The 69,665-nt window shown below is 43.8% G+C and overlaps 4 protein-coding genes and 1 long non-coding RNA gene across 7 annotated transcripts in view; 1 reads left to right on the forward strand and 4 right to left on the reverse strand.

Annotated features, from left to right (window-relative positions):
• Positions 1-10,952: 10,952 nt before the first annotated feature.
• On the reverse strand, positions 10,953-15,317 carry ZC3H10 (zinc finger CCCH-type containing 10). 2 transcript variants are annotated; one of them, XM_074270046.1, is made up of 3 exons: positions 15,193-15,317; positions 14,538-14,717; positions 10,953-12,933 (listed from the first exon to the last, which is right to left on the reverse strand). In XM_074270046.1, the coding sequence occupies exon 3, from the start codon at positions 12,887-12,889 to the stop codon at positions 11,594-11,596; it is 1,296 nt and encodes a 431-aa protein (XP_074126147.1). In that variant the 5' UTR covers positions 12,890-12,933; positions 14,538-14,717; positions 15,193-15,317; the 3' UTR covers positions 10,953-11,593. The 2 variants fall into 2 exon arrangements, with proteins under 2 accessions (XP_074126147.1, XP_074126148.1); XM_074270047.1 differs by lacking the exon at positions 15,193-15,317 and having other exon boundaries at positions 14,538-15,172.
• An 8,212-nt stretch (positions 15,318-23,529) lies between these two features.
• Positions 23,530-30,738, reverse strand: PA2G4 (proliferation-associated 2G4). The gene is made up of 13 exons (XM_074270050.1): positions 29,872-30,738; positions 28,076-28,204; positions 27,723-27,828; positions 27,515-27,584; positions 27,155-27,247; positions 26,595-26,658; positions 26,288-26,366; positions 26,117-26,195; positions 25,863-25,996; positions 25,311-25,405; positions 25,018-25,145; positions 24,816-24,869; positions 23,530-24,617 (listed from the first exon to the last, which is right to left on the reverse strand). The coding sequence occupies exons 1-13, from the start codon at positions 29,957-29,959 to the stop codon at positions 24,552-24,554; spliced, it is 1,185 nt and encodes a 394-aa protein (XP_074126151.1). The 5' UTR covers positions 29,960-30,738; the 3' UTR covers positions 23,530-24,551.
• On the forward strand, positions 30,507-37,585 carry LOC141544176 (uncharacterized). The gene is made up of 3 exons (XR_012482549.1): positions 30,507-30,601; positions 35,295-35,403; positions 37,392-37,585. It is a non-coding gene; the product is annotated as an uncharacterized LOC141544176 (long non-coding RNA).
• ERBB3 (erb-b2 receptor tyrosine kinase 3) lies at positions 31,699-48,331 on the reverse strand. Of its 2 annotated transcripts, XM_074270048.1 has the most exons (28): positions 47,972-48,331; positions 44,031-44,182; positions 43,253-43,439; positions 42,091-42,216; positions 41,439-41,504; positions 41,092-41,210; positions 40,788-40,929; positions 40,125-40,238; positions 39,899-40,019; positions 39,457-39,530; positions 39,222-39,312; positions 38,862-39,067; positions 38,542-38,674; positions 38,288-38,378; positions 37,851-38,005; positions 37,433-37,486; positions 37,013-37,154; positions 36,299-36,418; positions 35,938-36,036; positions 35,565-35,750; positions 35,260-35,415; positions 34,922-34,997; positions 34,632-34,778; positions 34,400-34,497; positions 34,137-34,313; positions 33,940-34,011; positions 33,477-33,765; positions 31,699-33,319 (listed from the first exon to the last, which is right to left on the reverse strand). In XM_074270048.1, the coding sequence occupies exons 1-28, from the start codon at positions 48,051-48,053 to the stop codon at positions 32,787-32,789; spliced, it is 4,008 nt and encodes a 1,335-aa protein (XP_074126149.1). In that variant the 5' UTR covers positions 48,054-48,331; the 3' UTR covers positions 31,699-32,786. The 2 variants fall into 2 exon arrangements, with proteins under 2 accessions (XP_074126149.1, XP_074126150.1); XM_074270049.1 differs by lacking the exon at positions 44,031-44,182 and having other exon boundaries at positions 47,972-48,107.
• Positions 48,332-63,363: 15,032 nt separating this feature from the next.
• Positions 63,364-69,665, reverse strand: part of LOC141544177 (receptor tyrosine-protein kinase erbB-3-like) — a 23,098-nt gene continuing 16,796 nt past the window's right edge. Inside the window, exons 2-13 of the mRNA XM_074270051.1 lie at positions 69,119-69,184; positions 68,772-68,890; positions 68,468-68,609; positions 67,807-67,920; positions 67,581-67,701; positions 67,139-67,212; positions 66,904-66,994; positions 66,544-66,749; positions 66,224-66,356; positions 65,970-66,060; positions 65,533-65,687; positions 63,364-65,168 (exon numbers count right to left, since the gene is read on the reverse strand). Coding sequence (XP_074126152.1) covers positions 65,099-65,168; positions 65,533-65,687; positions 65,970-66,060; positions 66,224-66,356; positions 66,544-66,749; positions 66,904-66,994; positions 67,139-67,212; positions 67,581-67,701; positions 67,807-67,920; positions 68,468-68,609; positions 68,772-68,890; positions 69,119-69,184 — 1,382 coding nt within the window. The 3' untranslated portion in view covers positions 63,364-65,098. The remainder of the gene's footprint in view (positions 65,169-65,532; positions 65,688-65,969; positions 66,061-66,223; positions 66,357-66,543; positions 66,750-66,903; positions 66,995-67,138; positions 67,213-67,580; positions 67,702-67,806; positions 67,921-68,467; positions 68,610-68,771; positions 68,891-69,118; positions 69,185-69,665) is intronic.

A 69,665-nucleotide genomic window follows, 5' to 3' on the forward strand; every position in this document is an offset into this window, starting at 1 on the left:
GAGGCCGGAGTAGGAGGTATCCCCACGTGGGATGGGTGGGGTTGATGTGTGACGCCATGACGAGCTTCCCCTCTCCACAATTGCTCTGGTTTAGACTGAGCTGGCTTGTCTAATCAAAGTTTTGTGGATGTGTAAGAGCCATCGTCCCCAAATATGGATGGTTTGGGAGGGATAGGCCGGGGCTGGGTAACACTGACCTTCCCTTTTCCTCAAGCCAAGAATGCCAAAAATGCCAAAATCGCTTCCAGGGGTCTTTCGAAGGCTTCGCCCCCATCTCCGGTTTCTATCTACCCCAAGGGAATGCCAGTTTGAGGCTCTGGAAAGAGAGCTCTGAATTAAAGTCCTTCCTCCCCCTCCCCCCTTCAACGCTTGACATCTTTTAGCCTCTGTGGCTTCCACTGTCAGATTAGGGGGGATTAGACTATCTCTAATTCCAAATCTGGGAGGGCTACAAGGCCAAGAAGGAAGAATGAAGGGCTGCAGAAGGCTCAAGAAAAACGGGCTTTTAAAATTTTCTCAAAGGTTCCTTTGTTGAGAGAGGACCTTTCCATCTCTGCCGCGAAAAACGTTGTTCGGAAATAAATGGACTTGACTGCCACAGGAAAGGGCGCAGTGGTTAAATCTTTGTCGTAGAATAGGCAGCAGAGATATCGATGAATCAAATAAATCATCTAGGTTGGAATGGATTAGATTCCTACTAACATGCCAGGCACTCTGGTGGAATTAGCGGTAAGGCATAGAAGTAACAACTTTTCAAGCAACACTTTGAAATGTTTTGTAAATTTTTATTTTTCTAAAAGCTCTTCATTAAAAAAAAAAAAAAAAAGAAGAAGAAGAAGATTCCAAATCACCGATAAGAAAAATGCAAATCCAAATACTCTTGAGGTTTCATTTCACACCCCAAAATTGGCAATGATGGATAAAAAAAAAAAAAAAAAAAAAAAAAAAAAAGCAATAATGTTGGAAAGGGCTATGGGAAGATAAGCAGAGTAGTGCAATGTTGGTGGAGCTGTGAATTAGTACAAGCAAATAGGATTTAATCTCTTTTCCCCCCAAAGTGACTAAAACTTTTTGGACAAAAATAAAGGCTCCAAAATATTTATAGCAGAACTTTTCCTGGTAGAAAATAACTGAAAATAAAATAAATGTTCAGTAATTAAGGAATGGCTCACCAAATTGTGATATATTTATATATTTTTGTGACATAAGAACCTATGAACATGATAAATGAAAAGAGGCTTGAAAGACTTGCTAACTGGTCAAAGGTGAAATAAGTAGAGTCAGGAAAAAAACAATATTGCAACAATGTATATGGAAAGAACAATAGTTACAAAAAATTGTTTTTAAAGAATGTTGTGAAATTTTATAATAGCCTTTGCTTCAAAGAAGAGATATGAGAATTTACTTCCTCTCACTCTTTGCAGAAGTATATGGTCATGGACTTACATTTCATATAAATGTCTTTTTTAAAATTATTTGTTTGTTTTTAATATGTCAGGTTTTGCTTATCTTTTTTCTCTCCATTAAAAAAAACAAAACAACTCTCTATAGGAGGGTTACAAAAAGAGGAAAAGGTTAATCCCTACCTTCAGGGACTTACAATCTAAGATGGAGAACAACATGCATGCAAACAAATACACATAAAGAAAACTGGTAGAGAAAATTTCCTCACTATATCAATGAAACCACTGGGCCTAGAATGGGGGGGGAGGGAAAGCTGTGTGTGTGTGTGTGTGTGTGTGTGTGTGTGTGTGTGTGTGTTTTGAGAGTTGAGGATTGTTTGGAGACTGAGAAATGAAAGATGCCCTGTAGATAGGTAGATCTATCAGAGATGTAAGTGAGAAACATGAGAGTCTTGCTCTGTATGTGACCTATGCACTTGAAGTCAGGACAGATTTAGGTTGCATCCTAAAGGCAAAATAAATTAAAAATTAATTGGGTAACACTGGATAAATTGTACAATGTTTCAGATCAGATCATCAGGTTCCTCTTTTGTAAACTGAAGCTAATTATACTTAGCATAACATTTGCTTCACAGCAACCTTCTGGTACTTCTCTCTCAGGGTTGTTAGGAGACACAACTGGGACTTTGGAAAATTCTAAAAAATGACGGTCATTAGGCTAACAGTTTGTTCAAGAAAAGAAAGATTAGAAATGGAAGTGGGCCGGTTATGTAGGAATAACAGATGGCCAGTAAAGAATGTTGCCCAGGTACCCATGAAATGTAAAGTTAATTTAAATCCTTTATGGAGAATCTGTGGGACAACAAGGGCACTGGATGAAAACATGTAGATGGGTTTTGATTTGCACAGGTGGAGGGAATATCTCATCAACTGAACCATGAATATTGAAGCTTTAGAACTGAAGTCCTTATCTTTCTAGGCTAAAGGCCAGACTAGCTAAGTTCTAGTGGTTCATCGACATGCTGGCTAATGACTAATAATTTTTTAAAATCAGGAATCATCAATCAAGTGATATCTAGTTTTGAAGATGTCTGTGGGGAGAGTGTTCACACCAAGGAAAGAACAGGTCCTTGTAGTGTAAGTTTCATTATTAAATGGTAATGCCAGAGTATCAGGCACAGCCCTGGGTCGGGAGCCCCTCCCTCCCTCTGTTCAGGAGCAGCACAGTTGGGTGGTAGAGAAGATGCGCCACACTGGCAGATAATTTATCTGGCTCTTCAGGATGTGGATTTTATCTGCCATCTATTTATCTACTCTGAGCCCCTGGCAGTGTTTCATCAGACCTGCTCAGAATTTGTCCCCGCCCAGTAGTTTAACCTCAATAATCTGGGGTTCCCATTTCTCCCCCCCTTTTTAAAAAATAACTCCCTGAGGCTCGTTGCAACTAGGAGCTTCACTTGGTCTGCAAAATCTGCTAAAGACCCAGACTGTTTCCATCTTTCTAACCCTTATCATCCATCCCTCCTTACCCACAAAAAGGAGTGAAGTTGAAGTAGGAGGGAAGGGCAGGACAGAGGAAAGCTGCCTGTGATTGATGGCTCCATTCCAAAATGAAACAGCTTTGTTGCAGGGAGAGAAGCTCTTAAGGTAAGAGTTATTGAGCACTGGAATAATGGGGGAGGCCAGGGATATATTATTCCTCGAAAGGCTTTCAACAAAGAAGGAATCCTTTCCACACACACACACACACACACACACACACACACACACACACACACACACACACACTCACTCACTCACACACATACATACATACACTCACTGGCCCCGACTGCATTTACAAGTTAAATGTCCTCTGGAAGTCTCTAACCTTTCATATCTGAGCATCGGAACAATTGGGCTCTCACTGTGATGGGCAAACAGGACAGAGAGTCCGAATCCTTCAAGTCCCCTCCCCCCCAGCTGGAGCTGAAAAGTACCCAAGCCCAGAAGCTGCATTGCAGACATCTGGTACATAAACACCTCGTCTTCCTGCCTCTCCTTGGCATCCCTACTGCCTACGTGCCACCTGGTGGTGGTTGGAGGTAATGAAAAGACTGGGTAGGTGGAGGGGAAAAGGGAGGGAGGCAGTGGATATTTACCAGTAGCATCATTTCTAAAGAGTGGGGCAGGGGAAATATTGAAACTTCCTAGGATTATAACTTTTATTAATATGCAATTTATTAACATTTACTTTGTAATTATATGTCACATAATTATATAAAAATGAATCTGTAATTTATAAATATGCCCGATGCTTACTACCTGTATAAATGTTGATAAATCACTGGGCTTCAGTGTTTTCCTCTATAAAAAGAAGGGGTAGGTTTGGAAAGTCTTTGAAGCCCTTTCCAGTCCTAGAGCTATATAAAATCCTATGTATAATCTTCTGAGTTTAATTTAAACAATCCCATGTGACAAACACATCATACATGGGGTGTACTTTGCATGGGATTCTGTAACTGACACTAAAGTCACTCTTCAGTGTCTCATTATAATTCTAAGGTTATCCTGGGTTCTTGAGGCAGAAGACCACAAAAGAAGCACCAAAGAAAAAAGAATTTGAGTTTATGTCTGTAGTCCCAAAACCCATTCAGAGAAGTTTCTTAACAGGCTAGACAGAATCTGATGGATTTTTTCAGCCACATATGGGAGGATAGGGATTGTAACCTGGTCAGAAGGTACAGTACCCATGTTGACAAGAATCAAAGTCTATGAAGTATTATTCTAAGGAAATGGTCTAATTTTGGATAGTGATAGAAAATGGAACAGGTACTAGGGATCTTGTGTTGATAGAACTGAGGAATTCCACTTTAATATGCTTCTTTGATAATGAGTCAATAAGCATTCATTAAACATCTTCTAAATGATTTAAGGCAAAAATGGGAATTTTTCCTTCAAGGAGTTTATATTTGTTAAAGTCCCTCTTTAAATGTAATACCCAGATCTGAATCCAATGTTAAACATAGATGTGGTCTGACGGTGGCAGAGGACAATAGGACTGTCACCTCCTATTAATAGGACTCTCTCTACCCTCTCCCACACCTATCTTCTCCAAGCTAAACATCCCCAGGTCTATCAATCATCCCTAGTGACATAATCACAAATCCCTTCAACTAGAACATTGTAGCATAATTTTAAGTCCTGGATTTGAAGTCAGAGGTCTTGGCTCTACTATACAACCTGAGGGCAAGCTATAACTTCTCAATTGTTTCAGAAAGTGACTTCAAAGATTCCTTACAATTTTAAGTCTGATCTTAATAACCCTCTACTTCCCTGAATGCTTCTTATGAATGAATTCAATTTTATTATATACCATGTTGACTAATATTGAACTTGTGTTTTTATCCCTTGTCTTTTTCACATGAAGTGCTTTCAAGACAGTTTTCCCCTCCCTCCCCCAGTCCCATATGAAGTCCAAAATTGTGCAATTGAGTTATTGGATCAATTTGTAAGATTTTACTTTTTTTTTTCTCATCATGCCCTCTGGTCCTTTGATCCACTTTAAATTGACTTTTGTTTAATTTGTTTTTATGCCCCTATCTTGATGCTATTGTCTTTAATGAACTTTAATGAAGCACTAACCATCCTAAGTCACAGAACTAAAATTGCTATACAGTTCTCTCCCATCTGATGCCATTGCCTTTTCAATTTTCATCCTTGATAAATTCCTGATTTGATTTTTTTTTTTTTTACTCTTGATCCTGGCTGCTGAAAGTTACCAGAGGAAGTTTTGTGTAACCCGTGTCCATCTGCATTTTTTTATGATTATTTACCTTTGGCCCACAATGATAATTATTCATTTTTAAAGAGAGCTTGAGGACTTCTTTCCCCTTCTCAGGAAAGTCAGAGATCTTATACTTGAAAATGCTCAAGAAGATACAGTGGACAAGGCCTGGATCTTGGGGACCAGAACTGACTGTTTCTTTCTGTTGCCTTTGGGATTCTGGATTTCCTGCTTCCTATGCAAACAGAGAATGGAGGCGCTCCCACAAGGTAGATTAGACCTTTACCATGTGAGAAAGTTGTTGAGACCCAACACTCCTTACTGGTGATGAGAAGCAGAAGAAGAGACAAATTCATGATAAATCCTCCACTGAATCTTCAACTCAGAAAAGTGAGGTAGCAAGTTCAGTACTACAAAACTGGGACTGAATTGGGAAAGACCAGAAGCTCTTCTGGATGCCACGTGCTCCCACCTTCCCTTACAACTGTTTTGTGATCAGTAAGTGTGAGTGGTTTGAGAACTTCCCCCAAGTCCCTAAAGAACTGGGAGGGTAGAGCGGGAGGAAACTTTGAGAGATAAATGCTTAATCTGTTTACTTTCACTTTTTACTATATTCTGTAAGTTATTTAGCCACAGTGGTTTGAGTATTCATGTCCCACGACTATTGAAGTGGGAGTGTTAATGATTAAGAGAACAGATGTGAGGTGGAAGATCTAGTCACGGGATTTTAAATTTTTGCCATTTTGACTAAAATCTGAATTCCATCAATGTTGGGCCTCAATGCTGGAAGGGACATGCTGTGGAGCACCCTAAGCATTTGTAGGCTGAGCATCATCTGGTGGCCAGTGAGGATAATACAGCCTGTAGGCAGATTACAGACCTGTTCAAGAGAAGAACTGAGATGCTTCCTGGGCTAGCTAGGGGCTCAAGGACAGTGCCACTCTATGGACAACTTAGATAATTAACATAGGGACATGTTGGCTTTCTGAGGCATGAGCTAATTTAAATTAGACTGATCCTGCTGCAATGCATGTCCCATGTAGTGTACATACAAAGCATCACATGGAATATACATACAAAATGTTGCATATGAATTTTACTTCATACTAATTTCTAATGCAAAAGCTCTCATGGATCCTCACTATTACTTGACATTCTATTCTATTCTCATTGCCCTTCTATCAATTCCAAGAGAGGTTGCTCCAAACTCTTCCCTAACTCCTTAAGCTTCTAATCATCCTTAACACATGAGACGGAACTAGCTTCCTATTTTACTCTAATTGAGGCTTCTTCAACTTTTGTCTTTTATGCCAAAAAATTCTCTTTATTTTTACCCCTCCTTTTTTTTCTGTATCAAAAGAAGGGAGCAACTAGGTGACAGTAGATGGAGCACTGGAACTGGAATCAGGAAGACTCATCTTAAACATTAAGTTCATTTGTGGTCTCAGACACTTATTAGCTGTGTGACCACTTAACTATTTACCTCGGTTTCCTCACCTGCAAAATGAATTGGAGGAAATGGCAAACCAGTTCAGTATCTGCCAAGAAAACCCTAGATGGAGTTGCAAAGAGTTAAGACTCAACCAAACAAATTCTTGTTACTAAGAGCAATCACTCAACCCTTTAATCTGTCTCTTTCTGCCTTCTTCATGACTGTGTTCCAGAACTCATCTTGTTATATTTATATGACTCTCATATATATATGGTCACATTTATATGGGCTTTTATTATCCCAATTTTGCAATGAGGAAATTGAGTTTCAGAAAGGTTATGACTTTCCAAGGTCACATTTAAACTAAAATCTCTTCTGACTCAAAGTCTAATGCTCTACCTTCAAAAAGCCATCAGATTATCCATATTAACTTTTCTACCCATGTAGTAAGTTTTCTGGAGGTAAGGAAGCAGAGGGACTAGACTGCTTAAGGAGAGGCAAACAAATCTAAGTCATTAACAAAGCATCTATGCTGACCAGCAGTGGGGTCCAGCTGTGAGTGGCCACTGGTAAGATAGGAAGACTTAGGTCTCAAAAAAAAAAAAAAAAAAAAAAAAAAGTCATGTGAAATCCAATGGTCTTTTTTCTAGTCATCATCTTTTCTTGATTTCTTTTTCATATCTGACATTAATGATCTCTTCCTTTTTCTGACTATCCTTTCCTCTTTTAGTGTTCTCAATGGCCTATCTTTTTAACCAGTTCTATTTTTTTTCTTCATCCTGATTTCTTAAAAAGGTATTTCCCCAAGTTTGTACATTAGTTCTGCTCTTTTTCTACATTCTTATCTGGCAATCTCATTGTTCCCAAAAGCATTAGCTTTCATAGAATGAGTGAATGAAAAAGCATTAAGTAATGATGTGTACCAAATTACATACAACTCATCTATCTCTAGTTTTGGCCTCTCCAGACTTACAGAATTGAGTCTCCAACTGGCTAATGGATATTCTAGCCAAACCATTCTCCTTGCCACCTTTCTTATGTTTTCTATATATTCCTGTCTGTAGTTGTTCTCAGAACATAGAATGCCACTCTACTCACCTCAATTAAAAACCTTTGTGTTCTTTAAAGTTCAACTCAACTGCCATCTTCTTCTTGATCCCCTAATTGATAATGATCTTTCCATATCTCATATATATATATATATTAAAATTATTATTATTATAGTAATTTGTTATATAGCCAGACTAAACTGAACAAAAGCAGGGACCATGTTTTGTCTAAACTTTATACTTTCCTAGGGGCCTAGTAGTGGGTTCTACACACAGTGGGGATGCTCAGTAAATATTTGTTGAATTCCTATTAATTTTTTGGCTCAATCAACCATTAATTCATTAAGCTCAATCAATAAGCATTAAGCACAATTATGTGCTGAACATTGTGCTAGATATGGGGCATACAAAGATAAAAGTGGAATTGTTTCTGCTCCTTAAGTGTGTATATTACAGACAAAATATATACATATAAGTATATATAAAATAAAAAAAAATGTCCCCCCAGGTTGGGGCAGGGAGTTGGAGGAGGAAGGAGAAGAGGCATTAATAGCTAAAGAAATAGGAAAGATCTTATATAGGAGATTGTGGTTGTTTTGAATCCTGATGGAAAGTAATGATTCCAAGCACCAGAAAGATAATTACAAGTGCATTCTAGTCACAAGAGGATCCAGCATTGTAGCCAGTCATTTAATTTGATTCTGTCACTTACAAAATTAGCAATTCCTTCTCACTTTGTGTCATTTATACAGCTAAGTCATAATTAAGTCAAAGCTTCTAACTGTAAGTTTCAAGAATGTGGGGAGGGTCATGAAATTATGATTTATTATCAGTAAACATTAGATTGGTATGCCTGTTTTATATATCTACACACCCAGAGTTGCATAAAAATTTCTCAGGCGAATAGGGGTTGTGAATGAAAAAGTTTAAGAAGCTTTGATCTAGATCAACCATAGAAAGACTGACAAAGAACAGTCCTGCGGAATACCTTCATCCTGGGCAGCAATCAACTCTGAATATGCCCAGCTAAACAATGCTATCGTGTACAACTCCTATTTCTCCACTTTATCCATAAAGCTGTCATGAATATCAAATGCTTTGAGGTTCATTACGCAAATAAGACTAAGGGCTCTTGGTCTAGGAAATAGAGATTATTTGCTAAGGGAATTGGGGAAGATGTACATTGGAGTTACAGAACTGGTCTTCCACATAGAGATAATAATTGGAAGACACAGAGACAATCACATTAGCCAATTGAGACTGTATATAGAGAAAGAAGGAGGCAGTCTTGAGACACACACACTTAAGAGGATGAAGGAGTAAGAAGCAGTGAAGGTGGTACACAAATTAATCAGAAAGGGAAAAGAGTCTCTAGGAGAGAATGACAGAAGAGAAGGGAATGGGGGATGATCAGAATGTCAAATGGAGGAATGAAGACTTAAGAAGTAATTATTAAATTGTGCAATTACTTCATTAGTAATCTTAGGGACAACAGTTTCAATACTATGGTGTAGTTAGAAAGAATAGTGAGGAGGGAGTAGGAACTGAGGAAGAAAGGAAGTGTCAGTATCAAGTCTAGACTTCTTTTCTCCTGGATTAGTATTGAACAGGAGACAGAAAAGCAATTTACAGGATAGTGAGTGTATGGTCACAGGAAGATTTTCATTAGGAGACTTGTTTGGAGGGTTAAGAATGAAGAAGAAACAATAAAGCAATAGATCAGTGGAGCAAGGTTATGGAAGAGAATGAAGGAAATGTGGAAATGGATTTAAGTATTAACAATTAAGGTTATCTTGGCAAGAAGGTGAACCTTATTTCTAGAAGGAATAAACAAATATTTATTAAATAACTATGGCCTATCTGAAGATACAAATAGCAAAAAAAAAAAAAAAAGAACCAATTCCTGTTCTCAAGAACCTCACACTCTAATAAAGGATGGTAGAGAACAGAGAAATCTTAAGCTGTGGAGATGAGGGAAAAGTTCAAGGTAGGCGGCTTCAATCTTCTCAGCAACATTGTAAACTAGGTGCTCTTTTTGAGAGGAAATACTTGAGAATAAAGAACAGCTGTTTGGGGAAATTTGATAGAGAGCAAAAAGGAGATGAGTGAAAAGATTGGTAGGAGAATGAAGTGTGAGGTTCAAATTTAAGAGCATAGATTTGTGGGGGAAGACAGCCTGCTTTTGTGACTTCCTCCAGAAACTCCAGTGCTTATGGGACAAGAACATCACCCTGCCAATGAGTCCATGCTGGCTCCTAGTGCACACCACATTCTTTTTCAAGTGCTCATGAACAATTGTTTAATAATACATTTTTAGAATTCTTACAGGGATTGATGCCAAGCTTACTGGTCTATTTTCTAGAAACTATTATTTTTAAAAACTGGAACATTCGGTCATTTCCAATCTTCTGGAATCTCTTTTTCACTTCTGACCCTGAATATGACCATAAGGACACAACCAAAGAAAGGAAGAATCAGGGGTTCTGCTCTATTTTAAAGGCCCTAAAAGATAAAGTTCAAACCAAGCTCATCTTTCCCTACATACAAACACGATGTCCAATTTTTTCTCAGTTCAACCAACTATTGAGGTTTCAACTTGCCAGAGAAGCTGATATCAGTTAATGAAGTCTCTCATACTGGTAATTTTAGGGGTTGCTATGGAATCCCTTTCTTAGTTCTCCATACAGTGGCAGGAGAGGAGTTAGCTGAATAGTGGAAATGGATCTTAAAAGGATCCATCTACCACAATATCATGCAAGGTCTTAAAGCCTAACATGTTGGCTTCTGAGATAAGGAGGGGCAGGAAAGGCATCTGTGACCATTAAACAATTTCACAGATACAGCTGGAGAGGGAAGGAAACCTTGCTTGGCATAAGTCCATTTGCCACGGATAGCTCCCTCCCCTCCCCCACCCAAGTTCTCTAGCACCTGCTATTTCAAAGTCAAGGAGGAAAGAGCAGAATCTGTCAGTTAGATGAACATCCCATCCCAGCTTCCCAGCAATACCTTTCACTACCCCTCCTCCACCAATGACCCTAAAAGCCCTGGTTAGCAAGACTGCCTGGGAATAACACTGCATTCAAGACACAGACAGGTTATTTTTAAACCTTACCATGTGTTGCATGTCCCCTTACCCCCAACTTGAATCTTTACAGATCCGCAGAGCCTTTAGTCCTGGGACCTAGGGCTCTTCTCATTGTCCCCTATAAAGCCATTTTCACATTGTCCACGGGTGAGCTGTGTTCAGATTTAAAGCAGGATTCCCAAAACACATAGCCTCCCAATAAGTTTCCATTGCCTCCTTTTGTTAAAAATAATTATTTTATTTCTTTGGAAAATGGTGGGGCCCTGTTCTGTGGACTCCTAACCTCATCTGGGTTAACAATTCCCTAACCCACTGCCCTGAAACATGAGGGCCTCCTGGTATTCCTCTTCCCAACCCTGGGCCCAGAGGAATTGACATTGAGAATGGGCTGAAGTCTCTGGGTCTGAAAGCTTGGTATTCTGACTTTCCTTGACCCCATCACTCTCCTTTTACAGGGTTTGGACTCATTTTCAAAAATCAGTGCTAGAAAAATGAGTCTATGCTGGGAGTGCAAGGGGAGGGCAGTATTGGGAGAGCTCTATATCCCATCAGCCAAGTCTTTCTGGGGACACAAAAGCCCTTCAGTCCTCCCTGCCTCTCCTGGCAGCCTGTAATCCTCGCTCCCTTGTTGGCCCCTCTGGTTGGGCTTAGGGAAGCTGAAAAAGGTGAGCTTCCTAGGAGGCAGGAAAATCTCTCTCTCCCTCACCTAAGAGAGTGCCACCCAGGAGCCGCAAGTCTGCTCATCCTCCTTTTCTCATGAGCTCCCTTCCACACACATGAAGAGAAGAGATGAACGAGCCCTCTTCTCTCCCCCTTTCTGCCAGGGAGGCAGCATCAGAGACGTGTCCAGTGACCTGGTCAGTGTGGCATGGCAGTGATGCGCATGCTCTGTGAGGCGATGGGGTAAGTCACCATGGGGGTGGTGGTGTGGCTCATTGTGATTCCCGCCAGTGGCTGCGCCATCGAAACAGCCACAGGGGCAACAGACACGGCCACAGGGGCCATGGAGACTGGAGGTGGGGCCATGCCTTGGGCGATTGTCTGGGCCAGAGCAGCTGAGAGCGGTGTGATCTCTGGGTTCAGGTGAGGGGGTGGTGGGGCTGTGGGAGGTGCTGCATTAGTCGGTGGGGCAGCTGGTGCACCTGTGGGGGCTACAAGCTCTTGCTGGGATACAGGTCTAGGTTGCAGAGCCTGGCTGCTGAGTGTGGTGTGTGTCTGGGCAATGCCATGGTTGTAGTTGGTGACAGTGCCCACACTGGGCGCCAATGTTTGTTCTGTGGCTGGTGCCGTGGAACTAAGAGTCATGACTTTGGCCTGGTTACGGAACTGGGCGTTCTGCTCCAACAAGACTTCATTGGTGGCCAATAAGTTGTTGACCTGCTTCTTTAGCTCCTCCACTCGCTTCCTGAGCATAGCATTCTCCTCTTCTAACAACCGGCACTCCAATCCCCGGGGCGGGGCCAGGCTGTATTCAAATGTCTCAAAGTGGGAACCATCTTGGGGGCACCCACCCCCTCCCCGACGACGTTTGAGGCACGGCTCATGGTCCTCAAAACCCCGATCCGAAAGATCATATGTGTCATAAAGATCGTGGCGACGGCTAGTGGGTGCTGGACCCGCAGACCCTCCTCCACTGGTACCCCCCCCACCCCGAGCTTCAAATTCAAAATCCCGCTGCAGATGGCGGAACTTGCACTTGGCTCCACGCTGACAATCCCCTTTGAGAAAGTCCCGGCAGATAGGAACCTCCTCTTTGCCATTGGGGAGGTCAGCTGGGGAGAGGCCCAGGCCAGCTGCCACCTTCTGCCTTAGCCGTGGGGGGAGTTCACCTGTCTTCTTGTAGCCATCCTCATCCTCCTTGGAACCATGGATAAAGCGGCAGTTCAGGCGACTGCACTCTTTGTTCTGGAAGTCATGGCAGAAGATGAATTCATTCTTGCTCACACCCAAGTTGGAGACTTCACTCATGTCCGGGTGGCGGTAGCGGCAGCGTTTGCCCCGCTTACACACGTTCCTCAGAAAGTCTCGGCAGATAGCATCTGAGCTACCTGAATTAGCTCCCGACCCAGCTCCGCTGGTCTCCTCACTGCCACCACCTCCAGAGCCTCCATTACTGCTCCCTGTGCCATTGGTGTAGCTGTCTCGCTCAGGCATTCTGCTCCCACTCCAAACGAGTGGTTTCTTCCTTTCCCACCACCCTTGAGTACAAATAGGAAAAAAGAGAGCAGTGTTAGACAAAGGGGTCCCTGGAAAAGGACCTTGTCTCCCGCCATTCTTGGCAGCGAGAGACTGGCCCAAGGGGCCACTAGTAGATCCTGTGCCTACCATTCTTGCAGAGGGGAACTACTGCCACCCCTGGAGTACAAATAGTAGGAGCAGTCTTGCCCAACCCGCTGTGTACCTGATCTTGTTGGGAATGATTCACTTTCTTTTCTTATTTTGGGCAGGTGAGAAGGAAAAAGCAGGGGGAGGGGGGGAGGGAGGGGGGAATTTAAGCCCCCAGCTGCTGGTTAATGAGTTAGCTGAAAAGGACAGTGTGGGATCTTGCCTCTCCCTCTTACTGACCTTATTAAAGTCACGGGAATGAAATCAAAACTTTTCATAAGTGTTTGAATAAGCTTGGGGGGAGGGTGTTGAGGGAGAAGGAATGAGGAGTTGGAGACAGGATGTCCAGGGCACTAGAGAAAAGGATAACAGGAGCACAACCTTTATTTTTATGCTCTGATCTACTCTGTCTTTTCCAAAGGTCTCTTAAGTGGCTGCTAGCTTCTATATTCCAAATCTCCAGACTTTCTGGAACCCCGGAGAAAGGGAGTAGTTTGGGAAGCCCCTAAACTTTTCTGGGTGTCTATTACATGGAGAAGGGAGGGATAGAGCAGCTGTTGTTTCCCCACCCCCAAGACACAAAGCTTTTTGGGAAGCAAGGCCAAAATGGGAGGAGAAAGTTCCTATGAACCATCCAGTCAACTCTCCAAAAACCTTTCAGTCCCCCCTCCTCCAATGCGCACACCCCTCTCACCTCCTACTCCTCGAAATCCCTGCTCCGATGGGAGTTCATGAGAGGTTTGACTTAACTCTGAGCCAGACTACTCCTCACCCTCATAAAGTTCTATTTATTTATAGACTCCATAAAATCCTCTTAAATCTCCCTCTTTCCTCAAGGGACATCTGAACTCTCAAGTCCCCTGCATGCCCCACCCTCTGGCCCAGGTCTGCTGTGTCTGTTACCCAGTCTTACCCCCAGTATTTTCCTCATGATGCTCAGGCCCCCCCTGCTGCTCAGGGATGGTAACACCACCCTTCTTTCTCGCCGGCTTTTGCTCCCATCTCCCAACTTGCTTCCGACCCCAATCCCTCCTTATTCTCTCTTCAGGCTGGCCAATAAGGGCGTACCTGGCCCGAAATGCAGCGTGAGGCTCGTGGCCACAAGAGCTGCATTTAAGTAAGCGGGAGGTGGAATTTAGGAGAACCAGTTCTCCGAACTTAAAAAAGTGACATCAGTGAGCCGGACACTACCAATCCACGCTGGCCAGACCCAGGGCCTCGTTGTTAAGGACCACAGCTAGGGTGAAACCCACAAGGTCTGTGAAAGGGTGAAGGGGTCAGAGGGCAGCGGGTAACACACAAACCGGCCTTCACTGACAGAGATGTTGGCTGACTTGGGAAGGAAACAGATCGGAGGGGGGTCGGAGAAGGCAACCGCCCCTCAGCTTCCTCTCACTCGGGGATCTGTCCAGCAGTCACTGGCGGGTGCTCCCCTGACCCCGGCGGCCCCCTCATCTCCCGGCCCCAGGACAGGTACCTGAGTTCTCTCAGGCCCGATCTGCGGTTGTGGCCGGCAGGTCTCCGCTCGCACATCACCGACGGGCCCTGGGCAGGTGGCGGAGGCTCCGAGGAGGCCCGCGGCTTGCCATGAGGCTGCTCGGGCAGCGGGCTTGGGGGCTGCGCGCTGACACGCCTCCCGGCCTGCTCCGTGTGCTGCCTGTCAGAGGGAGGGAGTGTGGAAAGGAAACGGGAATGGGGATCAAGCGGAATAGAGGCAACAAAGCGTGGAGACAATAAGCGTGGGAAAGCGCAACTTTGGACTAGGAAGTCTGGGCAATATAGCCTGGAAGCGGGGGTGAGCCTGGGGCTCTGAGAACGAGTTGGGCCACAGAGAGGGGCAAGTAAGCGCGGGGGCCCGGGAGCTTCCGAGGCGCGCCGGGCAGGCGGCGAACACGGCTGACGGACTCGCCAAGATCCCGGGTCGGAAGATCAGGGACCCGTGACGTAACGGGGCAGGGAGAGGGGTGTGCTGAACCACGGGGACTACCGGTGCTCAGGAGCCCCCGGCGAGGGGCCTAGGCCACCAGAGCAGCCCCGCCGGCCGGCCCGAGTCCGAGCCCGATCAGGTGGGCGTTCGGGCCAGTCCCGGCTCCCGGCTCCTCCCCTTCGGGCGCCGCCTCCCCCTCCCTCACCTGCAGCCGGAGCCACCGCTGTCCCTGCTGCAGCCTCCAGTACCGCCTGCCGGCTCCTCCGACTCTTGACAAAGAGCCGCCCACCCACAGCACTTCCGCTTCCTACGGAAGCACCGACGCTCTAGGAACCAGCCCCGGAACCAAACTCGATCGACGCAGTAGCTGTGCGTTCGGCCCCAGGAAGCTCCCAGCAGGCGCCGCGCGTCGCGATGGTAACACCACGCTGAGACCAGGAAGTAACGTGCCCCGTGATTACCTAGGGTTCCAGCCCCAAGCGCAGTCTTGGTGCCCCACCTCCTAAAAACGCCCGGGGCACCCAATTCTGACCACTTTCCCCTGCCTTTCAGCCACAATTCCATCAAGTCCCTTCTAACCCTTCCAACGCACACCCCCTCGCCCTCTGGGCAGAGCTAGACTTGGTTGTTCCTTGCTCTCAAACATTGCTATTAAAACGCCGCAATTCTGTTTCCTTTATTTCTCGTCAGCAATAGGAAACAAGGCTTTAAAATAACACACAAGCTCATTTTTTTCCGAACAAGAAAGTAGCGAGGATTTATTATACAGATGTGCTAACACTGAGCCACAAAGACAGTCCAGAATGACAAGAGTCCCGTGGCACAAAAATCAAGAGGCAGGTGGATGGAATCTGTGGCAAAAGATGGAGTAGGCATTAAAGATGGCAGGTGTCAAGCGGTGGTGAGAGTTCTTTTATCAGATGGTACAGCCAGTAGTTCTTCGAGGGGTGGGTCGTGTTGCCTGGAGTTTTCTGCCTTCCTGACAGTGTCACCAAGGGCCATTTTATCTCTGCTTTTGTGGCGTGTGGTCAGCATTACGATCTGTTTACTTGGACCTCTGCCTCATCTTTCTCCTCTTGCGTTTCAGCCTAAAAAGGGGAATATCAAATAAGCGCTCCAACTTTCTTACCTAAGGGAGTCGGTCCCTTAATCTACTTACTGACATTAGTTTTGTTCTCACGTAAAAAAAAACAAACAAGAAATCAACTCAAATTGCTTCCAACAATTTTTTTTTCAGTACTTATTCTTAAAGAAAACAATTTCTTTTGAAGCCTACAAAGTTTTTTGTGCAAACTTTCCAACCAGTCACCCAAAACCCCGGTCTTAAGTCTACCTACCTACGCATTCGCTTCTTCCTCCACTGGGTTCCAAAACGAGCCGGGGTAAAATAAAGAACCAGTTAGTACCAATTATAACAAATTTCACAAGCAAACAACTGAGATCACACTGCTTCCGTGTTTAACACCTACGTTTTCCAAAATAAACCGGGAGCTCGATCCTTCCTAAAGATTTTTTTAACGGTGATCTTTAAAAGCGGATCTACCCCAGAAAATTCGGTGCATTTATCAAATTACTTGGAAAAAAAAAAAAAAAAACGCCCGGTTGTTCATTCCATCCCAGCGTTTTCAGTTGAGAAAATAAACAACTTTCTATGCCCAAGATTGAATCTCTCCCGGTCCAACAAAACCATCACCTCCCACCTCTTCCAGACATCTTATTCCCTTTCCGTTGCCTTCCCACCTTGAAAACGCTCCTCTCCTTACCGAGCTGCCAGAGGTCTCGGACCCTGGGGGTGGGGGCAGCAAAGGGTCAAGACACAAGCTGCCCCCCCCCCTTTACGTTTAGGCCAAGCAAGCCTCCCCCCACCCCAGCAACTCCTCTGCTCTAAAGGCCCAGGCAGCCGCACTTACCTTGGCTCTCATGGCGCAATGGAAGCTGTAGGGAGAGAGGGAAGCAACAAGATTAGTTTGGAGGGCAAGGAGCAAACACCGAGTCCAGATGGCAACGGATAGTGAAGCTCGGCTACGAGGGAGGAAAAACAGAAAGCACTCACTCGACAAGATGGCGCTAAGAAGAAGAGAGAGAACGCCTCTCGCGCGTCTTATTTAACAATGCGATCGTGTCGTCACTTCCGTCCTAAATCCCTCACGTGTCCACCCCTGGGCGGGGGCGGAGTTTCCCAGAAAAGAACAATGGCGGCCGTCTTTTTTTTTTTTTAAACTTTTGCTTCGTGGGATTGTGATTACCTGGCGTATTTACGGAAAACCCTTGGAGAATACCCAGAGGAATGGCAACAAAAACACTTACCAGTCTTCACTCCGCCAGCTTTTTTTCACTTCAGTGTCTTTTTTTTAGGTTTTTCCATTACTCCGATACTGGAGCAGCTGCCCTTTTCCAACAGGGCCTTTGGTGGATTAAGTACATTTCCGCCCTCACTCTAATGATCTCATGGGAGTTGTAGTCCCTTGATGTCAACCGCCATTTTACTGTGGATGATCCTATTGCACGTGCGGAGGTGAGGTCCTGTAAGTGGGAGGGGGGAGAGAAAGTGGAAGAAATCGCTTTCATGTTTCAGCCTCCGTTTCCAGTGTTTATCAGATTCAAAGAAAATTTTCAAAACGAAATTTTAATTTTTTTAAAAGAAAGAGACCAAAATCTGCCTTCTGTCTTCTCTTCCCCGAACCCTGCTCCCATCCCCTCTCAGATAACTTTTTCCTTTTCTAGCATGGTAATGAAAGAAAATCCAGACTCCTGTTTATACACAGGTATAATCAATTAAAACAAATACTTACTTACAGTGATAATGTCCGGGAAAAAAAATGTCTCATTCCGTACTCGAGTCCCTTCACCTCATGTTTCATCATTACTTCTCTTGAAATATGGTTGGCCTTTACACTATTAAAACAATTCCTAATTCCATAGGAATTTAGAAAAAGTTGACTTTATCATTTTATTGTCTAATATGAATTGTCATATTGGTTCTTTAAATTCTGCATCAGTCAATGTAAATTTTCCCAGGTTTCTTTGACACAATTTCCGTCATTTTTTACAGCACAATAATATTCCATCACATTTATATACTATGGTATATAAATATATTAAATATAAATATATAAATAACATTCAGTTATTCCTCAGATTTCCCCATAGATTTCCATTCCTTGCCACCTTAAAAAAGACAAATATTTTTGCAACCTCAGAATTTTTAAAATTTTAAGTCTAATCCTTCCTTATGGCTATTTCCCCATTCTCCCTTTTCCCTGTTTTTGTATCCAACTATGTGTATATTTTCCTTTGAACAGTTCAGACGAGAGTAAGGTTCGAAGTCAGCCATCTTCCCCACACTGCACTCCTTGTATGATTGGAAGGGTCTGCTTGCTCATCCTAATGATGTAAAATAATTTCCAAATATCTTCCTTTCCCTATCCGCAATATATTCTTCAACCTCCTTATCTTTCATTTTTCTCTTAAGATAAATAACAGAACCAATTCCAGGCCTTCTGCCTAATTATTCTCTCTAACCCTGATGGTGACTGGCCAACCATATTTCCCCCTAATGCCCAAGTCATCATCACATGCTTCCAATCAGTTAAGTTCACTGCATTCTGTCTGCTCTGCCATTAATCAGTTGAATGCCTAGACTTGTTAATTCTTTCTTTTCAATATTTCACCTATTCATCTTCTCTCAAAGAGTCACTATCTTGAAAAGGCTCTTCCTTATCACCTTTTGCTTGGATTATTACAACAGCCTCATATTTCTCCCCTCTTCAATCTTCTGCATGGTTGCCAACATGATTTTCTTAAAGCATTCACCTGTCATCAGTTCTCTGCTCAAAAAGCTTCTGTGACTATTTGCCTCTAGGATAAAATCCTAAATCTTGTTTGGCATTTAAAACCTTTCACAATTTGGGTTCCAGCACATCTTTCCAGACTGGTTACACACTACTTCCCTTCTGCACCAGTCAAAATGACCTGTCTTCTTGCTACATATTCAATAGCCTTCTGGCTCCTTGACTTTGTTCCTTATGCTCCCTCCTCACCTCCACTTGGAATTGCAAGACGATTTTAAGGTTGTCACCTCCTTAAAAAAAATCTTTCCTGATTCTTCCAGTTGTTACTTCCTCTAAATTAACTTGTATTTATTTTGTGTATACACTGTATTTACTTTATCTGTGAACCTTGATGTATTCTTCCTTTTCCAAGTAGATGGTTTATTTGTTAAGGTAGGGAATGTTACTATAGTGCTAAGTGCTGGGATTATAAAGACCCAAGCTAAATAGTCTCTGTCCTCATGAAATTTACATATGTGAACACACAGATACATATACATAGTACTATTATATAAGTATAATATAGTATATAATAGTATAAATACTATATAAGATTACTATTATATACATAGTAATCTTGGAAGATGGGATGAAGAAACTACAAACTGGGGAGACAAGGAGGCATTCTTTTTTTTTTTTTTTTCTTTCTGAGGCTGTGGTTAAGTGACTTGCCCAGGGTCACACAGCTAGGAAGTGTTAAGTGTCTGAGATCAGATTTGAACTTGGGTCCTCTTGAATTCAAGGCTAGTGCTCTATCCACTGCACCACCTGGCTTCCCCGACAAGGAGGGATTCTTAAAAATCTGAAGTGAGGAGGGCAAGCATTCCAGATATCCTCCTTATGAATGAGGAATGGCAAAAATGGAAGTTTGGTAAAATTGGTGGATGATAATGTATAATAAAACTGAAAAAGTGGCATGTATGATGCCAGGTGGTAAAGAGCTTTAAATGATAAACACATAGATTTATATTTGATAAAGTTGGTAAAAAGCCATCAAAATGTATTAAATGTTCACACCTTATTAGTGCTCTGTTCTTGGGAGCCCCTCTGATTGGAAGGATGGAGTGCTCCTTCTAAAACCTTCCAGGTCAGCTATCTCTTCATGTCCCACCTAGCTGTACTCCTTTGGACTTATACATTGGTTAAGGTCTTCCCCTCTTTTTGTGAATCATCTTCCCTTCATTGGCTTGTAAATTCCTTGAGGGCAAGGGCTTGTGCTTAGCACTGTACCTGGAACATAGCAGGCCTTAAGTGTTTACTGACTGACAAAATCATAGCTATATTTTAGGGAGAGAATCTAATGGTTCTAATAGAGGATGGATTAGTGAGTGGGGAGAGACTTGAGAAAGAGACCAAAGGCAATGCCATAATCCACTTGAAGTAGTCTTCAATTAGAGTAGTGAATATAATAGTGAGAAGAGGATATACCAGAGAGCTATTTTAGAGGTACAGACAATAAAGTTCAGCAATTCTTGAGGTATGTGGGGAGAGTGAGATTGAGATGTCAAGCACCCCAAAGTTTGGAATCTGGGTGACTAGGACAGTGGTGCACTTCACAGAAATATGGACGATGAGTGGGTTTGGGCTTTTGCTTTGGATATTGATTTTGAGATGACTACAGGACAGCTACTTTGAAATGTCCTAGAGAGCTCTGGTGATGGACGGTGGCTCAGAATGGGGATGAATATAAATTTAGAAATCAAGGTGATAACCCTTGGGAAATGAAGAAATCTGCTATTGTGAGAGTTTAAGAGAAATGGCCCATTAACAGCAATTTTTCCAAGCTTCTTCTTGGCAAGTTATTCTCTGGGTTTCAGTTTTTTCATCTGTAAAACAGGGATACTACTCACAGGTATCTACCCCATGAGTAGCAAAGGTCATGTTAGACAAAATAAGTAAAGTGCTTTATAAATTATAAACCACTATATAAGTATCAGTTATTATTAGGAGCATTCTCAAAGTGTTAATTGTTGAAAGGAAGAATATTAGAGATTAAGAGAAACTTTAAAAGAAAGTCATCTTTTCCAAGGAAAATAGGAAGATAGAAAAAAAGTTCTACCTGAAAGACATTGGATAACTTTAATAATTGAACAATAATGTTTTTATTTATATAGAATTTTTTATATTTTCATTTGGTCTTTCAACTTTTGTTGATGTTTCAGAAATCAGATGGAAGTCATTGGGCTAAATTAGTATCTATCTGTAGAGTGCAGGAACTCTGAAAAGGTATATACTTAAGTTTCAATATGATTGATGTAATCTTACAAAATATTAACTCAGTGGAATTGATGAGATGGTTCTCTAGTGATATAATGATTGGCTTATACTCAGTATGACAAATTGATGTAATTGTAATAGAGTATTTAAACGGTCAGAGTCAGACCGAAGTCAGAGACTCAGATGTGCAGAGTGCAGAGTGCAGACTGACTGTTAGATTGAGACTGCTGGCTCAGACTGGGAGACTGAAGGAGACAATAAAGACTGGATTTTATTCCTGACTATTCTCATGGCAGATTATTCTGCTGAGATGAAGGCTGGTCCCAAGGCCCTCTAGAAAGCTAGCCCGAACATTACATCTATCATACTCACTGCTATTTATTACTGCTTCTTCAGCCATTCATTCCTCCAACTGCTTGGAAGTTTAGGAGGAAAACAAAGGATAGAAAAAGGCAAGTTCATCATTAAATTTATAAAAATCAGAATAGAAACTACAAGTTCTACAAGGGAAAAGAAATTCTAACTAGTAAAGCTAGTATTCTTGGCAAAGCTAGAATTCTAATGCTCAAGGAAGAACCTCAAAAGTAGAAATGGATTGTAACACATCGCCCCCCCCAACCTGTTGTGAATAAATCCCCAAATGCCAGTTCACTACTGTCATCTTTCCCTCAGAAATGAAGGAAACATCCTCCCCTCCCCCTAAAATCACCTAATTCAGCCTCTTTGAGGCCTGAATCTCATATATAAATGTGTCCACCAACGGACATCTATAAAGATCTCTACTAATTGGGAATTTAATAGCCCATTCCACTTCTGAAAAGTTCTGGTCCTTAGTTTCCCTATATCTCAATGCAGAAATCAGCTAGTTTGATGTACAAAAAAATAAATAAATAAAAGAATACTAGTTTTAGAAATGAGGGATTTGTGCTGTAATATCTTTCTTATTTGGATAATTAGGGACAAAGTCAATCTTTCTTCATCCTCTTCCATTCACTTTTGCTTTCTAGTGTAGTCTTTTTGAGTGAAGAAAAATCTGTCTCCTGACAATATCTAAAATGCTTCATAGGGTTTTTATAGAAGTTAGTTAGAGCTTTAAGAGAACTTAGAAATGTTCCTTCATTTTAGAAGTAAATAATCTCTAAGATTCTTTCCACTTCAAAATCCTGAGGTCAAGATAAGATTGTAAAGTCATAGGAAATGATAAGAGCAATAATACTACCTACAATTTTTTTATATATAAAACGTATTACATTTATCTATAAAATTAAGGTTTACAAAGCATTTCATAAAAATTATCTTCACAACTCTGAGAAGTAGATGCTATTAAGCTACTTATTTAGGATCATTAACTAGTATCTGAGACCAGCTCTGAACTCAAGATTTTCCTGACTTCACATCAAAAAGTCTCTCCATGTGGGCCATCCAGCTGCCAGGATTTAAACCCCAGTTGATTTAATATTCCTATTATTCTAATCTTCTGAAGATGTCAGTCCCGTTTTCTCTATTCAACTGGTTTTCAAAATTTTCTCCCCCCAGGTTTTTCACCATTATGGTTAAGTTTTAACCATACAGTTTAGTTTGATTTTGGATACTTTGGATCCAATTTAGTTCAGTGTCTTTCCAAAAATGTTGATCCAGAATTGAACTGAACTCATGAGTGACAGGTGCAATATTAGAAATAGAAGTCACTTCTAAAAACTCATGAGCCTTAAGTTGAATCTTGTGTCCAACAGTATTGTACATCAAATGATTTCTGCATCTTCCCCAATCATAAATACTAAATGAAAACAGCATGTGTTGTTCCTATTAGAGTAAACATCACCAGATTATTGTAGCTTGTCAAGATCTTTTTGGATCCAGAATGTGTCATTCAACAATTACCTATCCTTCCCAGGTTCTCAAAAAATTTTTATACATACTTTCATTCAGAGCATAGCTATTAATGATGACTTGAGCAGGGTCCAGTAGAGATTGTCTTACCTGTATATTAGCATATTAATAAACATGCTGGAACTTCCAAGACTTATCTACCTGCAGCCCTCCCTCCAATCAAATCCATCCACACACTGAACACAAATATTACTTATCAATTTTATTTTTAAAAAATAACAGAACATTCCTGGGGGAAATAGGAGGTGGGTTATCCTATTATTTCTGAACAAATGGACTTAGCAAGCGGTACATTTCCACTCCAGAAAAATCAAAACAACCATTAAACCCCCCCACTCTTCCTACAGACAAGTCTTAAATTCTAATCCAGAGAAATTAGTGGGATTTTTATTACTCTTTCATTTCTCCCAAAGAGGACAAAATATAATTAAGATTATATAAATGGTCCTCCTATTAGGACAGTAGGGAGCCATCATATTCCAGGGAACTTGTTCCAGTTTAATGGAATTTGCTTATCCAAGACATATCTTCTACCAAGACCACCCCTCCCCCCAACCCATCACCAAATGAGCAGCATTACAAATGGCACATCAGAAAATCATCAGTAAATCCAATTTCTTTTATTGACGCAATCTCTGCGTTTAAAAACCCCATGAGTTAGTGGGAGCCCCAGCTCCCCAAGACCTCACTTACTAACTGCCCCTCCCACAACAACCCACAAAGCCCCAAGAATCTGTACAATCCAAGTCAACAGCTTCAGAAAGGAGGAGCCTTCTTAAGAGTCAATCTGCTCCCCTGACTCCTGCCCTCTTTCAAGAGGGACCTTAGAGCACCACACACAGGAACCCAACTGGCAGATGGGGCTTTGAGCTCTAAACTGGGAACTATGGGCAATTCCAGGAACAAGGTTGAGTTGAGAAGGGTCATTTCTTTATAGTTCTTTGAGAAAACTGGATCCTGTCCTTGCAAAAACTAAAAATTTAAACAAGAGGATCCATACAACAGAAGATCCCAGAATTATTGGCTCCAGCTCCTACAAAATGGGAGGGGCCTGACCAGATAGCCTGGATCTGAATAGGATTCTGCTACATAAGAATCAAAATGAGAAATGGAGGAAGACATCTTCCCCAACTCCATTTTGAGGCAAGACAAAGACTTGAAGAGGCAGAATGGGGCTGGCACCCCAGACAAATAGTAAGATATTGACCACTAGGAAAGATGAGAGTAAAAAATTTCAGGGGAGGTGGCGGCGGTGCAGAAGCTAGATCGGCCATCTGCCTCTCCCTGTAGAGCTGGGCCATCAACCTTGACCAAGCAGAGAGCAATACAAAAAGTTAGAAAGAGGGGCTTGAAGACAGGTTTTGACTCCTGATTTTATTATTCAATTTCTTTTTTCTGTTTAAAGTAGTCTGCCATGGCCAGGAGCCCTAGCCTCCCAAGGCCAGAGTCAGTCGGAGCTGGTAGTCATTGGAAGGAGGGTTGGTTGTAGGAATTGGGATGAGGGGAGAGAGGTTCCCCGCTCTGCCAGCGGTCCTGGGTGGAAAAGATGAACCGCTCTTTTTGGAGCCCAGGGTGTGGTAGGAGGGGAAAGAGGGAGGAGTACTGGGCTAGGGAGATGGAAACCATCTCAGTCCCCGGCTTCATTCTCTTCTGCTGTTTCCCCAGTGGTGGCATTCTCTGCAGTCTTGGAGGCCTGCAATGGAAAGGACAACTAAAAACCTCTAACAGTCTGGGTTAATGTGTGGGTCAATCTGGAGGGATCAGGAGACAAACTCATCTCTATTTTCTATAAGGGTCAATGTGAGTCTAAATCCCTAGACTATACCCCCACTTTCATCCAAATATACTAACATGAAAATTGTGGACTTAAGCCATGAGAATTATAACCAACCTTCTTTTTTTTCTTTTTCTGGGTCTTCCGACTGGCTGAACTCTGAAGGAGTGCCTAGAGGAAGAGAAAAGAGTGGCTGGTATGTAGGGAAGACACTCAGCATTTCCTAAACTGAACTCCTTTAGGCCTTTCCCCCCTCGATCTCCTTGCTAGTTTGTTTGATACAGAGGTCCTAGATCCCTCTTCCCATACTACTTCTCACCTTTAGCTCTGCATCCTGGACTTCTAGTTCAGACTTGTACAGCTCAGGCTCGAAGGGACCACTGGTTATCCGCATGGGACCATTAGGCATGAGCAGTACTGTGAATTTGAACTGGGCAACAAACTCACCTATGGAAAAGGGAAGAGAGGTTGGGGAGTGGAAGGTCAAGGATTCCTCTGATACACTGAGCCCCCACCCCAAAGTTACTAGGTTCCAAACTCAAGAAATGAGAGGCAAGAACTTAATCACTCCTTGAACACCCTCCATGGGTGTCACACAGTGCCAGCACTTACCTTCCTTCTCATACAGAACATTGAATGGTTGTAGTAGCTCATGTTTAGCGCATTCCACCACACCCATGCGGGCTTTCTTTTCATCCTCAAATGCCCTATATTCGAGAAGATTTGGGGATTTAGCACCCTGTATGTGCTTTCAATGATTCAACCAATATCTATTCTCCTAATACAGAGTATACACAGACAATAAAATTGTTCTGGTCCTTAAGCTTATATGGGGAGGAGAGAAAACAAGAGATACACAAATGAAAAGTAACTTGAGAAGGAAGAGTATGCTGAAAACTTGGAAGATCAGAAAGGTTTCAGGGAAGAAGTGGCCCCTGAGCTGAACCTTGAGGAAAGAGTTGAAGAAGAATATATCCTTAGCATCAGGCCCTTACACTTATCACAAATTCAAAAAACCATCTTTAAGTATCCGCCTGCTTCTTATACCTTAGCTTGGGAGAAACAAGTTTGGGCAGGTCATGGATACAAGACAGGATAGGTGTGGGCAGGCCAGCTGAGTCATTACCAGTCCAGTCCCTTATTTGTCCCCACCAAGACAGGCACCTGAGAGTGAATGGCATGGCATCAAATCGCCTCTCCACCTCGCTAAAAAAGGCACGGGAAGTTTTCATTTTCAGACCATACTGTTTTGAAGGATCTCGCTTGTAGATGGTAGTTCTCTGTCCTGCATCCTTGGCCTACAAAAGAACAAGAGACAAGTGCCTAGCTGGATCCTTCAACCAAACTTTCTTTCCTCAAGAACAATGGAAGAAAACCATGTCTGTTTTGCCTCCCCCTTTCTCCTGGAGAAAACTTACTTTGCCCTCTCCTGAGCTCACAAGAACATCCACAGCATAAACTTCGTGGACTTCAAACTCAGCTTTTTCATGGTCCTTCCTGTGTAGATCAGGAGAAATGAGGATTAACAATTAAGGTTAAAGAGACTAGGAAGGAACATGGAAAGATAGAGCTGAGGACAGGGGACATACTTCTGCTGGTCTGTGGGGTTTTGAATAATGGTTTTTTCTCCATCGATGACATGTTGCTTCAATTGGTGAGACAACATACCTATAAGCAAAGGAAAAAGATGAGCCTTTGGCACTTGCTGCCACGAGGAAATTGTCAGAATCCATCTCCCTCAGCAGTTTCTAAGAGAAGCTACATAGAATAGACAACAAATTTGATCCTGAATTCAAGATTGAGTTTTCTCTGCTCTGGAGTAGAATGGATCCCCAGAGTCTTATTTCATAGCTGAACATTCATTCTGGGACATACAGACACAATCCACAATCTCACCTTCTATTGGTGTGCAGTTAAATGAATGGGCAACTTTATTCCAGGCATCTGTAACTTGTGTGTTCTAGAAGGCACAAGATTCAAAATCAGCAGAAGATGGCAGAAACTTTGTAAGTCAAAACTCATCATTCCAGCCCCCCCTTCCCTCCCAGAGGAGGAAAAAAATGGAAACTATGCTAGAGCATTGGTTCTCAAATGTTTTTTGGTCTCAAGACCCCTTTAAAACTCTTCAAGTTTTGAGGATGTCCCAAAAATCATTTATGTAGCTATTATTTTACTTAGATTCATCACATTAGAAACCAAAATGTTTAAGTATTATCATAAAGATAATTTTGACCCACAGATCCCTGAAAGGCTCAATGACACCCCTCCCCAAATATCTCCGGACTAACTTTGAGAACTAGTACCAGAGAAGAGTGACTTTTTAACATTTTTTATTCTCTTACCTATTATCCTTACACCCTCAAGCTATATTCACATAAGCTTATAACCCTTACTAGAAGATTATCTTAATGGAAAGCACAAACCTCCACACAACTATATAAACCATGCTTCCTCACCTGGTTTCCAGGCTTGACCAGCCGTAGAGCTGCCTCAGCACACAGATGAGCTGCCTTAATCACATCTGCTTTTCTCCCTGTCACTGGGGTACCCTGCAGATAAAAAGAAGCAATCAGTACCTTTCCTTGAATATGATTCTTGCCATGCCCATCCAATGAGTAAAAAGGAAAAGTAACTTTTTTCTTCGTGATCAGAGGAAGGAACTTAGGGAAGGGGTTCTTTAAATAATGTCTTGGTTTATCTGCCTGTAGAAATAGATGCCTAGATATTTTAATGGCTTGGGTTTGGATGGAACAATACAACTACATAATTTCTTAATGATACAAAAAAAAGGGGATCCTCAAGGTCAAGACACGCACCTTAGATGCATCAACCACGAAACTGTGGGCCACATTTGCAATGAAACCATCCACATGGACTCCCAGGTCACTAAAAAATACATATGGAGCAAAGAGTAAGGAACAGGATTCCACACATGACACCAGCCTCTCCACGAGTCTGAGAATCAGCCTGGGCACTGGGCTAGATCAAGGTTGATCTAAAGCCTTTAATTGGTCAGGGACTTACATTTTTACTAAGTCACCCTCCTTAAGGATGTAGTCCTGGTCGCTCTTCAAGGGGGAGAAGTGACAGACACAGTTATTTACCGAGATGCTTGTAGGGAAGGCAATACCTGTAAAAAAAGTGACTGTCAAATCTAATACCTGCTTCTCCCTAGTTCTAGTACCCCTAAGCCAAATGGGAATAGGTCCTTTACCAGAGACTCCACTCGGGAGTAGCCAGTTTTAATGGGGAAAGACAGGTTTCTGATCCCCTGCCCCACCTATACTCCAAAGTATTTCAACCCCAGAGATGGTTGCGTAAGTTTTAGATCATGAGTCTGGGAGAAATTTAGGATCAACAAGTGGGGGGCTTGTTACCTTTTTTCATCTCCTTTTCCTTCTTGAAAATCTTTCCTGTCTCCTCCATGATCATGGCATCTCCCTTCTCACACAGACCCAGAACAGATGCACCTGAAGTCGATGCTTCTACTACCACCCTCAGGACTCCTGGTAGGATAGATGGGTACCTTGGTTAGAATCGCACCACTTCAGTTACAAGCATTAAGGCACAATGTTGGTGAAATAACATGGATACTGAGCCCTATCATTTTGGTAATGCCAAAATCTTATATCTCAAAAAAAACTTGCTGGAAGACTGTTTCTCCTCTTCAATACATAAATCCATCTCTATTACATATGAAAAACAACTTTCTTCTCCATTGATGGTCATAACATGATACAACAGATTAATAACTCCAAACACAGCTTTTTCTCCCCCTTCCCTTGTCAGGGAAGTGGTACTTCTGATTAGGGCAAGGTTTATCCATTGGGAAACCCACGTGTAAGAAAAGCTAGTTAGAAGGTCATTTATAGGCATCAAGAACAGAAGGAAGACTGATGTATACTGAGACTGATGCCTTGTTAAACGTCCTCTTCTTCCATCTCCTGATACCCTCAAATTAGATGGGTGTTATGAAGCACAACTCACAAAACCTTCCCCATTCCTCACAAACTTCCTAAAACTTCAAAGAAATTAAATGCTGAGAGCACATGGCTCAGAAGCATTCCAAATGCTAAACTGAATCAGTGACTTTTGAGTATTTTTTTCCCATTTGAGCTATCATCTTCCAAAAGCCCTCTTTTTAAAAAGTTCCAAAAACACCACGGTAAAGGGCTTGCTTTAATGTCTGTATGTGGGGATGCATCTTAAGAGAAGCTTGGAGTTTACTCAAACCTCAATTTGGATCTAAATCTTTAGTAATCTTAAAGACGAGGCTTTCCCCAGCCAGGTCAATTACCTCAGACATCAACCTCCACCTTCCTATTCAAAAACCCTAGGACAAAAGAGAGACATTTCTCCTTTTGGAGATCGCTCAAGGATATAGTTCTGAGACAGTCCAAGGGTTTTCTGGAGACAAGTGGGAAACGGTGACACCTGCCCGGCAGCGGGCCGCCAAAGGGACAACCGCTGGTAAAGTCACAGCAAGCCAAATAAAGGAGAAAACTTCTCCGGCTCGGAAAACAAGCAGCTCTCCACCTGGCATTTCCTAAACCCGCAGCGTGAGCGCGGAGCGACTCGAGAACACCCCAAGGAAATGTCAGTTCTTAGGGAAATAGGAGCGAATCCGGGACATCCCTCCGGGGAAGAGCAGGAGACGAGCGCCCTGGGACGCTGCTGCGGGGCAGCGGGCAGCCCAAAGCTCTCGGGGAACCCCCGTCGTCCAAGCGGAGCCGGGGGAGCCCCCCGCGGGAGGCCGAGACACAGAGAAGAAAAGGCCCCAGAGAAGCACGTGGCGGGGCAGCTGGTGTCAGCGGCGGCAGGGGAGGAGGAGGGAGCGCCCCGCTTGGGGGACTTGGCAACACGTGCCCGGGCCGGTCCCGGAGCCCCGGCCAGATGCAGAGGCCAGCCTGACCCCCCCCCCCCGGCCCCGGCGCCGCCTCGGAGAACCGGCCCAGGTCCCGGCCCCGGCGCCGTTTCCCTCGAGGCCCCCACAGCCCAAGAGGGGCGCGCCCTTCCCTCGCAGCCAACTGCCCGGCGCCCCAACCGCCCTGGTCCCCCGCTCGACCCCAGCCCGGCTCCTCCGCATGCCCCGAATCGCGACCGGAGCCCCGGAGCCCGAGGCTCAACCCCGCCGCATCCCGCCGCCCGCCTCAGCCCCCCGGGCCGCACTCACGGTTGGCGATGTCGCCCCCCATCTTGTACTTGGTCACCACCAGGTCCTCGGCGATCGTCTGTTCCTGCTGCTCGTCCTCGCCCGACATCTTCCCGCCGCCGCCGCTGCTGCCGCCGCCTCTGCTGCTGCTGCTACTGCCTCCGCCGCCGCCGCCGCCACCGCCGTCGCGGTCGCCTCCTGTTCAGCCGCCGCCGCTTGTGGCCGGAGCCCCCGCGGTACGTGAGGGAGGAGGGAGAGCTAGCGAGCGAGAAAGCGCGAGCGGGCGGGCGGGAGGGCAGGCGCGAGCGAGCAAGCGCGCGGTCCCGGCGTAGAGTACTCTGGGATGGCGAGTCTCCGCCACTACGGGCCACCAGTGATACGCCGCACCAGGTGGACTACAACCCCCGGCCTGCCTTGCGCCCGCCAAGTCAGGCCCCAGGGCCTTCCCTTGCATGCCTATCCTCACGCCGGGCACGCTGGGAAGAGTCAGTCGGCCGGCGGGAAGGCGGGGCTGATGGTAAAGTGGGAGGAAGAGAAGCGAGCGTCCCGCCCTCTGGGTTAAAAGGAAAACTACACCTCCCAGAGGGCATCGCTGCGGGAACTCACGTAAACTGGAGGCGGGGAGATGTCGGGGTGGGGTGGGTGGGGGGCGATCCCCGGAACGCCGAGGCGCGGGTGGCTGGGTGTGTCCGGAGGAAAGATCGGGCTCCGGAATCCTGTGGGCTGACGTAGTTTCCTCGATGGCTAGCTGGTAGGGCCGGCTGGGCTAGCTGGGTGGGTTTGGGACCCTGAGGGGAGGGCAGCGGAGCTAAGGGGGTGTGGAAGGATGGAGGGGGCGGAGCTCCCTTTCTGCGCCCCCTCGGCCTGGCAGCCTGCGCCTGCCCGGCCAGTTCCGCCTGTGCTGGCGGGCCTTTGAGAGGGCGTGCTCGCAGGCTACCTGTGAGGGCTGATCCGGGATGTAGAGCTGCTGGCCACCGACAGGGGGAAACAGGCCAAAAGTTCTAACCGGTCACACAGGAAGCAAATACCCCCACTAAGTTTCCGAACCCTGACCCTTTTGAAGTCTGAAGCCGCGTTCTTAACCACGTAGCGCCTGGCAACCGGACACCCTGCACGTGTTCAGGCTAGGTCTAGAGAGAGCCTTCCTGGCACTGACGCCGGGGGCAGCATCGGAGCCAGACTCGAGACGGATTTATGGAAAACCTCCCTACGAGAACTTCCAGTGGGGCTGCTTCTCAGTCAATACAGGCATTCATTAAGCACCTACTGTATGCTAAACTGAACTTTGCAGATACAAGGAAAAGCTAGAGGCAGGTCCAGCTGTCAAGGGGCTCATTGCTCGAAAACTAGTACCGGACAGACGAGCTTCTGAATAGAATACGCAGGATGTCCACAGGAAAAGCTCCCTTCCCCCCACCTCTTTCTTAGTGTTTGAGCTGAATGAGCCACTAGTGGCCCATCGATTTATCATCTCGGTAAGAGCGAGAGAGATCTGGCCTTGGGTGGATGGGTGGAGGTGAAAGGAGGAGGTGGGGCCGGTCCTGCTCTTTCTTGCCCACGTGGACAAATCACTTAATCTCAATCATTTTAACTAACATATCTCAAAAAAAAAAAAAAAGAAAAAAAAGAAGCGGGGGTGGGGGGGACGGTACAGAAAGTTGATCCCTTTGCAGCTCTAAATTTTTGAGCAAAAGGATGAGTTTAATAAATGCTTCTTGATTGACTAGATGGCCTTAAAGCTCTCAGATCCTCTGATCCTTCCATTAGGCATAAGTTGTGATGGGGTAGAGAAGTTAAAGAGGGGTTTCCTCATTAGATTCTCACTTGTACATTCCCATTAGTCATATGTAGGGAGATGGTAAAACTTTGGCATTTTTATTCAAACACGTATAAAAACAAACAAACAAAAAAATAGCTCCTTCAGCTACAAACCTGAGATTCTCCACTCCACCCCTATTCCCTCGAAAAAGAGATGGGTCTTGGGGTGTCTGGACCCTCCCACCAGGCCAGTAGCAGATCAGCCACCTGCAACCTGTGCCCAGGTACTGAGGGTACAAATCTGTGTCTGAGCTGCAAGGCTCACTAAGTATCACTGATTTGGGCATGACCCAGAAAAAATTGCTTTTAGGGAGTTGGGTGAATTTGTTTTGGGATAGTAAGAAGTCCTTGAATTATTATGAAGGTAGCTTTTTCACATGCACAAAAGCACAGTTAAGTATAAATGTGAATGGAAGGAGGTCCTTTCCTTCTGGTCAGCCTTCTCTACTGCTCCAGCTTCATATATGTATGGATGGATGGATGGATGAGTACTTTGGTCAGACTTATAGTAAACTTAAAAAAAATTACTTCCAAGCACCCTATCTTCATAGTTTTCTTTACCCCCTCCTTCTTCTCTCTGTCCTTTGAGTTGTGTTTAATAGAGGAGGTAGTAAGTAGCTGGTCCAGCTCCTGCCTTTTGCCAGCCTTGTGTGGGTAGATGGGGAATAAATTGTCCCCTTCTACCAAGTAGCCACACTCCACACTACATGAAGTAGAGGCTTACTTAAGAGCCCAGAAATGCCAACTGGGAAATTTGGACAGAGGAATAAGGATACAGGGATCAATTCTTCATATCTCCAGGGATTCCCCCTAAGGGAGGTGAGTATGGCACACAATATAGAGGAAACCCTCCCACCCTTACCAGATCTTTTGGAGGAGGAGCTAGAGAAGAAAGTGCAGAGTTGGCAATACTACAAACATTTTGTTTGGGGAAGGAAGAGAAACTATTTAGAAGGTTTCTCTTCTCCCAACCAAGTGGGAATGAAGGGAGACAACTTCCAGGGGATGAGAGGAGAGCCTGGGAATAGAGGGAATACTGGAAAGGAGTACCGATAAGGAAGAGGGAGTACCCTCTAGAGGTGCCAGCTGCCATATAAAGCCTCCCAAGTGTGGAAAGGTTATGTCCCCTGAGTACTGGCCTTGGAGAAAAGCCGGCTATGCCAGTAGTCAGGGTTGTCAAAGGCAGAGTGAGTGGCCTCAAGGGTTTGAAGTGGCTTGAGGTGGGCATCATGGATGCACGGGGCATGGTGCCCAGGGCTCTGAAATGATCCCATTTCCTCATAACCTTGCTCAGCTGCCGGGCAAGCCCCCATGGCTGCATAATCGCCACCAGAAGTTCCTCCACCATGTCGACGATTCATATACTCATAATCCTCATCGGGAGTTGTTCCTGGAGCAGGCATGATGGGTACAGGATGGAGTGGGCAGCTGTGGGTGCTGCCTAAGGAGGCACTGAGGTCCGATCCCACGTCCATGTACTCGTAGCCCAGCTCCTCCAGAGATCCTGGCCTTGGGGGTCTTGGCAGACTCTGCTTTCTTCTCCGATTCATATATTCATACTCGTCATCTTCATCTTCTTCCTCTTCAGTGCCCAGAATAGAACTGAAGCCCACAGATGATGACAAAGTGCCATCCCGGGAAGAAGGAATACCTGGGCAGGAGGAATAGAGAAAGAGCATTGAGAGCTAGGGAGAGGTATTCAGAGTGTTTTGTGAAAGTCATGGAAAAGATCAGGGTAGGAAAGGATCAGCAGAAACTAGAGATTTCAGAGATCCCAATGTCAGAAGGCCCTGCCCAAATCCAAGCACCTTTGGTGTGGGTGTCGGGCATCACATAGCCATTGACATCCTCCTCCTCCAGGCCTGGTGGGGTGAGCGGAGTGAGGGGGGTGAGCAGGCTGTGGCGCTGGGAGTGGTAGGCGCTGTCACCTCGAGGTCGAGGGCTTCGGCTGCCACACAGAGATTCTGCCTCTTGCAGCTCAGCCTCAGAGCTTGTCCCCCGGCCTTCTGACGATTCAGAGGCGAGTCGGCCTCGCGGGTTCTGGAGCAGAGAGGACGGGCAGGGGTACTGCTCACCACTCCCACGGGTCACAGACCCCTAAGGAAGGAAACAGATACTCAGACATAGGAAAGTCAGACTGGGTTTTCCAAATCCTCCAAAATGTGTTGTCTTCTAAATCCTAAGGCTTATTCTCTACAGTGGACCCCACCACTATAGTCCAGGGATCTTGTGCTCTCCTGACATCTTTCCGCATGGATGGGCAAGCATTACCTGTCTAGCCCCTCCAAGGTTGCTCTGGTTCATTGGCATATATCCAGATGAAGGACTTAGAAAGCTCTGACTCTGAGGAGAAAAAAAGGAATTAGACAAAAAGTGGCTCCCCAGGACAGGGACACCTATGAACTCTTCAGTTCTACTTACATATTATATTGTACTATTTTTGGAAGGGGGAGAAGGTAAGGCCTTACCCCACGTGGTCGGGACAGTGTACCAACAGGCAAGCTGAGGGCAGAGCCTAATGTGCTTGCCAGTTCTTCCTCTTCCAGCTCCATGTCCAGTTCTAGCTCCGGCTCTACCTCCTCCAGTTCCTTGTCAGTCAGAGCAGGTATCTCTGCCCCAGGAGGCAGCCCAGAACCACTATCCCTCTGTTTGGGGGAGAGGAATAGATTGTTAATACAACGGAGGACTTTAATCCTTTCCCTTCATCTTCACTCAAAGGCTACCTTCTCACCTTGATGACCAAATATCGTGGTGGATCTCGGGCCATCCGGGTGAATTCATTGGCCAGTTCTTTGAATGTTGGTCGTATGTTCTCATCAATCATCCAACCTTGGGTTGAAATAAGAGCAACAAGGAGGCATAAAAAAGTGCTATTGCTAATAAAGTCCCTGTGGAAAGTCAAAAGGGATGAAGTCATTGAAGGCACAGAGGGGACAAAGATCAGAGAGGAACTGATGACTCACACTTAACCATGACCATGTAGACATCAATAGTACAGATCTGCGGTTGTGCTAGACGCTCTCCCTTCTCCAGCAGGTCAGGCACTTCAGCTAGTCGAAGCCCTTTATAGGGTATGTCCCCAAATGTCATCAGTTCCCATATTGTCACACCTGGCCAAAGTATGAATAAGATAAATACAGCTTGATGAAATAGGTGACATTTTACGAAGTGTCTAGCAGGGGAGCTCTTTGAATTTGAAAGACATTTGAAATGTATAGGGTGAAAGGTGATTACATGAAGGGGGAGTACTGACCGTAACTCCAGACATCACTCTGGTGTGTATATTTTCCAAAATGGATGCTCTCCAGGGCCATCCACTTGATTGGTGTCTGGTGATTTTGGAGAAGAGAAGATGTCAGTTAATCATCTAGCCTTCAATTTCCCGAGATCCCTCAAGCTCACCTCCCTCCATACCAATGCCCTTTTTGGCCTGTCTGTGCCTTCTGAACTAGTCTTCTTCATGTCTTAGATACTTCTCTCATCCTCTGGAGCCCACCATGCAGTAAGTAGCAGCTTGTTATTAGGCAATTTGTTGAACACTTCTTACTACTTTAGTACCAGTGCCTTCTGTATCTCTTCCCCTTCCCTTACCTTAGCCTCACTGTGCAACAATTGTTTATCATCAGGTGGTAACAGATCAGCCACTCCAAAATCAGCAACCTGCACCTGACTTGGGGACTTCAGGAGCACATTTCGAGCAGCCAGATTTCTGTGTACCATGCCATGTTCTTCCAGGTAGTACATACCCTAAAAGAGGAGGAGGAACCTTTGGGGGAGGAGTGCTAAGATCCAGAGCCAGCCCTAGATTCTCAGAGCCACAGTCAGCCTTTCTCCCCACCAGCCCTTAGGAATACCCCATCCATCTAACTGATTTGTACCCACTGAGGATGTCTCACCTTGGCAATCTGCACACCCCAGTTGAGAAGTAACTGTGGTCCCAGAGCCCCCCGATGTTGTCGCACGTGGTCTAACACTGATCCCAATGGCAGAAATTGAGTGACCAGCTGCAGAGATGACCCCGGACATAGCCCCAACAGGCGAACGATGTGCGTATGATCTAAGCTGCCAATGGCTAACATGTGCTAGAAGACAGAGAGTAAATTTAGACAAATCTTGGAATGTTCACAACCATATTTCCACACGTTAATGTGGCTGGTAGTGGCCTGCTGTTTCTGACCCAGCCTCACTCTACTTTCTCCCACATAACAGAGTTGCGCTCTTCTCTATCACCATCCCCAGACTTTTCCAGCATGCCTTCTCTTCACTCACATCAGTTACAGCCTGGAAACTCTGCCGTCCACTCCGGTCTTCAATGACCTTAATGCAGACTGGGATCTTGATGGACTCGCCCTCTGGGATCCATATGCCCTGAGATAATTATGTGATTTTGGAGTTATAAGGAACTTTAGAAATCCCCATCCTCATTTTAGGCCCAGAGAGATGAGTGGCTTATCCAAAGCCACATGGGCATTAAGTGACAGTGCTTTTGCTTTGGCCCAGGAGTGTCACATTAGCCCAAAGCCATTATCCTTGCCCCAATCAAGTACCTTTCTCCCATCATTTGATATTCTTCCTCTTCCATTGATCCCTTCTGCTTTTTTGGCCCCAATGTCTCAGAATCCCTCCTCACCTTGTGCACAGTTCCAAAGACGCCTGAGCCAAGAACTTTAAGTTTCCTCAGCTCTGTCTCCTTGAAAATTCGGGCCAAGACCTTATTGGCCTTTTCACCAGGGTCCAGAGGTTCCAGGCTCTGTAGGAGATATAGGGGAACTATCAAGAGGCTTTCTATAGAACAGCAAGGTGTGAAAGGAACTAAAGGCATAGTGGTGAAAGAAAGAAGAAATAGTTAGCATTTTTGAGAAATATCAGAAAGCTACCAGGATCAGAAGTTATGCATTAAGGTGTCTAGCAAAGAACGTATTGTTTTCCATGGTGTCAGGGATGACCAGAGGGTGTTGACAAGGACTCCAGAGGGACATTTTACCTTGGGGTATCTGTGTAGGGAGAGGAGAAAAGGGCAAGAAGTCTATTTAGATGATCTTGTTACCACCTGACAAGGTACTTTGACACATTTTTTCATTGTAGCTTTGCAATAATTATGTGAGGGAGGTTGGATCTTATCCCTGTTTAAGGATGAGGAAATTGAGACTTAGAAAGACTGATTTACTGGAGATCACACAACCAGTATGGTAACTCAGTTGAAGTTTTCTTGCACTGTACCACGCTATTTTCTTGAAGGGAAGGGATTAAGAAGTGACAGAGAATGATTGAACAGTATGGTGGGAAGGGGGGGGTCTCCACTAGGAACTGTTGGGGGCCTTTAAGTACAAGAAGGAGCATTCACCTCACCCCGCTCCAAGTAGCGCCTCATTGCTCTTTTATTCTGGATCTTTCGCCCTCTCAAGTAGAACAAGGTAAGTAGCAAGGCCAAAGTGATCACGATCAGCCCTGCTACCGCAGCTAGACCTACAGCCATGTGAGTCTTACTGTAGGATAAAAGAAACAAGGCTTCACCTCAGAATGTAGTTTCTTTACGTAACCCTTACATCCATATCTAGAGAACCCCACTGCCTCACTCCTCACAGACTAGCCTAGACACAGGCTTCTATGCAAAAAGTTAATTCATTCCTGATAACCCAACCTATGTCAAGTTAGTTTTAGAAGGGGAGGATAAAAAAAACCAATTCCTGCTTTTTTTAACAGACTTCCCTTTCCCTTTTCAGCTTCTCCCTTCAGCAATTCAAATCATTGAACTCCAACCTACCTGCTAATGGCTTGTGGTTGTCCCAAACAGTCATGGAGTTCTGGTCCACTGCACCTGGAGCAGAATAAGACCCCCTCAGCTTAGGGACTTAGACAACTGGCATTCCTTTCTATGAGTTCTTCTCCTCAATAAAACTTGTCCTAAAGCCTCCAATGGTTTGCCCACACTGAAGTCCATATTTCATGGGAACCTATGAATGGGGCTTGAGTCTCTGATCCCTTCTTTTCTCTCTGGCCTGTCTTTGCCCCAGCTCCTAGGGACATTTTCTGTGGTGGGACAAGCCTCCCCACTCCAGCCCTCTGGAATCTCTCAGTTTGTTGAGTCCAGTTCCTCTGGCTCCTTCTAATCTTTTCCTCTCCTCACTTTTTGTCTCTTGTTCTTTGACCCTCCCTGACCACCCTTTTTTCCCTTCACTGACCCCTGAGTGCAGTTCTCATGGCAAGGTAGACACTCTCTATGAGCATCTGGGTACTTGTAGATGGGTCCTTTGGCTCCCAGGAGGCCATGGGGGCAGCTGCTCACACAGTGGGGTCCATCCCGGAAGTGGGCACACTGAGCACAAGCATCTGAGCCCTAAGGGAGGTGAAAGACAAAGTCGAGGACAGAAACCCGAGGATCCTTTGAGCTCACCCAGGTTGTTCGCTACCCTGGGTAAAAGATCCAAACAATGACCACTTCTACCTCAGACCCAAGAAGCACAGAGCCAGTTTTGCTTTTACATTTGTAGTCTTAGCCCCCAGCATCCCTTGGAGCATTTTAGTAAATGTTTGTTGATTGATTTCCTGTCAGGGCTATGATATTTGGCCTTTGAGTAGCCCCCTCCCTCTCCAAGGAACTATGGGGTTTATACTCTACCGAGCCATAGCAGGTGACATTGCCCTCCACAGGCTGGCACTCAGGATGGCAGGAGAAGCACTCATCCTCATGAGCAAACTCTCGAGGTTCTCTGCAGGGGGGTCCGAGGAGACGGCATCGTTTTCAGGTTCTGCCTTCCATAAGCCCTTCTCCCACCTCCAGCTCTATGTAACACCTTCCCCACCAGCCCTATATTAGGCCTCTCCACTTATACCCTCCCACACACAAAAGCCCTTTCCAGCCTCCTATAGTACCCATTAAGGAAGTTGCATTGGGTCACACAGACTCCCTCTCTGCTGTAGTTTCGACAGGATAAACACTGGCCAGGACCAGGACCCCAGCAACCCCCAGATGAGCACAGGGGGTCACACACTCGACCCTCTGCCACTGTAGAAGGAGAAAAGGGTCAGGAGAGCCCTCCTCAGTCTGCCCACCAAATCCCAACCAGTGGGCTTGGCCCAGGTCCCACAATCCTCAGCTCAGAATCTTGCCTCCCATTCCCCTCCTCATTCCCCTGGAACTTCCACATCAGCACTGTCTGTCCCCTGGAGCCTTCTCTTGTCCCCCTGCTTACCACAGTCCTTTTTGAGGCGATTGTGCTTGATATCCAGCCTCCCTTCCTTCGGTCCCCGAAGCAGCCTGGTCCAGTTCAGAGAGTGGTAGTAGCAGAGCTGCTTGTTGGCACTGATATAAATACGCCCAGCACTGACTTCTTTGAGGGACCGGAGGCCCAGTGATGTCACATTCAAATTTTTCATGATCAGCAGTGAGAAACCCCGACTGGGGATAAGGAGGACAACATAAGGGAAAACAGTTAGGGATCAGGAGCCTGTGACTTGAGTGAAAACCTTCTTTTTGCCCAAAGACCCAAATTCCTGCCACCTCTTCATCACAAGGAAGGGCAGTCAGGGCACCGCCTTCTTCAGAGACTTACTTGTAGAGACTTCGGCCACCTATGGTTGTCAGGTTGGAGAAGACGCTAAAGTTGTGCATGTGAGGAGGCCATGACTGGATGTTCAGGTAACCTGCAGAAGGGACAAGCTCTGCTCATGGAGTCTGCCCTCTTTCCCCTCGGCACCTTCTCACTTGCTGGCGTCTCTGCCCCAGCAGCTGGCCTCTCTGCCCCAGCAGCTGGCCTACACTGCTCCTTCTTGGGCTCACACACTTACCTGTAATCTCCCGAACTGTCTGGAAGACATTGAGTTTCTCAGGATCCAGTGCAGGTATGTTGTGCCAGGGGTCCCTGGGGAAGATGAGGAAAAACATGAGTTTTCTCCAAATTTTTTTAAGATGAGCCAGAAGAAGGATTGATTAGGTCTTGATTCTAAGGTCCAGAATCTGGAGGAGGAAATGATAGGGACTGGACAGGAATTAGCATAAGCAAAAGCTTTGCCACAATTACAGCTGCCCAGCACTGGAACAAGCTGCTTCCCCCCACCTCCAAACTCTGGGAAGCATGAGTCCCTCCAGAGGGGAAGTGTTGGAGCCCAGGAGAGAAGCCTCTGTTAGGGACATCAGAGAGCAGGGTGCATGACTGATGTCATATGATCATTTCTTCTGTTTGGGGGTGAAAAGAAACCAAGAGGGGTTTGAAGAAGAGACAAGTCTAACCCTTTGAGGCCGGTGATGAGGAAGTCCAGGTTTCCCAAGATCTTGGTACAGTTCACAAAGCCATCAATGTTGCTGGAATCCACAGTCTGAAATCGGCTACCTGAGCCTGTCCCCTCACAGGCTGCAAACAGAAAGGGGATGGGGAGGAGTCAGAGCAAATTCTGAGAGGTTCGACGGGAGGCACTAAGAGGAGGCTGAGGGGAATAAAACTTTGATCCCGACCCACCTTTGGGGCACAGCCCTCCACAGGGCTCACATATCTTCAGCCCGTTCTTTTCCACCTCCATCTTGTCCCCAGGACAAGCCCTGACACAGGAGGTGTGATCTATCACAAAGTTATCTGTGCAAGGAGAGAAGACAGGAAGGGAAGTGAGAAAGGGCAAATTTCACCCTGTCAGACCTCCTTAGGATTTAATACTGAGCAGGACCTTACAGGGCGAGGAGTCCACCCCACTCCCTGCATTTGGCAGATAAGGGAACTCCAGGCAGAGCTGAAGTGGTCTCCAGAAGGCCACGGGTCCTGAGTGGCAGAGCCAGGCCTCAGACTAAGATCCCCTGTCTCCCAAACCAGTTTTCTTTCCCCTCTGTAATACAGCTAGAGCAGAGGGAGCTCCCTCCCCTCCTGTACCCTCTCAGGTGTCCCCAGGCCTACAGTGGAGGTTCTGGCAGCTCCCTTTATGTCATGCCCTCAGCAAATGTTCCTGGATCTCCTCCCCAAGAGTCACTCATAGAGGGGTCATAATCCCTCCGTCTCTCCATTTATAACCTTCTCCTCCACTTGACCCATCGCTGTCCCCATGGACACACGGCATCTCCTAGAGTGACTTCCTGTTCCTGTTCCACCAGACTCTGCCCAGATTTCCTTTCTCTACCTGTTGCAGCCACTTACGGGGACAGCTGGCCACACAGACCCCTCCATACTGGTACTTCGTATGGGGATTGGGCTCTAGTTGGAAGGTGAGCTTGTTGTAGACAAGGGGCAGAGGACACAAAGATACACAGGCTCCACTGTCATTGAAGTGTCGGCATGCCTGTGAAACATGGGGAGAGTCAAGGTGGAGGAATCCTCGTGTCCCCCCTCCCCCTGTACGCTCCCCCCAGCCACCAGGCCTCCCTCCCCATCCTCTCCTGTTCTTTGTGTGCCAGGCCCAGGCACACTGAAAAGGGGCCCCTCCCCTCCCTGCAGTACATACGAAGCAGTCTGTCTCCCGGGGACCTCCACATCCACCTGCACACTCATCATGGCAGCACTGGTTGGGATTGGGCCCAAAGCAGTGGCCATTGCATTGTGGGGCACAGATTGTCTTTGTCACTAGTTGAGGGAAGAAAGGTACAACGTGTGACCCCCAAGGTCTCCCTCAACAACAAAGTAATATCTGATTTGGATTATCTTCAATCCATTCTCCTCTCCACCTCCTTGCCCATTCATTACCCTTCCCTCTAAGTCCTGGATGGCTGAACCCACACCAGAGTCTGCATTCTAGCCAGTCTAGGGAAGATTGAGGAAATGAATGTTCAAGGACATGGGAAGGGTACACACATGTTTGGCAGTCTCCTGGTCCGGGACCCCAGCATTTCCCTCCACAGGACTCATGACAAGGAGGACCTGGTTGAGGAAAGAGGTACAGACAAGGAAACCATTAGGATCTCTGTCCGTCAGTATTTTGTGCTGTTTTACCTAACAGAGTTTGGAAGGATCATCACTCACCCTCCTTGTCCCAAATCTATACCTTTTCTTTAACACCTCTCTGAAATAGTCAATCAGACTTTGCTTGAGGGTACAGGGAGCAGGAGGTGAGTTCAGCAGAGTAGGAGCTTTAAGATGAGGGTAGAGGTATTTATTATAGGAAAGAGCTTGGTTTGAAAAGATGGGCATGATAATTTAATATGTCTATGGCTAAATGACTATTGAGAATCTGCAAGAGCCCAAATGAATATATAGGATATATGAGATCTAACTGGGAAAAACTGCCAGGGAATTTAAAGGATAATTTTTGGAACTTTCTTCTGGGAGAAGGAATAGCAATACCAGGCTACTAAAAAGTATTTCATTCTGGACATTTATTTACTTGAAGATGTTGGTTTACTCTGGAACCCAAAGAATATGATGAGGGATGAACTTATTCAGTGTCATGGATTTAGAGAAAGCTCCTTTGGAGGGAAGACTTAATGAATTTGGGGGAGTGACTCACAATTTTTGCCATTGTTCTTGACCACAATCTCAGCCTGTGGATCTCTCACGATGTCTCTCCAATCAATTGTATCCATGTGACAAAGTTTATCATTCCTTTCTATGTAAACACCCCCAGCTAGGATCTCTGAAGGGAAAAAATTGGTAAAGTTGAAATCTCCAGGACCAAACTGAGTTGCTTGCCAGAGGTCTTCCGTATATGTCTATCCTGGTTTTGAGATATTTGGAAAGAAATGGGGTAGAAGGTAGATGGGTTTAGGTAGAAGAGATGCAAATTGGAAAGAAGTTGGCGCTGTTTGAGGATAGGGAATAAAGCTGAAGCAGCTCTTGGTTCCTCAGACACCTGTCCTAAATCTGGTTTATTTGGTAGAAAACAGGCAGAGCCAGAGGAGACTGGAAGATTCGGCTGACTCAGCTTTCCCCACTTCTCCCACTCCAGGATGCCCTGACTATTTATTTTTCAACTGACTGGGGCAAGGAAGTAGAAGGGAGAGGCTAAGGGTAGAAGAGGAGTGAGCCAAGTCACATTTAACCAGACAAGTAGAAGAAATTAGGACTGTGGTTTTGGGGGTGGTGAGGTCAGAAGAGTAGTAAAAAAAAAAAAATCAGAATAACAGAATATAATAACCCCAAAAGTAAAGGCCAACAGTGCTTAAGCGCAGATCTTAGCTATGATTCCCCTCATTCTCTGCAAAGGCATAAGACCTTTGGTTCCTCTCTGGATCTTATATGAAGGGTTTATGGTAGTCAATTTGGTAGTGAAATGGTTTTTTTGAGCCATTGGAAGAAAGAATGGATGAGCAAGGATGGAAAGAGAGTTGAAGAGGTGAACGGACAGCTTTCAATGAGTGGCCAGTAGTAACTTGGAAAGACCAGTGCATTGGTCAGAAGGGTCAATTCAGTGCTTAGGATAATCAGTGCAATAGTTAGTCAGGATAACTACAGGGTACAGTTGATAGAGCACTGGGCTTGGAATCAGGAAAATCTGAGTTCAAATTTGTCCTCAGATGCTAGCTGTATGATCCATGGCAAGTCACTTAAGCTGTATTTAAATTAGTTCATCATCTCTAAAATGGGGACATGCTAGAGAAGAAAATGGCAAGGCATTACTAGGAAAACTTCTATGGAAGCAGATAATTGAACAAGACTGAACAGTAACTAACCTGTGAGCTGATTGAGGCGGAGCTGGCGTAAGGCATGGCTGGAGTTGGTGTTATAGTTTAGCATGACAAAGATGGCAAACTTTCCATCATAGACCTGGGCCCCCCTTACCACACGAAGGTTGGGGAGTGGCAGAGTAGAGAACTCATTCATAGCGATTAAGACGTATCCTGTTACCTCCCGGATCCACTATATTGGGAAACAAGAGCATCAATGAGAAGGTGTGAATATACATCAATCAAACAGTTTCATTCAACTTTCCTCTAATTGCAAAAGCAAAGATGGGAAAGGGAGGTGCCATTCCAAGTATCCCAGATTCTCCATTCAGAAAAAAGTTGAATTTGGAGATCACTTTTTTAAACCCTTCCCCTCTGGGAGTCAGGATGCTAAAACCAAGAGAGACACAATTATCCTGCTACCCAATGCCTTCTTCTCTTGAGTTTCTTCATCTATATGAATCCTTTTTCTAATTCTATGCCTATTTTTCAATTTGAACAGCTATAAAAAGGTCTCCTGTTTCTCTTCCCTCTTCTAACTTTATTTTCTTCATCTATATGTTTTTTTTTGTTTTGTTTTGTTTTGTTTTGCTTTTTGCCAAGGTAAGAGGAGAATAGTAAGTTTGGGAGAAGAGAAGGCCAGAGGAAGAAAAGGATTTTTTCATACAAAAGAAAAAAGGGTTACAGTAAATTTTTGGAAGTAATATTCTCTGATCCAAAGAGAGATCAGGGTTGTTATCTCAGTGAGGATGGAAGATGGGTGAGGGACAGAAAGTTTCCTCACCTGTAGAAAGGATAGGTCAGGGCTATGCCCTGTAAGCACAATTTCCAGATTTCCCATCACAACCTCACATCGGTCATATAGTTTATATAGTGTCTGGTACTGGTTTTCGGCATCACCAGTCACACTTAGTCCATTGAGGGTCCCTGGGCACACTGTTAGAAAGAGAATGTGGATATTTAACATGTATTATCCCTGCCATCTAGGGAAGGGGATGGGGAAAGGAGGGGAAAAATTGGAACAAAAGGTTTGGCAATTGTCAATGTTGTAAAATTACCCATGCATATATCTGGTAAAAAAAAAAAAAAAAAACTATAATAAAAAATAAAATTTAAAAAAAAGAAAGAATGTGGAGAGCTCATGATCTGGAGATTTTTTCCTTTAGTACTTTTCTACTTAATAGAGACAGGTTTCTTCTGATGGTGATTAGAGATCTGATAGACAAGGCAATTGCTTTCTACCTTTAGCCTTAGTCATTTGAGGGAATTCAATAGCAGAAGAGAGGGCAGGGAAAGGAAATGGATATTGGACTTCAGAATAGGCACTAGGAAATCTTACCTGTGAAGTATGAGGATTAAAGGGTTAAACAAGCTGAAAATACTGTCATTTCATTTTTCTTTCCAGGTAGCTAGTTTTTCAGAATGGGGAGGGTGAGGAGGAAAAAGAGGGCTACAGCTCTGCTCCTTCTTCTAGGGGCACCCAGCTCTTTATCACCCCCTTTTATGCCCCAGGGTCCTTGAAATAAAGGTCCCTTTGGGGCCAGACACACAGCCCCCATTGTGTCCACTGTGGGTGAGGAAGGGTGGGGGAAGTGGAGTGGGGGCAGTATCCAGGGCCATAGCCCATCCCACAATGAGCTGATTCTGTCCAAGTGAAGGGGGCAGCCCCCACCCTTTTCCCAGCCTCCTCTTGCTCCCCCTTCATACCCTAGCTCAGACAGTGACCTCACTGGAAGGAAAGGAGAATGGTCTATAGCAGCTTTGTCTTTTAGCTTGGAGAATAGGCACCACCTTCAGTACCTCCCTCCCAAAACTCTAGCTCCACCTCTCTCTACCCCCTCTGCTATCCTTTATCCAGCTGTGACCATCATCACTCCACTCCATTTCTTTACCTTCATTCTATTTCTCTCCCTCCCCCTCCCCCAGAATCCCTGCATAGTTTTCACCAAGGACAAAAAACATTGGGATAAACAACAGGAAACTCCCCCTTATCCCCATATCTTTGTTTGGGGGGACAAAAAGGTTCAATTCAAGAACTTTTCAACACTGGCCACTCCTAGACTTAAGAAGAAAGGATGATGTGTATTGGGGGCACGTGAGAAGATTAAGTTTGTGTGTCTTCCCATTAGGTGTCCACGGGTTGGAGAAATATCTGAATAAATAGTGATATTGAAATGTAATGAAATGTTACTTGGATGTAAGAAGTAAGGTATTAAGGTATCTCTGTCCCCTTGAAAAAGTTCCTCCCTTTTCCGGACAGGAGCAGAGATACCACCTGTTTGCAAATACTTTTCCTTGAGGGCATTGCCAATCCATCTGGAAGCAGGCATGAGGGAAATGGAAGCCACAGAATTCCCTCTTGCCAACTCCATACCAGATCTGATCCCTTGACAGATCCCCATTCACTCTCCTGGTCAGGATTCCATTATTGAAAAGGGGGAGGGAAGATGGGATGGAGATCAGTACGAATCCGGGGATATACATTGTCATTTTGGAAAGGACAAGAAGGAAGGCTGAGAATTGCATTGCTTCTGTGTGAGAGATGGCTAATATACCAGCAGATTAGAACTGCCTCTATGTCCTTTGCTAACAGGATAGCCCTTCACCAAAACCTCCCACCACACCCAAGAAGAAAAGACTTGTGTGTCTGTGCAGAGATGTTCTTGAGAATACATCCCAGACAGCAGTACCAGTTAAGGGCTAGAGAGCCAGCCTCAGAGCAAGGAAAAACTAGGTTGGAGTACAGCCTTTGATGCAAACTGATTGTGTGGCTCTTGACAAGTCACTTCGGCAACTCTTTAAGATTATAAATAGCACAATTTCTGAGCTGCATCAGAAGAGAAAGAATTTCCTCACTCCCATATGAATGAAATCAATCAGACACAGATTTTTTTTTTTTTAAATACAGTGAAAATATCTGCTATTTTTGTCCGTGTCCTGCCTCTTTTCTCAAAGCCTTCCCTACAGCTACTCCAGGGACGATTTTGTACATGATACATTGGCTTAGGCTACCAAATTAAAGGACATACCCTCAAATTTTTCCCTTCCCCCCTCCCCATTCACTCCTCAAAAAGTACCACATATTTTGGGGTTATTTATGGATTCTAATGTACTTGGGGAGAAGGGGTAGAGAATTAGGAATCACTGTCTTCTACCCACAGGAATAAAATCCATCTCACGCATATAAAAAGGAGGGAATAAAGGGTAGTAGGTGGAGGTGAGGAAAAAACCAGGAAGGAAGGACTAGCATCCTGAAGTTAGTGCTACTGCCATTTCTAGGAAGAAAGTTGGTGTCTGTGAGTTGAAATCATCTAACTCCCCAAATTATCCAGGAGCATAGAGAAAAGTTGTCAATCACAGAACATCTTAGGAAGACAGTATTGCGGAACAAGAAGGACTTTTTCTCTCTTACTATTCCCCTGGGGGATCCTCAAGTGAACCTCCACTCCAACATCCCCCCTACCCCAGACCAGGGATAGGACAAAGGGAGCATAGAGTTACCCAGACAAGGCCGGATGCCCAGAGGCTGAAAATTCAGATAAAGGAAAGCCTAGCCAGTGCTCTTACCGCCCCCCCCCACCCCAATCTCTCCTCCCCCAGGAAAAGGGCCAGAGGCCAAAATTCCTGGTTTCCTAGCTGATAATTTCTCATTCGCAAGTATGAAGGGGAGATAATTACTGTTACCCCTTAGTTCTGCAACTACTACTCATTATACCAGACCTCCATTCTTTCAGTCGGGAGTGTTCACAATTCAAGGACCCAGAGGCTAAATTTAGACCCAGCAACTGTGGGGGAAACACAGGTGTTTCCCCCACTTCCACGTCCCCCAACCTTAGGGGAGTGACACAAAATGCATTAAAGTCCCAAACTGGGGGAGATGGCAGTAAAATACTTAAATCTTTGACCCTCCTAAATCCCACCAGCACTCAGGGATCAGTCTCCAAGAAAAGGGCTGGGGCAGTCCTTCCTGAACTGTCTCCTGAAATTCTCTCAAGCCTCCTTTCCCTTCATGCCTCTCGAGAGTAAGCAAGGAGTTTTAAGTGGTCCAGTTTGCCAAAGTTTGGATTACGTGAGGTGGACCGGGGTAAGCAGACAGGAGTGGTTTTCCGAAGTTCTTTATCACTTCATCACCTGGACTTGGCCCTCTGGCTATTCTCTGCCCTGCCCACCCCCACTCCCACAAGCACTCACACAAACAAGCAATGAAGGGGAGGGGCCCGAACCTATTTTTCAAAACAGGAGAACTGCCCCGTCCACCCCCCCAAATCGTATCCTAGCTCCTCCCAGAGCCGGCAAAACACCGAAACTGGCGGAGGCTGAAACCTGGGGAACCAGGGAGACGGAACTGGGAAAAGAAGTTAAGACTCCAAATTCTGATTCACCTCTCCAGAAAATAAAACAATACTTCGGGTTATATCACCCCTACAAGAGGTTCCCCAGAATGCCTGGGGTTCTTGCAGTCTCGAAATCGGATCGGGAAACTGAGGCAGCAGTCGCTTCCCCTGGAAAATCCTCAGAAGGCGAGAGGGGGTGGAGGGTTGGGGGGAGGTCCAGCCAGCCGGGGCTTCGAGTGCTTCAGAGTGGGGGCCACCCCGAGAAGCCGGACGGGGGCTTCAGGCACTAGCCTCGGAGTCGGAGGCTTCCAGGTTCCCCAAGCCCGGCTCCTCCCTGCACTTGGAGCTCCCGGGAGCGCCCAGTTTTCCCCCTTCCGCAGCCCTCACTTACCTGCCTGCGAGCTGCCCACCTCCGAGCCCGTGGCCAAGTGGAGGAGCCAGCCCAATAGCTGCAGCTCCAGGAGCCCCTTCATAGCTGCTGCGCACCGGGGGCAAGGGACCCGGGCCGGATCCGAGGCTAAGACATCAGGACGGAGCAAGCCACCTGAGCCCGGAAGGGAGGAGGCGGCAGTCCGCCCAGGTAGCGAACGCGAACTGGTACGGGATCTGGAGCTGGAGCTGGGACCGGGGAGGGAGGGAAGGGAGGGGTGCGTACGTGTGCGGGGAGTGGGGTGAGTCACGGCCGCTCCCGGACTCCCTAGCGCTGGCAGCACCTCCGACTTTCGCAGGGTTGAAGTTCGATTTCGTCCCAGTCCCTGCCTCTACCCGGCTCGTGCTCCGCCGCCCTGCTCCGCCCGCCCCCCTTACGCGGGCCCCGAGTTCATTGGCTAGACTGTGGGAACCCCCTTGCTCCGGCCAATCAGAGCGACGGAGGGCTCACCCTCATTTTCTCCGAGGCGGGGGAGCAGAAAATTCCTAAGACTGCCCCCACACACACCCCCGTAGATAAAGGAGGGATTCTCTCTTGGCTCCGCCCATTATGTAAAGCACACCCTCCCCCACCCTCCTACTTCCCTGGCCGGTTGGTCCACTTTGGTGTTTTTTATGCTCTTGAGGTGGGGGGATGGGGAGAGTTCCCGCCTCCCGGTCCTACCCCGCCTCCCTGAGGAATTGAGACCCCACTACTGAGCCTGCCGATCCGCAGGATCCCTAGCCTCTCCGAGCCTCCGTGAAATTGCACTGTCTCCGGATGCTTTCCCCCTCCAAAGCCGGCGCCTGCCCAGGCTCCCCAGAGAATTTGCGGAGGGGAGGGGGTACCAGTCTGGGAACAAACCCCAGGCCCCGCCTCTCCCTTCCCTCTCCGAGAAAGCGAAGGGGAAAGGAGGGAGGGGCGGACCCAGCCGGGCTAGGGTGGGGCCAAGTCTCGATGCACCTGTTGCTGCCTGCACCTCCCCTACTCCGCCTCTTCGGCCCCCACGGCCCTTCTAAAGGACAGCTGCCTCTCCGCCACCCCCTTCTGAATTCCCCCAACTGTCCCAGAGCTTCGGAGTCTTCTTTCGCGGGGGGAGGGGAGAAGAGAGCCTCAGGCCGGCTGTACTCGTTGGTCCCTACTTTCTATCAGCACTAGCGTCATCCTAGTCCGGGACTTCAGTCCCCCTCACCTGAGCCACGGAAATAGGCTCCGGGCGGGACTTCCGAGTCCGCTCCTCTTCTGGCATGCTTTCCTTGTAAACGAAGTCACACTCTTTACTGTCTCCCTGTTGCCTATCAATTGAAGTACAAACGTCAATCAGTCTAAAAGCATTTAAAAATCCCTACTGTGTGTTGGGCACGGTGCTAGAAGGTATGGCTAGGAAAACAAAAGTGATATGTCCTTGCTCTCTAGAAAAGTGACTACAAATATGAAGCGATGCTCATGATTGTTGAAAGCAGGAAAGGGCTCTTAAGGAAGGTAACATAATAACAGCAACGTTTACCGCAGTGCTTACTATGTGCCAGGCACTAAGCTTTACAGTTACTCTCTCATTCAATCCCCAGAACCACCTTTTGAAGTAAATGCTGTGATTGTCCCCATTTTACAGATGAAAAAACTGACGCAAACTGAGGTTAGTTAACTTGCCCAGGTGTCAACTGATAAGTTTCTCGAGGCCAGATTTGAACTTAAGTCTTACTACTTTAAGCAACACCCACTGTGCCTCTTAGATACCCACTTAAGTTTTGAAATGTCTTTAGAAGGGAAGAGGTGAAGCAGAACATTCCAGATCCAAAGGACAGTCCATGCAAAAGCATAAGGACGGATGGTGGAACATTATATACAGAGAATAACAAAAAAAAAACATTTAGGTGGATGGATGGAATAAGCATTGAGAGTCTGCTGTGTTCAGAAACAAGTAGCAGAAGTGTGGCTCCAACTCCAGGTGCAGAGCAGCATCTCAGTTCCAGCTTCTGACCGTTTGAATCCTGCAAAGGAATAATCAGGGCAGGAATGATAGACCTAAAGGGAGCTTGCAGTTCTTGCATTCGGAATCAGCAGAGTTTCTCAGCTGATTGATAGAAAGTCAGTTTAGCGACACTTGACCATTTGTTAGCAACAGATCTAAATCCAGGTCAGAAATTTACACAGTTCAGACTGGGAAGCAGACTTTGTCCTGGCTCAGATCACTTTGGGAACAGTAAATATTTGCAGGCCCCCAACTTCCCATCTCCAGAAAGAGAACCGATACTCTTAGAGTTCAAGTTGAAGCACGCTTTCCCCCCCTTTCTTTATTTTCCTTACCTTTTAGGGGACTGGTAGATGGGGAACATGATGAATGTGGAAACATGTTTTACATGACTTCATATATAATTCATAATGTAACTTCATATATAATGGGTATCATATTTCATCCTCCCTCAGAATTGGAGAGGAGTGGACGGAGGGAGAGAACTTGGGTGGGAATATATAAGGTGGGAAACCTGTAGAACCTCCTTAGAGTGCTGTTACTGAATCTGTGGAAATTCCACTATCCACAAGCCAAGACATCCAAACCAAAAATTTGCAGAGCACAGACCAGGAGAGTGGTGAATAGACTTCTTCTTGGATCATACTGCTTTGGAAGCACTGAACACTTACAGATCCCGGAAAGCAGTAGAAGAACATAAAAGACAGTAGCTCAGACTTGACTATCTTCCCACCCCAAAAGTGAGCAGAGCCCAACACTAACAGAAAGTCCAAAGTCAAGAAGTAAACTGGAATAATGAACAAACAAAAAATTAATTGTTACAAGTTACTGTGGTGACAGAGAAATTCAAAATACAAACAGGAGAAAATGACTTGAAAATATCTATAAATGCAGCATGATAATTGTGGAAATATGTATAGAAGAATTGCATGTGTTTAACATATATTGGATTACTTGCTGTTCAGGAGAGGAGATTGGGGAAAGTGAGGGAAAAAATTGGGACAAGATTTTGCAAGGGTGAATGTTGAAAACTATCTTTGCATGTATTTTGAAAATAAAAATGCTATTTTTTTTGTTTTTCTTCCCAGATTATTTTCCGAATACAATTCTTCCTTTGCAACAACAACAACAAAATATATATTGTACCTAGGATATACTATAAGATATTTAATATGTATGGGAATGCCTGCCATCTAGGGGAGGGGGTGGAGGAAAGGAGGGGAAAATTCGGAACAGAAAGGAGTACAAGGGATAATGTTGTAAAAAAAAAAAAAAATTACCTATGCATATGTACTGTTAAAAAATGTTATAATTATAAAATTAATAAAAAATAAAAAGAAAATTAAAATGCTATTATTAAAAAATAAAATTCCAGTTGATTAAGAAAAAAAGAAAATACCTAAAAAGCAATCTTTTTTCTTTTTTGGTAATTTTTTTACTTTATAGTTAAATCCAAAATGAGAAAAGAAAACAAAGCCTACTTTGCCCTACATACAGCAGACCATAAGAGAGGATTCAATATAAAACAATAAATTTCCATTTCAAGAACATTTATAAAATAAATACTATTGTTTTCAAAGCTGTCTAACTTTGCTTTCTTGTTTTTTGTTTTTTGTTTTTTTGTTTTGTTTTGTTATTGTAGTTATTGTTGTTCTCTCCAGGGCACTTTTTAATTTATTTTTTTCCTCTCCTTCCCCACCCCCCACCCAAAAGAAGATTATATATACATATAAGGAGATTGTATATGCATATATGTATAATATATGTGTGTATGTGTTAAGGGACAGGTCAATTCTCTGAGAGCCTCCACAGCTGTGGATCATAACATCTGAAGGAGTTGCAAGGCAGCGGGTTTTCTGACACAAGTGTTTCGACTAGGAATGAGATAAATTGGAGGCAGAGGGAAGAGGAGAGAGGTCAGACAATGCCACAGTCTGGAGGTCAGAGAACAGCAACTGCCTCTCGGTCTCCTTGTATCATCCTCTCACAAGAGGAAATCCATTCTGGGTTGGATCTCCAGCAGCCATTGGCAGGTAGCTCCCATGTAATCCAACAGCTCCCATGTATTCCATATACACATTTATATGCATAGCCATCTTTAAACATAGATATATAGGCGCATGATCACTCATACACATATATGTAAGACTATACTATGCTTATTTCCTCCTATCTGTTTCTTTGAAGATGGACAGCATCTTCCTTCCTTTTCCCAAATCAACCAGTTCATCATTTCCTACACCACAGCAATATTCCTTTTTGCATTCAAACGGCATTTTTCTTCATGGAATCTTTGAGGTTAATTTGGGTATTTATAATAGAATGTCTTGGTTACTCAAAGTTGTTCTTAAAACAATTCTGCTATTACTGTATACAAGTATACACTTGGTTCTGCTCATTTTGCTTTTCATTACGCATCGACACAGTTGGGTTATAAATTCATCTTGCTCAAAAGGGAACTAGAATAGAAAGCGTAAATAGAAATGGGGGGTGTTAAGATGGAAAGCAGATTAAAAGGAGACAATCATCAGAAACAAAACATGTGAGAAGGGGAAGGGTGAAAAAAGAGAATAGTTAGCAATCATAACTGCATGTGAATGGGATATTATAGTATTTAAGAGAAGAGGAAATAAAATATTTAAATAACCCTATATTAGAAAAACAAATCATTCGGCAGCTAGGTGGCACAGTGAATAGAGTATATGGGGCAGCTAGAGCACCAGCCCTGAAGTCAGGAGTACCTGAGTTTAAATCTGGTCTCAGACACTTAATACTTCTTAGCTGTGTCACCCTGGGTACATCACTTGACCCCAATTGCTTCAACAAAAAGAAAAAATAAGTATGCAAAAAATCCTATCAAATTCATTCAATGACATAATAGCCTTGGAACTAAAACCAGGATTAGGCAAAACAAAAAATATAGAAAAATTTCCTTCATGAATAATGATATAAACAATTTAAATCAATATTAGATTATAAAAATCATATTCTGTGGCTATATTTATACCAAGAATGCAGTGCTGGTTCAATATTAATAAAACTATGAGCATGACTGACCAAATTAAAAATAAAACAATGAAAATCATGTGATTGTTTCACTAGGTGCAGAAAAGGCTTTTGACAAAATACAATACCCATTTCTATTAAAAGCATTATAAAGCATAGGATAAATCAAACTTTATAAATTGGTGAGGAGCATTTTTCTAAATATAATATCTAAAATTAAATGCAAGCATTTTCTATAATGATAAACTAGAAGCCTTTCCAAGAAAATAAGGAATAAAGCAAGGATGTCCTCTATCACTATTATTACTAAATTTTGTACATGAACTTATAGTAATATGACAAGAAAAAGAAATCAAGGGAATAACCAATGCCAATAAAGAAAGCAAATTATCACTTTATTTGTAGATGATATAATGGTTTACTTTGAGAATGATAGAAAATCAACTGAAAAACTAATTGAAACAACTTCAAAGTTGAAGAATATAAAATAAACCCACAAAAATTATCAGCATTTCTGTATATCACCAATAAAAAAACAGCAAGATTAAAAAGAGAAGTTCTGTTTTAAAAAAAAAAATAGTATCTGGAAAAACAAAAAAATCAAGAAGATCAAGGGAATCAGTGAAAAAAAAACTATGAAGTACTAGATTTCAAATTATTATTATTTATCTGTTTGTTTTGTTCCTGCAATTGGGATTAAGTGACTTGTCTAGGGTCTCAAACTAGGAAGTGTTAAGTGTCTAAGGTCAAATTTGAACTCAGGCCCTCCTGACTTCAGGGCTGGTGCTCTATCCACTGGGCTACCTAGCTGCCCCCAGAATTCAAATTATTGCTACAAAGTGGTAATCACCAAAACAATCTATTGCTGGCTAAGATACAGAGTAGTTGATCAGTGGAACAGATCAGGTATATAATACACAGTAATAAATAATCATATTAATCAAATATATGATAGACCTCCAAATCCAAGAACTCATCATTGACAAAAATTGCTTGGAAAACTAGAAAACAGTTTGGTTGAAACGATGCATAGATCTACATCTAACACTATATACCAAAATAATGTCAAAATGGGGAAATGATTTAGACATAAAAGTTAATAAAGACATAAAAAAATAAATAAATTAGGGGAGCGTGAAAAATGAATCTGTGAAGATTTATGGGTAATGGAAGAGTTTATGACCAAACAAGAGATAGGATCATGGTTGGTAAAATAGAATAATTTTCATTACATGAAAATTTTAAAAAAGTTTTGCACAAATAAAACCAATGCAGCCAAAGTTAGAAGGAAAATAGAAAACTGGGGAAAATTTTATAGCAAGTTTTTCTGATAAAGATCTCATTTCCCAAATGTATAGGAAACTAAGCTAAATTTATGAAAGCATTAGCCAAAAGATCTGATAAGAAGTCAAAATAATTTGAACAGGCAATTTTCAGAAAAAGAAATCAAAGCTATCAATAGTCACATAAAAAATTCTCCAAATCACTATTGATTAGAGAAATGCAAGCCAAAAGAACTTTGAGGAACTACCTCACACCCATCAGATTGACTAACATGACAGAAAAGGAAAATGATAAATGCTGGAAGGGTTGTGGAAAAAAATAAGTACATTAATACATCATTGGTGGAGTTGTGAAGTGCTCTACCCATTTTAGACAACAATTTGGAAGTATGCTTTTTAGTGATGATAAAGAATTAGAAATTGTAGAATGCATTGCTCTTCTCAGCAATGTATTGTTCAAGACATCTCCAATAGACGTGGTATGGAAAATACCATCCTCATGCAGAGAGAGAACTATGGATCAAAGCATGGTATTTTCAACTTTGTTTTTTCTTTTTTGTGCTTTTTTCCCTTTTGGCCTTATTTTTTTTTTATACAACATGAGAAATATGGGGAGGTTTCTGGGATGATAGAGTAGCTCAGAAAATTTCAAGATCTCCAGTTTTCCCCCACAAACAAAACAAATCAGGGTGAACATAGCCAGATAAAAAACAAAGAAGACTTTGGGAAGAATAAGGTCCTTCTGGGATAAACCAAGAAGACTGGAAGAAAGATCCCAGGATAGGAATTAACCAGTGTGAAGTGCAAATAATTCCGGGCTATTTCCACAGAAACAGCAAGTGGGGAACCCTGGAGCTAGTTGGATTTGGCTAGAGTCTTAGCCTGAACCACATGAACTTTCACCTTCCAGACAGCTTGCTGACCTGGGGATTTGAGTCTGGGAAAACTGCTGATCAAGAACACTAGACCCTGCTGTCCTATAAAGACATAGCCCTAAGTAAGAAAGAACCAGCGGTGGGAGGTTATATAATAAAAAGACAAGTTTTTGAGTGTGTGTGATTTTTAATTTTTATTTTATTCTATAATTATAGCTTTTTATTTTTTCCAAATACATGCAAAAATAGTTTTCAACATTCACCTTTGCAAAACCTTGTGTTCCAAGTTTTTCTTTCTCTCTCCCTCTCACCTTCTGTAGATAGCAAGCAATCTACCATAGGTTAAAATTCTTCTCAACATATTTCCATATTTGTCATGCTGTGCAAGAAAATTCAGCTCAAAAGGGAAAAAACATGAGAAAGGGAAAAAAAACACAAAAATAAACATCACCATCAAAAAAAAAAAAAAAAAAAAAAAAAAAAAAAGGTGAAAATACTATGCTTTGATCCACATTTAGTTTCCATACTTCTCTCTCTGGATGAAGATGGCTCTTTCCATCACAAGTGTATTGGAATTGGCAAGGCAAGTTAAGGAGGAGAATTAAAGTAAAAAAGTTAAAAGAGATAAGAAATAAGAGATATACAGAATACTAGAACAAGGATCAGGAGTAGAATTTATTAGGAAAAAAAAGTTGGGCTAATAATCATTGCTATTAGACAAAATCAAACTTAAAGATTCAATCAAGAAAGAAATCTATATTATATGTCAAACATTTTAATATTGTTTACACATGGGTAAATGCATATGTATATATATATATGTGTGTGTGTGTGTGTATGTATGTGGGTATGTATGTATGAAGGTCTATGTATGTAACCGAATTGTACATGTTTAACCTATATCAGATTGCTTGTTGTCTTAGGGAGGGGGTGGTAAGGGAGGAAGGAGAAAAAGTTGAAATGAAAAATATTTTAAAAATCAATGTTGGAAACTATGTGTATTTGGAAAAATAAATACTATTGAGGGAAAAATGGAAATTAAAAAAAAAAAAAGATTCTGTGTTCCAAATTTTTTCTCCCTCCCTCCTTTGTCTATAATCTTTTTTTTTTTTTTAAATAAATTCAGTAGTATTTAGTATTTTATTTTTTTCCAAATATGTACCTTGGGACACTCAACCAAGAGACTCCATCTAGAAAGTCTTCTTAAAAGTGTTGATTCTGTGGCACTCATCTATCCTTATAGTCCAACTATCACAGCCATACATTGATACTGAAAAAATTATAGCTTTGACTATGTAGACCTTTGTTAGAAAGGTGGTATTTTTGCTTTTTAGTATTTTATCCATATTTGCCATAACTTTTCTTCCACTGAACAAGAGTGTATATAAATATATATATATGGTGTGTGTGTGTGTGTGTATACACATAAGTATATATGTAATTACTTTAGTTATACATGTACCTTCATTTTTCACACATTTTCATATGAGTCATGTTAGGAGAGAAAAATCAGACCAAAAGGGAAAAATCATGAGAAAAAAAAGAGAAGAAAAAAAGGTGAAAATAAAATGCTGAGATCTGCATTCAGTCTCCATAGTTCTCTCTCTGGATTCAGAAAGCACTTTTCATCTAAAGTTTATTGGAATTGTCTTGGATCACTGATTTGAAAAGTCAAGTCTATCATGATTGAGCGTCATACAATCAATCTCATTGTTGCTGTGCACAATGTTTTCCTGGTTCTGCTTGCTTCACTCAGCATCATTTAACATAAATCTTTCCAAGTGTTTCTAAAATCAGCCTGTTCATGACTTTTATAGAATAATAATATTCCATTCCATTCATATACCATAACTTATTCAGCCATTCATCAGTTGATGGGCATTCACTCATTTTCCAATTCTTTGCTACTACAAAAAGAGCTGCTACAAACATTTTTGCACATACAGATCCTTTTTCCTCTTCTGTGATCTCTTTGGGATACAGCTGTTTTAGTAGCACTTTTGGATCAAAGGGTATGTACAATTTTACAGCCCTTTGGGCATAGTTTTACATAATGACTGGATCAGTTCACAAATCCATCAGCAATGTATCAGCGTCCCAGTTTTCCCAATCCCCTCCAACATTTATCATTATCTTTTCCTGTCATCTTAGCCAATCTGAGAAGTGTGAAGTAGGACCTCAAAGTGAGCAGGTATCTTTTAGTTTCATGGCTACAGTCACCATCTTCAGTGATCTTTGAGCCCAAAAATATAAAATCTGACATTGATTCCATTTCTTCTCTCTCTGTTTGCCAGGAAGTGATGGGCCATCTTAGGTTTTTTCTTTCTTTCTTCCTTCCTTCCTTCCTTCCTTCCTTCCTTCCTTCCTTCCTTCCTTCCTTCCTTCCTTCCTTCCTTCCTTCCTTCCTTCCTTCCTTCCTTCCTTCCTTCCTTCTTTCTTTCTTTCTTTCTTTCTTTCTTTCTTTCTTTCTTTCTTTCTTTCTTTCTTTCTTTCTTTCTTTCTTTCTTTCTTTCTTTCTTTCTTTCTTTCTTTCTTTCTTTCTTTCTTTCAGTGTTAAGTTTCATGGCAGCTTTTTAAAAATAATAATAGCTTTTAATTTTTCAGAAAATATGCAAAGAAAATTTTTAACATTCACCCTTGCAAAACCCTGTGTTCCAAATTTTTCTCCCTCCTTCCCTTTTCCCTTCTTCCCTAGATAGTAAGTAATCCAATATAGGCTAAATATGTGCAATTCTTCTAAATGTATTTCCACATTTATCATTCAGCAAATGAAAAATCAGATCAAAAGGGGAAAAAATGAAAAAGAAAAAAACAGGCAAGCAGACAACATCAATAAAAAGGTGAAAATATTATGCTTTGATCCACATTCAGTCTCCATATTTCTCTCTCTGGGTGCAAATGACACCTTTCATTGAAAGTCTATTAGAATTGGCCTGCATCACCTCATTGTTGAAAAGAACCAAATCCATCAAAACTTATTATCACATAATTTTGTTGCCGTGTACAATTTTCTCTTGGTTCTACTTATTTCACTTACCACCAGTGCATATAAGTCTCTCCAGTCTTTCTGAAATCTCAAAGCAATTTTTGCACTTTAATTTTCCTCAAGAGGCTCTTAACCCCTGTTTACTTTCAGCCATCAGAATGGTTATCATCTGCATATCTAAGAGTGTGGTTATTTCTCCCAGGAATCTTAATTCTGGTTTTAGATAGATGGCATTTTGTATGCTGTCCTCTGCATGTAAGTTAAATAAATAAGGTGACAATAAGCAGCCTTGTCATACTCTTTTTCCAAACTGAAACCAATTAGTTTTTCCATGTGGCTTCTTGGCTCACATGCAAATGCCTCAGGAGACAAGTAAGATGATCTGGTCTTTTCATCTCTTTGAAGACTTTCCATATTTTGGTGTGATCCACTCAATCAAAGGCTTTAGTGTAGTCAGTGAAATAGAAGTAGATGTTTTTCCAGAAATCCATTGATTTTTTCCTACATGACAGTGAATTTTGGCAATTTGGTCTCTAGTTCTTTTGCCTCTTTGAAAGTCAGCCTGCTCTTCTGGTAATTCTCAGTTCACATATTGTTGAAGCCTTGCTTGCAGAATCTTAAGCATAATCTTGATGGTATATGAAATGATAACAATTGTTCAGTAATTTCCACATTTTTCAGCATTGCCCTATTTAGGATTGGGATATAAACTGATTATATATATATATATATATATATATATATTTTTTTTTTTTTTTTTAATAGTTTTTATTTACCAGATATATGCATGGGTAATTTTACAACACTGACAATTGCCAAACCTTTTGTTCTAATTTTTCCCCTCCTTCTCCCCCCACCCCAAGATGGCAGGTTGACCAATACATTAAACTGATCTTTCTTAATCTAAACTCAATATGGTATATTGAGTGCAGTATGTTAACAAGATTATTTTTTAAAAATCAAGCAAACAACAACAAAAAAAAAAGTGAAAATTTTGATACACATTCAGTCTCCATAGTTCTCTCTCTGGATGCAAATGGCACCTTTCATTACATTGGACTCACTATTGAAATAGCTTTCAATCACCTCATTGTTGAAAAGAGCCAAGTATCAACAGTTGATCATTACATAATCTTGTTCTTGACATGTACAATGTTCTCTTGGCTCTGGTTACTTCATTTAGCATTAGTTCATATAAGTCTTTCCAGGATTTTTGGAAATCAGCCTGTTCATCAGAAAATTAGTCTTTCTAAAGAAGAAAATAAAGGCCTAGATTTTCTAGGCTTTGCTTTTATTCCCCTCATTTTCCCTTTCTTCGTGCTTAGAACTGCATCAACTACTTGCCCAGGCTACAATACTTTTGAATGTAACCCAAATTAGCTTAAAACATAACTGCAGGGCATTTAGATGGCAAAGTGCATAGAGTACCAGCCCTGAAATCAGGAGAATCTAAGTTCAAATCTGACCTCAGACACTAACACTAGGAAATCTGAGGCCAAACAATTAATACTTCCTAATTGTGTGACCCTAAGCAAGTCACATTAACTTGCTTCAGCCAAAAACAAATAAACACACACATACTCAAACATAATTGGGAAATATTTACCAAAACAAATGAAGATATAATAAAACATAGATAATATTCCTTTTAAGAATTAAATTACTCACTGATACATTGTTGGTGAGTTGTGAAAGAATCCAACCATTCTGGAGAGCAATCTGGAATTATGCCCAAAAAGTTATCAAACTGTGCATGCCCTTTGACCCAGCAGCGCTACTCCTGGGCTTATATCCCAAAGTGATCTTAAAGAAGGGAAAGGGACCTGTATGTGCCAAAATGTTTGTGGACAATTTATTACTTAAAGTATACGAGTAAGTAGCTCCATATCCCTTCAGTCCCACAGGCAAGCACAAGCTAGTGGGTAGCATGAGAGTATGGTGGGATTGAAAGCCCAGAGCTCTGGGTTTCTGCTTTTATATTTGATTGTTGTTTCTGGACAGTTTTACACAGACTAGGTGGGAAACGGTACTTTGGAGAAGTCAATAAATGGGTGTTCTAAAGTCCAAACACCCCTTATTCACCATTCATGGTTGAATTACCAAGAACATTGTGATTGGGCAAGTTTACTAATTTTGAATACTTGGATTAGACAAAATTTTCTAAACTTTATAATCAGGAGACATTTGTATTCCTTGCCTAAATGAAGCTGAATAAACCAGTGTTAGGTATATGGCATATACAATTTTCTGATATATAGTTGAGTCAATCAGTGGTTAAAAAGAAAAGGTCACTTTTATCAGCTAGGGCCTCACAGTAGACCAACTCTCGCAATTCATCTTCTTGCCTTGCTTGTTCTATTTTGGGGAGTCCCTTTGGCCATGTCCTTCACAGTCACATTCTTATCATGGATACTAAAAATTTGCTCACTGGGATCATCCAGCTGGGTGATGCCCTTAAAAGGATGTCAAATTAACTGCACTTAGTCTCAGTGCAGTTCTGAAGACTATTGACTTGGTAGTAGTAGAACTGAAAACAGTAGCAAAATCATTAGGATCAACTTAGGTAGATGTTGTGGTAACAGGCTATCATAACTGGGGCAGTTTTTAGCAGGAGTGATCACTAAGGAGGTCTCAGGTTTCCTTAGTAGTATGATGGATACATTAGGTTCTTAGCTCATTTCCTTCCCATTTTTTTTTTTTTTGATTTTGTGTGTTTATTCCCCATTAAATGATAGTCCATCTTTCCTTCTGCATATTTCTTGTTCTTGGTATGATATCTGTGGATACCCATTTATTACTCTCTGTATGTCTATATCTAACTTTCCCATGTGATTCTAACTGTAGCTCTAAATGAGTAGAGGAGAAAATCAGCCAGAACCATCCTATATCTTTGTGGGAAAGAAATGTGGAGACCTGAGAAAATTGTCTCCTTCCTTTCCTGAGAATTAAAAAATAGGAGTTTATGAAAGAGAAAGAGGAGGGGGAGGAAGGAGAACAATGGTCTGTGAAGTTGGTCCTAACCATCTGAAAAAAAAAATTACCAAGTACTTGCTCTCAATTTTGGGGGCTTCGGAGAAAATAGTTAATTGTGAATGCAGTACAGAGCTCAACAAACTATGGCACCTGCTGTCTACTTGTATAAAATCCAAGAGTTTAGAATGTTTTTTACATTTTTAAAATAAAGTTTTCTTGTATTTAAAAATCTAAAAACTATTTTTAGCACAAGGCCATACAAAAACAAAAGTTAGGGGAGGGTTGAGATTGGGTTATATCAGTTGTTATCAAAATCAGTTGTAATCCATTCCCTGATTGTGTTTAGTAGATGGGCTAGGGGACAAGACCTCATTAGGAGTATAGTGAAAGTTGCCCAGGAAGGTGATCTAGCCATCCTTTTCATGGAAGTAAAGTCTATGAGTTGGGCTTTTAACTATCCCAATTATTGCTCAATTATCCTAGCTTTCTAATAGTGATATGGAGTATGTAGGGACTTCATCTCAATTCTGTTGTTGGGTAAAAGTAGAGGAAAATGAAGTCCATTAATTGGTAAAGATGTTTCTGGTAGACTTGTGATGGAGAGAGCCATCTGTAGCCAGAAAGAGGACTACGGGATCTGAATGTTGGATAACAACATAGTATTTTCACTTTTTTGTTGCTATTCGCTTGCTTTTTGTTTTCTTTCTCTTTTTCCCCCTTTTCGATCTGATTTTTTTTTTTTTTTTTTTTTTGCAGCATGATAACTGTGGAAATATGTATAGAAGAATTGCACATATTTCACATATATTGGATTACTTGCTGTCTGAGAAAAGGAGTTTTGAGAAGGGAGGGGAAAAATTTGCAAGGGTGAATGTTGAAAATTATGCATACTTTTGGAAAATAAAAAGCTAAAAATATAGACAAATGCTTAAAAAAATGTAAACCTTTAACTATTGTGAATCTTGAGGATATAGACAGTGAACTTGGCACTGAGATATGCTATCACAACAGATATTCCATATCGAACATGAATGCCAATTGATGTAAGAATATATTGTGATTCAAGGTTTTGCAAGGATCAGTGTTGAAAAATGATCCATGCATATGTCTTGGAAATAAAAAGCTTTAATAAAATTAAAATATGCACATATATAAAAGAATATGTTGTGATTGCTTCTGTGGCAGCGTCAGTAAAGTAGCTGTCAAGGATATGCTAATTGACTACTCTTCCATGGGTACAGAAGCGACTTATTCAGCGTTGCTCAAGCACCAACTGGGCATATGTTTGGGTTAGATGAATTCCTCTCTGTTACCCATGGGTTACCATGCATAGTTTGGGTATATGCCCAGCAAGCCACTGAAGCAATTATCTTGGTACAGATTTCACTGGCCTTTGTTGTTCAGCTGTTTCAATCATGCTTTTTTGTGATCACATGTCAGATTTTCTTGGCAAAGACACTGGAGTGGTTTTGTTATTTCCTTTCTCAGCTCATTTTACAGATGAGAAACCTGAGGGAAATGGGATTATGCGATCTACTCAGGGTCACATAATCTATCTGAGGCCAGATTTGAACTCAGAAAGATGAGTCCTTGACTCCAGGCCCAGCACTCTATCCACTGTGTCACCTTTAATGTGCTATTGCCATTAACCAAATAGTGGGAAAGGGTAAAGGAATAAATATTTAATAAATGCCTACCATGTTACACTTTACAAAAATCTCATTTGATCCTTATAACAATCTTAGATTGCTAAATAGGTGCTATTATTATTATTATCCCCATTTTACAGTTGCAGAAATTGAGGTAGAAGTTAAATGATATATCACAGCTAGGATCTGAAGTCAGAATCAATTCACATCTTCTTGACTGAAGGACTAGTGCTCTGTCAACTTTGCCACTTGGCTTTCTGGCTGTATAATCCTATTAATTCTTGAGTTTTCTTTTGTTTTGTTTTTTTTTTGCTGATGCAATTGGGGTTAAGTGACTTACCCAGGGTCACAAGGCTAGGAAGTGTGAAGTGTCTGAGACCAGATTTGAACTCAGGTCCTCCTGACTTCAGGGCTGGTGTTCTATCTACTTTGCCACCTCACTGCCCCTGTTTTTTTTTGTTTTTTTTTTAAATGTTTCTAGGGAATACATATATACCATGTCCTTTACAGGCCAGGGTATATATTCCATTTAGCTTTGGCCTATTGGGCCTCCTGTTTGTCGGTTCCCTGAATCTTATCAGAGTCTGTTGTAGTTCAGTTGCTTCCATGAAAACAGTAGGACAGTGGTTGGCAATTTCCTTCTCCAGTTTATTTAAAAAATGAAGAAACTGAGACAAATAGAGTTAAGTGACTTGCCCAGGATCACACTGCTAGTGTCTAATGCTGGATTTCAATACAGGTCTTTTGGATGTGTCTGTAGGTCTGGTGCTCTCTATCCATTGTCTCCTATGTGTCTTTATTAAGGATTACATATCATCTATATAATATGGGGCTTTGATGCCATGGGAGCAAGGAGTCCTTGGATGTGGTCTTTTCCTAATGGGGAGAAACTACAGGGCTGTTTAAGTACCCTTGGGGCAGGACAGAAAAGGTGCATTCCCTTCCAATGGAAGGAAAAGCAAATTGGTCTTTGTCCCCCAGTCCTTGAAGAACAGAAAAGACTGCTTTTGTAAGCCATGCCATCACAAAGAGAATCCCTCATCCAGACCACTGAATTTTAATAGGGGAGGAGACCCTGGGGCTGGCCCCTAGCCTCAAATCTTGAGGTCAAGTCACTTTGAAGTGAGATAAATGGGGGGGAAGGCATTCCCTTTCAGTAACTTCAGACAAATATCCTCCAATGGACTACTTTGCTCAAGTATTTGAAAGGATGAGATCTCTAGACAGCCGCTCACTGTGAAATCTAGGAATGGTGCTGCCCACCGCCCACCCCACCCCAGAGTCCATCGCTCATCAGAGAAGTGGCTGTGCTCTATGAGCAAAGCAGAATTGAATTAGCCCAGAAGAAACTTGAGATGTGCAAAGCTAGAGAAGCCTCCAAATATTCATATGGACTATTTGTGTCCGACCTGTGGCAGAGCAGTCTGAGCATGATCAGCCGGTCAGACACACTGTATCTCAACTCTAACATAGTGACAATAACTAAACAATTGTTCTTCCTCTCTTCTCATAGCCCTCTGCCTTATGTTATTTCACTTTTCACTCTAACACCTCAATTGTCTTCTTGTATCTCCCACTTCAGTATGAGTCTGTCATTCCTGGTCTATTCTCCTTCAATCTAAGTCTGTCATAGTTGGGAAGTGGATTAACACTAGGAGACACACGAATGAATGTTTCCTTTCCTTTGGTTTTCCTGAACCCAGGGGGTGAATGTCTGTGTGGTCTGGGGAATTAATTCTCTAGATTAATGAGCTTCCCCAAAGCACTTCCCTACGAGCCTAGCCCCCTCTTTCCATTCCCAATGTTTGGACAGTTCCCTACTCTCAATACCACTTGTGAGGAGTTACTGAAAAGGTTCATAAGTCAGGCAGTTTCTTACAGGCATGAAAGTGGGTAAGCATGAGGAGATGGCCTTGGCATGTGGTGGGATGAGTATACCAAAGGAGAGTCTGGAGCTCCTGGTCTCTGCCCTTAAGTCTAATTGTTAATTCTGACTAGGTAGGAAGGGGGCCTTTGGGGAAATCAATGAAGGCTTGGCCTAGAGTTAAACACCCTTTATTGATCTCAAGGGCATTGTGATTAGGCAAATTTGCTAATCTTGAATATGTGAATTACATGAATTGTACTAAACTGATTATAATCCGGAGGGCTTAGCATTTTTTGCCTCAGTGAAGCAGATTCTATCAGTAGGTGGGTTCCTTGGTCAATTAGTCCTCAAACACACAGTCATTTCAATTAGCTAGGGCCTACCATTAGGTCAGTTCTCACAAGAATATTCAAACAAATCAAAAGACTGAAAAATGAAAAATCTAAGGTATATACCATCAAATACAATTGACCTGGAAAAAATGTTGAGAGAAACAGCTTAAAAATGTTGAAAGGACTCATAAGTCTGTGGTTGTCCCAAACAGTCATGGAGTTCTGGTCCACTGCACCTGGAGCAGAATAAGACCCCCTCAGCTTAGGGACTTAGACAACTGGCATTCCTTTCTATGAGTTCTTCTCCTCAATAAAACTTGTCCTAAAGCCTCCAATGGTTTGCCCACACTGAAGTCCATATTTCATGGGAACCTATGAATGGGGCTTGAGTCTCTGATCCCTTCTTTTCTCTCTGGCCTGTCTTTGCCCCAGCTCCTAGGGACATTTTCTGTGGTGGGACAAGCCTCCCCACTCCAGCCCTCTGGAATCTCTCAGTTTGTTGAGTCCAGTTCCTCTGGCTCCTTCTAATCTTTTCCTCTCCTCACTTTTTGTCTCTTGTTCTTTGACCCTCCCTGACCACCCTTTTTTCCCTTCACTGACCCCTGAGTGCAGTTCTCATGGCAAGGTAGACACTCTCTATGAGCATCTGGGTACTTGTAGATGGGTCCTTTGGCTCCCAGGAGGCCATGGGGGCAGCTGCTCACACAGTGGGGTCCATCCCGGAAGTGGGCACACTGAGCACAAGCATCTGAGCCCTAGGGGAGGTGAAAGACAAAGTCGAGGACAGAAACCCGAGGATCCTTTGAGCTCACCCAGGTTGTTCGCTACCCTGGGTAAAAGATCCAAACAATGACCACTTCTACCTCAGACCCAAGAAGCACAGAGCCAGTTTTGCTTTTACATTTGTAGTCTTAGCCCCCAGCATCCCTTGGAGCATTTTAGTAAATGTTTGTTGATTGATTTCCTGTCAGGGCTATGATATTTGGCCTTTGAGTAGCCCCCTCCCTCTCCAAGGAACTATGGGGTTTATACTCTACCGAGCCATAGCAGGTGACATTGCCCTCCACAGGCTGGCACTCAGGATGGCAGGAGAAGCACTCATCCTCATGAGCAAACTCTCGAGGTTCTCTGCAGGGGGGTCCGAGGAGACGGCATCGTTTTCAGGTTCTGCCTTCCATAAGCCCTTCTCCCACCTCCAGCTCTATGTAACACCTTCCCCACCAGCCCTATATTAGGCCTCTCCACTTATACCCTCCCACACACAAAAGCCCTTTCCAGCCTCCTATAGTACCCATTAAGGAAGTTGCATTGGGTCACACAGACTCCCTCTCTGCTGTAGTTTCGACAGGATAAACACTGGCCAGGACCAGGACCCCAGCAACCCCCAGATGAGCACAGGGGGTCACACACTCGACCCTCTGCCACTGTAGAAGGAGAAAAGGGTCAGGAGAGCCCTCCTCAGTCTGCCCACCAAATCCCAACCAGTGGGCTTGGCCCAGGTCCCACAATCCTCAGCTCAGAATCTTGCCTCCCATTCCCCTCCTCATTCCCCTGGAACTTCCACATCAGCACTGTCTGTCCCCTGGAGCCTTCTCTTGTCCCCCTGCTTACCACAGTCCTTTTTGAGGCGATTGTGCTTGATATCCAGCCTCCCTTCCTTCGGTCCCCGAAGCAGCCTGGTCCAGTTCAGAGAGTGGTAGTAGCAGAGCTGCTTGTTGGCACTGATATAAATACGCCCAGCACTGACTTCTTTGAGGGACCGGAGGCCCAGTGATGTCACATTCAAATTTTTCATGATCAGCAGTGAGAAACCCCGACTGGGGATAAGGAGGACAACATAAGGGAAAACAGTTAGGGATCAGGAGCCTGTGACTTGAGTGAAAACCTTCTTTTTGCCCAAAGACCCAAATTCCTGCCACCTCTTCATCACAAGGAAGGGCAGTCAGGGCACCGCCTTCTTCAGAGACTTACTTGTAGAGACTTCGGCCACCTATGGTTGTCAGGTTGGAGAAGACGCTAAAGTTGTGCATGTGAGGAGGCCATGACTGGATGTTCAGGTAACCTGCAGAAGGGACAAGCTCTGCTCATGGAGTCTGCCCTCTTTCCCCTCGGCACCTTCTCACTTGCTGGCGTCTCTGCCCCAGCAGCTGGCCTCTCTGCCCCAGCAGCTGGCCTACACTGCTCCTTCTTGGGCTCACACACTTACCTGTAATCTCCCGAACTGTCTGGAAGACATTGAGTTTCTCAGGATCCAGTGCAGGTATGTTGTGCCAGGGGTCCCTGGGGAAGATGAGGAAAAACATGAGTTTTCTCCAAATTTTTTTAAGATGAGCCAGAAGAAGGATTGATTAGGTCTTGATTCTAAGGTCCAGAATCTGGAGGAGGAAATGATAGGGACTGGACAGGAATTAGCATAAGCAAAAGCTTTGCCACAATTACAGCTGCCCAGCACTGGAACAAGCTGCTTCCCCCCACCTCCAAACTCTGGGAAGCATGAGTCCCTCCAGAGGGGAAGTGTTGGAGCCCAGGAGAGAAGCCTCTGTTAGGGACATCAGAGAGCAGGGTGCATGACTGATGTCATATGATCATTTCTTCTGTTTGGGGGTGAAAAGAAACCAAGAGGGGTTTGAAGAAGAGACAAGTCTAACCCTTTGAGGCCGGTGATGAGGAAGTCCAGGTTTCCCAAGATCTTGGTACAGTTCACAAAGCCATCAATGTTGCTGGAATCCACAGTCTGAAATCGGCTACCTGAGCCTGTCCCCTCACAGGCTGCAAACAGAAAGGGGATGGGGAGGAGTCAGAGCAAATTCTGAGAGGTTCGACGGGAGGCACTAAGAGGAGGCTGAGGGGAATAAAACTTTGATCCCGACCTACCTTTGGGGCACAGCCCTCCACAGGGCTCACATATCTTCAGCCCGTTCTTTTCCACCTCCATCTTGTCCCCAGGACAAGCCCTGACACAGGAGGTGTGATCTATCACAAAGTTATCTGTGCAAGGAGAGAAGACAGGAAGGGAAGTGAGAAAGGGCAAATTTCACCCTGTCAGACCTCCTTAGGATTTAATACTGAGCAGGACCTTACAGGGCGAGGAGTCCACCCCACTCCCTGCATTTGGCAGATAAGGGAACTCCAGGCAGAGCTGAAGTGGTCTCCAGAAGGCACGGGTCCTGAGTGGCAGAGCCAGGCCTCAGACTAAGATCCCCTGTCTCCCAAACCAGTTTTCTTTCCCCTCTGTAATACAGCTAGAGCAGAGGGAGCTCCCTCCCTCCTGTACCCTCTCAGGTGTCCCCAGGCCTACAGTGGAGGTTCTGGCAGCTCCCTTTATGGCATGCCCTCAGCAAATGTTCCTGGATCTCCTCCCCAAGAGTCACTCATAGAGGGGTCATAATCCCTCCGTCTCTCCATTTATAACCTTCTCCTCCACTTGACCCATCGCTGTCCCCATGGATACACGGCATCCCCTAGAGTGACTTCCTGTTCCTGTTCCACCAGACTCTGCCCAGATTTCCTTTCTCTACCTGTTGCAGCCACTTACGGGGACAGCTGGCCACACAGACCCCTCCATACTGGTACTTCGTATGGGGATTGGGCTCTAGTTGGAAGGTGAGCTTGTTGTAGACAAGGGGCAGAGGACACAAAGATACACAGGCTCCACTGTCATTGAAGTGTCGGCATGCCTGTGAAACATGGGGAGAGTCAAGGTGGAGGAATCCTCGTGTCCCCCCTCCCCCTGTACGCTCCCCCCAGCCACCAGGCCTCCCTCCCCATCCTCTCCTGTTCTTTGTGTGCCAGGCCCAGGCACACTGAAAAGGGGCCCCTCCCCTCCCTGCAGTACATACGAAGCAGTCTGTCTCCCGGGGACCTCCACATCCACCTGCACACTCATCATGGCAGCACTGGTTGGGATTGGGCCCAAAGCAGTGGCCATTGCATTGTGGGGCACAGATTGTCTTTGTCACTAGTTGAGGGAAGAAAGGTACAACGTGTGACCCCCAAGGTCTCCCTCAACAACAAAGTAATATCTGATTTGGATTATCTTCAATCCATTCTCCTCTCCACCTCCTTGCCCATTCATTACCCTTCCCTCTAAGTCCTGGATGGCTGAACCCACACCAGAGTCTGCATTCTAGCCAGTCTAGGGAAGATTGAGGAAATGAATGTTCAAGGACATGGGAAGGGTACACACATGTTTGGCAGTCTCCTAGTCCGGGACCCCAGCATTTCCCTCCACAGGACTCATGACAAGGAGGACCTGGTTGAGGAAAGAGGCACAGACAAGGGAACCATTAGGATCTCTGTCATACAGTTTGTGTGTAAGTTAACTAGAATTGTGATGTTTTATCTTGTTGACTTCCCACCTCAGTGTTGACATCCTACCTCATTGGCATCCAAACTCTTTGGCTTATTATCTCGAGTATGACTTTAATGAATGGGTTGAACACTTGGGCCACTGTTGAGCCTGGTTCTCATTGTCATACTTCTGTTTACTGATCTGCTGCTTTGTACCTCCTTGGGCATAACACTGTCATCTCATGGATCAAGTGAACTATAGCTGGTGCTAAAAGTTTGGCTTGGTGAGATGTGCGGTTCCCGCAAAACAAGAGAAGGGAATATCACTAGAATAAATAGACAGTGTGTGATCTTTGACCCAGGAGGAAAAGTAATACCAGATGTATTGATTCACACTCCTGAAGTACAATTCAGTATCAGAAACTCAAACTTTGATTTTAGGC

The sequence above is a fragment of the Sminthopsis crassicaudata genome, chromosome 5 (assembly GCF_048593235.1).
Source record: "Sminthopsis crassicaudata isolate SCR6 chromosome 5, ASM4859323v1, whole genome shotgun sequence".
Classification (NCBI taxonomy): Eukaryota; Metazoa; Chordata; class Mammalia; order Dasyuromorphia; family Dasyuridae; genus Sminthopsis; species Sminthopsis crassicaudata.

Coding starts and splice junctions, on each gene's coding strand:
- PA2G4 (XM_074270050.1), bottom strand. CDS start 29,959: ATGTCGGGCGAGGACGAGCAGCAGGAACAGACGATCGCCGAGGACCTG. Junction 27,248..27,514: donor TCGTGGTTGATGCATCTAAG/GTGCGTGTCTTG, acceptor TTTTATCTGCAG/GGTACCCCAGTGACAGGGAG. Junction 26,196..26,287: donor AACCCCACAGACCAGCAGAA/GTATGTCCCCTG, acceptor TGATCTACACAG/GAAGGACCATGAAAAAGCTG.
- ERBB3 (XM_074270048.1), bottom strand. CDS start 48,053: ATGAAGGGGCTCCTGGAGCTGCAGCTATTGGGCTGGCTCCTCCACTTG. Junction 34,314..34,399: donor CACGATATTTGGTCATCAAG/GTGAGAAGGTAG, acceptor TCCCCCAAACAG/AGGGATAGTGGTTCTGGGCT. Junction 33,766..33,939: donor ACCTTGGAGGGGCTAGACAG/GTAATGCTTGCC, acceptor TTCCTTCCTTAG/GGGTCTGTGACCCGTGGGAG.
- ZC3H10 (XM_074270046.1), bottom strand. CDS start 12,889: ATGCCTGAGCGAGACAGCTACACCAATGGCACAGGGAGCAGTAATGGA.